General features: G+C 40.4%; 5 protein-coding genes, 1 long non-coding RNA gene and 1 other non-coding gene across 9 annotated transcripts; 6 read left to right on the forward strand and 1 right to left on the reverse strand.

Annotated features, from left to right (window-relative positions):
* Window positions 1–1,992: 1,992 nt before the first annotated feature.
* mrpl32 (mitochondrial ribosomal protein L32) lies at window positions 1,993–3,844 on the reverse strand. Its single transcript, XM_053432673.1, has 3 exons — window positions 3,657–3,844; window positions 3,381–3,559; window positions 1,993–2,545 (listed from the first exon to the last, which is right to left on the reverse strand). Exons 1-3 carry the CDS (start codon window positions 3,748–3,750, stop codon window positions 2,294–2,296), a joined length of 525 nt encoding a protein of 174 aa, XP_053288648.1. The 5' UTR covers window positions 3,751–3,844; the 3' UTR covers window positions 1,993–2,293.
* A 653-nt stretch (window positions 3,845–4,497) lies between these two features.
* Window positions 4,498–9,401, forward strand: psma2a (proteasome 20S subunit alpha 2a). The gene is made up of 8 exons (XM_053433133.1): window positions 4,498–4,618; window positions 5,145–5,221; window positions 5,805–5,937; window positions 6,938–7,060; window positions 7,140–7,221; window positions 8,091–8,164; window positions 8,282–8,339; window positions 8,457–9,401. The coding sequence occupies exons 1-8, from the start codon at window positions 4,578–4,580 to the stop codon at window positions 8,571–8,573; spliced, it is 705 nt and encodes a 234-aa protein (XP_053289108.1). The 5' UTR covers window positions 4,498–4,577; the 3' UTR covers window positions 8,574–9,401.
* Window positions 9,402–10,269: 868 nt separating this feature from the next.
* Window positions 10,270–30,311, forward strand: LOC128449817 (ATPase family AAA domain-containing protein 2). 3 transcript variants are annotated; one of them, XM_053433130.1, is made up of 30 exons: window positions 10,270–10,654; window positions 12,079–12,224; window positions 12,588–12,628; window positions 12,751–12,928; window positions 14,107–14,194; window positions 14,289–14,370; window positions 16,580–16,753; window positions 16,927–17,047; window positions 17,698–17,712; window positions 18,302–18,403; window positions 18,655–18,763; window positions 18,986–19,101; window positions 19,276–19,450; window positions 19,650–19,738; window positions 20,199–20,358; window positions 20,766–20,856; window positions 21,029–21,206; window positions 21,340–21,476; window positions 21,707–21,833; window positions 22,815–23,001; window positions 23,817–24,002; window positions 24,143–24,278; window positions 25,443–25,639; window positions 26,757–26,916; window positions 27,101–27,223; window positions 27,623–27,799; window positions 27,881–28,573; window positions 28,802–28,935; window positions 29,621–29,749; window positions 30,104–30,311. In XM_053433130.1, the coding sequence occupies exons 1-30, from the start codon at window positions 10,454–10,456 to the stop codon at window positions 30,134–30,136; spliced, it is 4,485 nt and encodes a 1,494-aa protein (XP_053289105.1). In that variant the 5' UTR covers window positions 10,270–10,453; the 3' UTR covers window positions 30,137–30,311. The 3 variants fall into 3 exon arrangements, with proteins under 3 accessions (XP_053289105.1, XP_053289103.1, XP_053289104.1); XM_053433128.1 differs by having other exon boundaries at window positions 10,271–10,654; window positions 12,588–12,643; XM_053433129.1 differs by lacking the exon at window positions 17,698–17,712 and having other exon boundaries at window positions 10,271–10,654; window positions 12,588–12,643.
* LOC128450211 (small nucleolar RNA SNORA5) lies at window positions 23,135–23,270 on the forward strand. The gene has a single exon (XR_008339976.1). It is a non-coding gene; the product is annotated as a small nucleolar RNA SNORA5 (small nucleolar RNA).
* A 1,079-nt stretch (window positions 30,312–31,390) lies between the features above and the next one.
* LOC128449818 (zinc fingers and homeoboxes protein 1) lies at window positions 31,391–44,742 on the forward strand. Its single transcript, XM_053433131.1, has 8 exons — window positions 31,391–32,074; window positions 34,160–34,486; window positions 34,597–35,060; window positions 35,340–35,552; window positions 36,087–36,302; window positions 36,929–37,093; window positions 37,213–38,421; window positions 39,367–44,742. The coding sequence occupies exons 2-8, from the start codon at window positions 34,273–34,275 to the stop codon at window positions 39,637–39,639; spliced, it is 2,754 nt and encodes a 917-aa protein (XP_053289106.1). The 5' UTR covers window positions 31,391–32,074; window positions 34,160–34,272; the 3' UTR covers window positions 39,640–44,742.
* A 1,315-nt stretch (window positions 44,743–46,057) lies between these two features.
* zgc:101716 (uncharacterized protein LOC492784 homolog) lies at window positions 46,058–51,282 on the forward strand. Its single transcript, XM_053433132.1, has 8 exons — window positions 46,058–46,311; window positions 47,288–47,389; window positions 48,080–48,223; window positions 49,114–49,164; window positions 49,260–49,401; window positions 49,556–49,691; window positions 50,001–50,133; window positions 50,269–51,282. The coding sequence occupies exons 1-8, from the start codon at window positions 46,207–46,209 to the stop codon at window positions 50,443–50,445; spliced, it is 990 nt and encodes a 329-aa protein (XP_053289107.1). The 5' UTR covers window positions 46,058–46,206; the 3' UTR covers window positions 50,446–51,282.
* Window positions 51,283–56,774: 5,492 nt separating this feature from the next.
* LOC128449520 (uncharacterized) lies at window positions 56,775–60,213 on the forward strand. Its single transcript, XR_008339883.1, has 3 exons — window positions 56,775–56,932; window positions 57,816–57,869; window positions 58,510–60,213. It is a non-coding gene; the product is annotated as an uncharacterized LOC128449520 (long non-coding RNA).
* The last annotated feature ends 10,470 nt before the right edge of the window (window positions 60,214–70,683 follow it).

The raw sequence follows: 70,683 nt of genomic DNA on the forward strand, positions 1-70,683 counted from the left end.
ATCTCATAGGAAAAGAATGTGTCCTCACCAATGTGTGTGTCTCTGAGTTATCAAGTAGTCTGAGATTTGTGTGTGTTGGCAACGTCTTAAATATCGAGTCTTGTTTCTATTTTTACTCGTCTGAATCACATTGGTGAATGTAGTGAATGTCCTCATGCAAAACATCCTGAAGGTTGGTTTTCATTTGAAATGGAGCTTTAGCTCTTTCCATGACGTGAGCCGACCATATGGATCCAGATGAAAGTTGAGTGTGAATCCTCACTGACTTCATACTTTGAACCACTGAAGTTGGAACAGTCTTTAGTTGTTTCCTGTATTTACTATTTAAACTCACATGTTATACCAAACATGATATCCCCCCCGAGGTAGAAACATATGTGTTTATAGATTTGTAACTAGAACAAAGTGAGGTCGAATTTACCCTGTGTGTGTGTGTGCGTGTGTGTGTGTGTGTGTGTTTGTGTGTGTGTGTGTGTGTGTGTGTGCGTGCGTGCGTGTTGACAGAAGTATAAAATGACTAATCTGTTTGATTAAGATGGATCCAGGGGTCACCTCATTACTTCAGAGTTAATATCCTCCCACTCATCAGATGTCTCTCACATGTTGCAGGAAGGAGACAGCTGAACAGATCACTGACTCACAGCAGTAATCCAACACATTCATCGAAAGCCATTCAAGTACCTTGGCCAGATTCATGCTGAGAGTTACAAAAAACGATGTTTATGAGTGACAAATTCTTGTCAACACTACATTCAAAGTAAAAGCCTGCCGAATGCATTACTTTAATAAAGAGAGTTAGAATTTACAAAGAAAGAGTCTTGAGTTGAACAACTGTGCGCCCAGATACTGTTTATTTTTGTTATGATGGACAAAGTAAAGGAGGGGTGGGAGTCAAACACGTTTGCTGTGTAAAACTGACAGTGAAACTGAATCAGAGGGTGTATGGTTGTGTGACTCACCCCAGGATTTAACTGAAAGCTAGTGAAGATGGATGAGGGTTGGATGTGTTGCCAGGGCTTGGAACAGGTGAGAACCCTGAGTTCTGCATGTACTGAGGCCTTTCCAGGGCTCTGTTGTGTACCCCAAACAGAACTCCATTGCAGTAGTCCAGGCAGGAGGGGATAAGGGCATGGATGAGCATTTCAGCAACAGAGTCTGAAAGTTAGGGTTGGAGTCTGGAGATGTTTTTGAGGTCGTGGATGGCAGTTTTTGGTGACAGACTTGATGTGGGATTAAAAAATTTGGGGTGGAGTCCAGGATAACTCCCAGGTTGCAGACATCACAGGATGAGCCGATGGTATAGCCCACCACAGTGATAAGCATGTCACCCACCCTCTGGAGGAGGCCCTTGGGAGCCACAACCAAAAGCTCTGTTTAACTGCTGATAAGTTTGAGAAGATTGGATGACATCCAGAATTTAATGCCATGGAGGCAGTTGACAAGGGACTGTGGGGGATATTGGGTGGAGGGTTTGGTGCTGAGATATAGCTGAGTGTCTTCGGCTTAACAGTGGAAACTTAATCCATGGTGACGGATAATCTGACCAAGTGGTAGCATGTATATTGTGAAGAGGCCAAGCACAGAGCCTTGGGGAACGCCCCGGTCGACTGGTGCTAGGAAGGAGCAGGAGGATATTGACAACTGTTTCCTGTTGGAGAGGTAGCACTGGAACGAAGGAAGAGCTTTACCAGTGATGCAGAGGTGGTCAGACAGGTGGTTGATGAGGATGGTGTGGGAAATATCGATATGTAAACTTCACTTTCATTACCTTCACCAGGGAGGTTGTTTTAATCTGCATTTGTCTGTTAGTTGCAGCACTACACAAAAACTACTGGATGGATTACCACGAGCCTTGGTGGAAGAATGTTGTATGGGTCAGGGGAGATCCCACTAAATCTTGGTGCGGATCCAAAATTCTAGTTTTACTAATGCAGCCGTTGCTAGAGCTCACTTATTATTTAAAACTTAAAGAAAGAACAAACATAAAATGACTTTAGTCAAACAATGGCTTTATTATCACACATTCAAATATACAGTAAATTTATCAGACTGCCATCAAGTCTGACAAACAGTTCAAACAATAACACAAAAGGAACAATGATGTCCAGCTGCACTAACTCCAAAGACTGTAGTTGTATCCAAATCTTAGATTTTTTTTCGACCAATACATTCATGATAAAGCATTGTCACAGATTGTAGTAAAACTGTATCTCCTCTGATGAATTATATTAGTTATTGATTTACTGAATAACAGCCAGGACAAAATGTGCCATTCACGGTTTCAAAAAAGACATCATGAGCTGAACCAGGCCGGCCTCTTCCTAGCCCTCTCCACTATCCTCTTGTCTTTGTCCTGCTGGCTTGGTGTCTCGCCCTCATACAGCACCACCGACTCCATTGTCGGCGCCCTCAGCGGGCCTCCTTCCATTGCTTGGATCTGTTGACGAATCCGACCGGTCTCCTTGCACACCTTGGAGTAGCAGACGCCGCACAGGATGTGTTTCTGCTTCAAGTGACCACACTCTGAGCACGGCTCGATGTTTGTCTGAGAGAGATAGCGAGAGAGAAGGAGCAAGAAAGAGAGTGAAGATGTGGATCAAGATATGTCAGGGCGACAGTAAATAAAAACCCAGGTCTTTCATTTACGACTCCTGTTTCCTCATTAACTCTCAGTTTGGTCCCCAACACTGATAAATGCAGTTCTTGAACAACTTCTGTACAAACCATGTCTCAAAAGGTAAAATTTAGTGGATTATTGTGATAAACTAGAGGTGTACTGATACCTTTATTCCAAAATGATGTAAGTGCTAATGAAATAATGAGCATCATCAGTCACATTTAACAACAGGGGTCCTAAACACAACAGTTTAGTTTAGTTTGAATTTTTGTTATAACCTTAATTGCCCGCTCAGAATTGCCATAGATATTCTGTGATATACACATAAAATAATAATAAACTTAGTTTGTATAGCACTTTTCATAAGAAATACAGCTTAAAGTGCTCTACATACTATATAGCTTAAAAATAAACGAGCCACAAACACTCCAACTAGCCCCCCATGGGCATAGTGGAGAGTACATAATGAGTGATGCCTCATTTTTGAGTGAACTATCCCTTAAGGATATTCAGGGGACTTTGGCTTGCTGATATTTCAATACACACTAGTAAAATCGCACTTTGAAATGTGGGTGTTCTCAAACTTTTGACTAATAGTGTATATACACTCTGTACATGGACATACTGTACACCCACTAAGCACTTTGTTATGAACACCATTATACTATGTAGGGTTCCTTCTGTTTGTACTCTAAACAAATTGAAATTATGAGTGGGTGGAGCCTCTTTGAGGAGATCTAGCTAAAGCCTGATTCCGGTGTACCTTAACTTTCAGGAGATTGCTGTCAGCTCTCCTCCTGGTGCGGTTGACCTCTATGGTTCGTCTCTTCTTGGGCGCTGCCATCCACATGATGCTGTCCTGCAGAGCAGAGGGCTGCTCCTGCTCCTCCTGAGGCTGGAGCTGAGGCAGGAAGCTGGGACCATTGACTGCCAGAGCCGGAGCTGCTCACAGGAGAAATAAAAACACAAACATATATCTTCTCTTGTCACTGATCCGTTAGCTGACGTGAATGTCCAGATCTCCAGGCGGTGAACTCACCCAGATGAGGGTCTAATCCCGCCGCCTGCAGGAGTCTGCTCTCGATGCGCAGCAAAGAGCATCTGAGGCTGTTCACTAAAGCCGCTAAATTCATCTTTAAATCTGCCAGCACGTTTCTTCGTTCAACATGTCAGACAGCTCTCGGTCACTCAGTCGGATGACGTCACTACACGGCGACAACACGCTAAACTTCTTCTTCTGTTTGTTTCCGGAAGACAAGACGGCTTATGGTGATTCACTACCATCTATTGGTCAACTACCAAATTACGCCCTCCCAGTACCAACGTAACAAAAACATAAACCAAATCAAGTTTGTTGTCAAGATAGTTTAAACTAAATGCGTTTTTTTCTTTATCGGTTATCTTCTGATCAGTAACAGTTCCATAGATATTTGTTCTTAAAAAAAAGTTTATTTTATGACTTTCATTTGGACTATTACTATTTATATGTAATGGTGTTTTTACAAATGTTGTAGTAAGAATACAGTTGATTTACTTTTAATTATTTTGTTTTATTTCATTTCAAGTTCATAAAGTTGATATGGACATACTGTACAACTAACATTGATTTATGATTAATCTCTTACTTTAACACCAATTGTGTTCCATTCATGTAATAATGTAAATTATAATAATGAACCATTAAGAAAGCGAAATATAATTTTTCATAAAAAATATTTGATCTATAATATGAATATAATTTCAATCTCATAAGACTAAGACCAAAATTACAAGGAGAAGCTTTTCCTTTAGTAAAACCTGTCATTTTTTATTTGTTTTCAGACATAATGCTTTAGCTCCTGATAGCATCACGGGAGTTGGTGTGTGCTCAGTCGTTATAGGCGGCGGTAAACACACCGAAGCAGCTTTACAACTCACGGCTCACTCACAGTAGAAGAAGAAGAACAGGAAGACGAACAAGATGGCGGAACGAGGCTACAGTTTCTCCCTCACCACATTTAGGTAAACTTTGTTAAAATTATCATAAAATGAAAAAAGACACATGAAAGTGCTGCCTATAGTGATGATGACACTTTAACAGTTTGATCAAATGTATGCACATATCTCTGTTTTAATCTGGGGGGAGAGTTTCAGGAGCCGCTGTAGTTGATGCACTGTCATTGCAATGAATCGGCTAACTGCTAGCATGGCAGCTAACAGGTTTCTAAATGAAACGCTTTTATCTTTACTCTCCCTGATGTAGATATTTAAAACCCTTGAAAATGTTTTGTTTTTGAGAAAATAACCGAACAGACTGAACCGGCTCGGTGCTTCATGCTAGAGGCAAGTGTCTGTTTAGCTAGCGCTAACGTAGCTCACATGAGTCAGTTGTTTTAGCTTTTGCTTTCAATTTCGCCCGTGGAAATTGCTAACGCTAATTCCGGTTTTCAGATTAAAGTTGTTCGTGAATCTGCATTAAATGAAGTCATTTTCTCTTCCACTCTGCAGCATGTAAACGTAGTTTCCTTCTCTGTGTTTCTTCCTGCAGCCCTTCGGGGAAACTGGTCCAGATTGAATATGCACTGGCAGCTGTAGCAGCCGGAGCTCCCTCAGTTGGCATCAAAGGTATGAACTCCTGGAAACCGTGGATTATAACAAACTGGGTTTGGGTCAAATCTGCACCACTGGCCTTTGATGGTTTTTGACGAGTTGTTGATTAAATACAGAAAATACTTTAGATAAACAGTGGTAATGATATTGGATAATAAACCACATACGTTACACACTAGACTGTTTGCAGAAAGGATGACAATCTGCAGCAACATTCATTACTGTGTTTTTTTAATACGGAAATTGGATGTAAATGATTTCTGACATAGTGTCACTGCTTTGGAGAAATTTCGTATGACCTGGATTAAATTCCAGGTGCAGATGGCTGTGTGGAATTTTCAACCTTAAAAACAAAACTCAAAATGCTAATTTAGTAATTTAACGTTAATCCTATATGTCAACAGCATTTTGTCATAACAATTAAAGCCTTGTCATGTATCTGAACAAGTTGGTGAGTTACCCTGAAACACTGAAGCTGTTAACATCATCCTTAGGGGCTGCATTACATTTAATTACATAGTTTGAACAAGTTAGAAAAATATTACCACCAGCTTGGATTTGTGCTGACATTAATGGTGGTATTCTTATTGAATTTCAGCTTCCAATGGAGTTGTCCTGGCAACAGAGAAGAAACAGAAGTCCATTCTGTATGATGAGCAGAGTGTCCATAAAGTGGAGCCCATCACTAAGCACATAGGCATGGTCTACAGTGGCATGGGGCCTGACTACAGGTGGGTCCTCTCAAACAGATTGTCTTTATTTTCTAATTTCAGACAAGTGATTTTCTATGTAATGTCCATTATGTTCTAAATTTCAATACAGAAAAACATGAAAAAAGATATTGTTCAGAAGCAGACACAACAAAACTATTCCTAGTCTTTTCCCATGTGATGTAAGTTAATGTTTTTTAGGTTATGCAATTTTAAGCACTTTAAACAAATTGTCCATGTAAAATATTTGCAAAGCATACTATAAAGTATTTTTATTGATATTCCAGTCTTCAGACAGCTACTGATGGCTTTTTTTTCCCGTGTACTACTGGCAGTATTATGTATTTTCTTCAGCTTAAATAGGCTGTATGCCAGTTACTATTGTTGCTACATAGCTAGTGATACCAGTTAAATTACTTCATTCTTTTTGTCACCCAAAGCTGTCTCCAGTGGTAGAAAGCAACACAGATTTTCATTTTTGGTGTCTATCTGTTTATTTTTCATCTACTGAAGTAAGCTTGCTAACCAACTATTTCTATCCTGGCTAGCGTCTATTATCTAGAAAAACTAGAGCCACTATAGCATTAGGGCTGCTCAGACGGCATTTTATAACCTTTTGTGTGGTAAATGCAGCTATGGCCGAAGCTCTTGGCAAGTGACTGTAACCAGCATCTGCTCTTAGCAAGAAATCACGTTCAGGGGCAGAGAAAACTGACAACAGGCTCCTTTGATAGATTGTTCACATATACACAATCAAACTCTGTGGCGAGTATGGCTGCAGCCATGCATCCCATGCTATACTACAGATTCAATATAGGCACTTATGACATTGATGAGTTTCATGCGTAGTGGTTGTAAGAATAAAATATAACCATTTATTGTGTGTAGAAGATTAACAAAAACAGTTCAGGGCTTTTGTTGGCTTTGTACATGAAAACATCCAGAAGCTGCCCAGTTCCTTTTTTCTGACTGCTTAACCTCACATATTCAAAAAGCTTATTGAGTTGTGTTCTCTTTGCAGGGTTCTAGTGCGACGAGCCCGGAAGTTGGCACAACAGTACTTCCTGGTTTACCAGGAGCCAATTCCCACAGGCCAGCTTGTCCAGAGAGTTGCTTCTGTAATGCAGGAGTACACACAGTCTGGGTGTGTATTAACTAAGATGCAAGAATATGTAGATATGTCAATGTTCAGTCAGAATATTTACCTTCTGGTCTTTTTTCAGTGGTGTGCGTCCATTTGGCGTATCATTGCTGATAGCTGGATGGGATGAAGATCAGCCCTACCTTTTCCAGTCAGACCCCTCTGTAAGTGATTATCATACTCAAGTTAATATTTGTTAAAAATAATCATATTTGTCCTCAGTTAATGTGCCCTTAACAGCTCAGGGTTATCTAATAGTTTAACTGTAATTTTTCAAGAAATTGACATCAAAAATATATCTGAACTGCTTTTAAGAATGAACTGCTCATTTTGTCTTGGGTTAACTGATAATTTCCAAGAGGTGATACACAAACCTGTTAGTCATACTGTTTATAACATGCAGATCCTGTCTGTTTGTAATGTGCTTAGCAATTACACATTCACCCTCAGGCTACATCCATTCTACGATGTATTTTGGTTTAAAGTTAAATCAATCTTTTTCCAGATGAGTGTTTTAGCTCCCCATCAGTAATCCCCATCAGTTATCCATACTAACCCAATTCACGTACACAAGGGGGTGTAAACAGGAAGTAGATTTCCTAATCTGCACTGGGTTGCTTACTTGGAGAATTACCCGATATGAACGAGAATGGTGAGAAGGGATTTCGTATCTTGGAATGACAGTGAGATGGAATTGTTACTTAGACGAAGTGTATATGTTGTCATTGCTGGCAGTTGAGTCCTGACACGCAAGAACCAGGGAGTCGATGTGGGTTTTTGCACACTGATTTTCCATACCAATTTGTAGCGCCAGAGTTTCCAGCCTAAAATGGGTCTAGCAGTGCTCCCAAGAAGTGTTGATGGCAGGCGTGAACCTAGCAACAGAGATGCAATTTTAAATTAGAATGTAGTTATGTGGATGTAGGCCTCAGTCTGCAGTGATTCTAATGCGAAGATCATATTATATAATTCTCTGTACTTCAGATGATAACATACTCATTGGCCTAAATTGTATTTTCTTCTTGATTGGCAGGGTGCATATTTTGCATGGAAAGCCACAGCCATGGGAAAGAACTACGTTAATGGAAAAACATTCCTTGAGAAAAGGTACGCGTCTACAATTATTAATTAATTTTTAATCCAAATGTGGATTATGATCATATGTGCTGGGTTTGATACACACGACACAGACTGGTAGATGACCACTTTGTTTTCAATCTGCAGGTATAACAATGATCTGGAACTGGAAGATGCTATCCACACAGCCATCTTGACATTGAAGGTTTGTTGTTTATTCATTTAAAAAAAATACCCAGTTTGGTTGGACTCTCTTACTTATATACTGTTTCTCTCCACTATTGTTCTCAGTCATTGACATTTCTCTATCTCTGTGTTACAGGAGAGTTTTGAGGGTCAGATGACAGAGGAGAACATTGAGGTGGGGATCTGCAACGAGGCCGGCTTCAAAAGACTCACCCCAGCAGAGGTGAAAGACTACCTTGCTGCCATCGCATGATCAGGTCCTGCCTGGTGCGGGGGCTCGCTGGCCACATTTCAAGACAAAGACACAGCAGCAGAGTAGCCAACAGTCTCATGACACAATCCACGGTTATTCATATTTTCATACCTTGACTTTATTCAAGATTATTAATGTGAGATAATAGAATCAGACTTGTCCACAGCTATTCACCTAAAGAGAGAGCTTTTGTGTGTGTGCAGCTGACCTGGCTACCACTCACAAGCGCATTAACAAACTCATTGGCTGCGAGATGGCAGATGTTGTCTCACAACTAATTGGCTTTGTGAAATGTGACATGAGACAGTTGGCTGCTGTGCTTACGGAAAGGAATGTGGGGTCTGAGTGAAGTCTCAAGTCTACCGTTGAATCCTTCACTTTTCTTCTTTCTCATTTCTGCTGCTACAGCAATACCATCGCTTTACAAATTGAATACTGTTGCATTAAGTATTTGTGCAAAGTTGAACTGCTTTTCAGCATTACCAAGTGTGACAAATGACCTGGCATAACAAACTGAAATGCTAACAATACAAATGCCTATAAGAACTATTACATCTGTCTAGGGGGGTGATTGATCATGGACATTGACGTGTCCCTGATCATAACCCACCTGCATTTCATCTGTACCTCAACACGCAGTAGGAGAATATACAAAAGACAACAAGAAGGGAGGATACAATGGAATATTGTGAGAATTTACAGTCAGGATCTGGTTGCCTGTACAGCAGTTTTACACATTGTACTTTTTTTTTCAGGCTAGAAACAATTCTAGAGTTTGTATTTTCTCTTCTGTAATCTGTCCCATTCAAATAAAACAAAATTCGTTTATTTGGACTCTGGTTTATATCATTTTGCTTGGAGATGGCAGCTCAGAGCCATGCTATAATTAAATGTATGTTATCTTGATTTGCAGCCAGAACAAATATATGGAGCCTCAAAGTAAAAGATGGACTTCAAAATTAGTTTCAGACCCTTTCCACATCCACAACAGAGTAGCATTGTGCATGGAAGTGTGCAGACTGATTTGAGTGGAAATAAAATTGTAAGAATACTACTTAAATCTTGAATAAATGTTAATAGTTGGTATGCAAGGAGAATACATTACACTTCTACTTTTATCTGATATGACTTAACGAAAACAAACTCTAATGCACCTAGCACTATTGGCTGTGACATTAGTGAGGCTACAAATATGTATATCAAGATCTTATAACTTATAATTTACCCTATAAGTTATTCTTTGTATACATGTATTGACATCAAACATACTGTCTATAAAGTTAAAATAATATATAACTTAAGTTTATAAGAAATCTTTATATACAGTCCATGTATGTATGAACACTTAAAGACTGTTTATAAACTTTAAATAACATAAGTTATATATCTGCAAACACAGTTTATCTATGACGTCTCCATTCACCAGTGTGTGTACATATTTAACGCGCGCTGGTTCGCAGATGGAGCAGAGCGCGCTCTAACAAACCGGGAAACCTTTTCAAATTGTGAACGTATCTCTCCGCTTATGTTACATTAAACTTTCTCCATGAGCGTTGAGGTAAAATAAGCGGTATCAAATATGTGTTCCATCATCGATGAGATGAAGATAAAATACACTATTTGAGTTAATTTACGATTTTTCTAAGGGATCTATTTTTCCCGGCGGCAGCTTTGGCCGCTTACCTCATAACTTCCGATGACGTTTGTGGCGCCAGAAATCAAGGGTTTAGTGAGGAGCCAATGTGTGTGTGTGTGTATGTGTGTGCCAGCTGGTGGTCACTGTGCTATGTGGAAGGTCCAGTAAGCGCTGCACATTGTCAGGCTGAGCAGCGGCGGACTCTCCGTGGTTTGTGCTGGTATATGATCGGGTTGCGGGCAAGATGGTGATACTACGCAGCAGCAGCGGCGGCGGCGTCGGTGCTGAGCCGGCGACAACTCCGAAGAGGAGGTCGATGGAGTTGGATACAAGCGGCGACTTTCTGTCGCTGATTCCCGCGTCGCACTCAAAGTCCGCCCGGGTGACCCGCTCCTCCCGGGCTCTGGATGAAGGCTTCACCGGCCACGACGACAACACAGTGAATGTGAGGATACTCAGCCAGACATCCGCTCAGATAACCAGAGCACCATGTGTGAGCTGGATCAATTATCCACCTAACTTTGCTAAGCTAGCTTTGCTAGCTATACTGACAGCTTGTCACTGGCTCTACTGACCCGATCAGACCGGGCACCTGTTGTATGACAGTTTACAGAAGGTCCCATGTCTGCCGGACATTTGTCGGTTTATACTTATCGACCATTTAAATCTCTTAAGTTCAAATTATCTTAAATTGAATGTTATGTCCAATGATATGTGTCTTTGCACACAGCAGCACTAAATGTTAACAGACTGTCTAGTTAGTATCCCAGTTGTCCTGAGTGTTCAGTAAGGTGCTGATGTTATTGGTCAGAGACTGAAAAGAAATACATTCTTTAATTGCCCCCTTCATTTCAGTCATTCATTAAGCAAAGACAAATTCTTCTTTTACTTCATCATTGGAAATAATAATCTATCCAGATGTGCATTATGTATCCAATACTTTTTTAAACAAGCTCTTAAAGGCTTTATTTAGTCAATACATGCTTGATATTGATCTGTTCTAAGTTTTTAGATGTTGCTTGTCACAAAGTAAACTTTACATCTGAAGAATTTGTGGTTCAGTGACTGACTAACACTGATATTGTCCTGTTTGCCTGTATCTGGTCATGGGACATTCACTGCCACCAAGCAGTGGCAGTCATATGAAAAGTTTATTATTTGTTTATCATATATAGAGGAACAAATGCACAATTTATGGATCACCCACATATACAGTGAATGTTTGATATGTATGTTTTAAATGTCTTTTGGAGGTGATCTCCTTTTATTCTTACCAAAAGAGCCATATAACAGAATCATCCCTTCAACTGTGTGGGGCCCCAATACTAGTGAAACGACAGAAATAGGTTTCGCATACGACACAATAACTTTAAACTAGAAAGTACACTTATAAATGTAATAACAGCAAGGCTAAATTATGTAGATTTATAAGACAAAAATTGCACGTATGTCTCCCATAGTGTATAAGAGCAACTAAGGGCAGAGATGAAGCAGGACACACCCTTATAACGAGGGGTCCCCTAAAATTGGATGGAGAGATACAGAAAGCTTCAAATGTTCCTCATATTGACTATGGAGGCCTATACGTGTCAAAATATAACACTTTACACTTATTTTGTATAATTGTAATATTAGATTTTCCAACTTTATATGGACTCTGTTACACCTCTTACGGCTGTGTAATTGTTAAACACACAGTTTGCTTCAGCCTGCTCTGGTAATTAAAGGGTCATAGTTGCAACTTATTTGTAGAAGTGTGTCTGATACACCTGCTTATACTTATTATGCTGCTCCATGATTAACTTTGGTTCTGAAAACAGACACTACGTTCATATGTCCTGTGATAATCCTGCAATGTGACTGTTCCAGGGACAAAGTGATATGAGGCAGGATGAGGGAAGTGGTGTCCATCTCTCTCCAAGGACCAGAGGACGGAGAATGAAGCAAGAGGTCTCCTATGCTGAGATGGATTCAACGACCAGCTCTCCTGTGACTGAAGAAAAGGATAGCACCAGGTAATACAGTGTCTCTCACCTTGCCCACCATTTGATTATTAGTGTCACTACATAGCCAACTTCCCTCTGTCTGTGGTTTAGGTTTTTTACATGTGGAAAAGTGGTTGCACCAAAATGACTCTTGGCCAGTACGGATGTACAGAGCCAAGAATATCAATTTGTACAAGCTGAATAGCTGTAGTCTCAATTGTATCTTTCATGCCATTATCTTGAGATCACAAATTATTATCTCAAGAATATTTTTGTTATATTTCTGTAGTTTGTTTTCCCATGATAACTGGTTATTGTATCTTTTTGGAAGAAGTTGTGATCATTTAAGAATTCAATCAAATGTATTATTTCATTTGTTCTCTCCATCTTCAGAAGATCTTCCAGGCTTCAGAGAGAAGGAAACGCATCCAGCGGTAAGCAGAAAGCAGGTGCGGGTCTCTACAGTGTTCATCTTCAGAGCATTTGGATTATTAAGAAGTTAGTGTTCAGCAGTGTACACGATACTAACAGGTTGGTGCTTTTGTTGGTCCATAAGATGTTCCAGATGAGGTGGAAGGGTCGTCCACTCCCAAGAGGAGCCGCTTTAACCTACAGAGCAGGGAAGTGGAGGAGGAAGAGGAGGAGGATCGCTCAGTGCGACGTAGCTCCCGAATTACCAGATACAAACTGGATTCCCGCAACCAGTCAGTGCTCTACGATCGCCTCATCACCAAGTGAGTTCAGAAAAAATCTATTTCATCAAATTCATAAATTTTTCAAAGCTGGATTTCACAGCAGCTTTTCCAAATGAAATATGAAGCAAGTTATATTTACTGCCCGAGCCCCGAACAGTAGGAGACGGTAGGAGGCCCTATTGAAATTGTATGATTATTTTGATTATTTTTCAGGCATATTAATTGGCTTTTTGAGGGCTTTAACATGCTCAAATTGTTACCAAAATTTGCAGAAAGTTAGAAAGTGGTGAACATTTCCGTATTCTAGAGTAATTTTAAATGGGCGTGGCAAAATGGCTCAAAGGTGCCCCCAAGGCCCCTGGAATGCGTTCACATTGACCGATCTTCACAAAAATCAATACACAGGTGTATCATGACCATACAAACAAAAGAGTCTGAGGTGCATTTTGAAAAACGCAACAGGAAGCCTGCCAGTCATGACATGGCGACTCCCATTCCGCGCTACCTGTAGCAAAGTGAATAAAACCAGCTTCCTAACCTCGTTCCACTCGGCGAGGACGCATCCTTGTGACGCAGCTGTACGGCAGGTGTTTTATATTTGCCTCAGCACGGAAGCGAGGGATATGGTGTGTTTATTAAAACGGTCCACTCCTTTAAGCTACAGGCACTTATGCGAGGGGAGACGCTACATTTAAAAAGACAACAATTACTAACTTAAATAACACTACATATACTTGAACATAAAGAACAAAATAAACCCAACCCAAATAACAAATGAGACAATCTGCATAAACTGGCAGGTTTAGCAGAGAGTTACACAGCAGAGCCCCTACTTGAACAGATCTATTAGTCTGTATGTCATAATACTGATGGTGCCAACTACTAGCAACTGGAAATAAGCTTTGTTTTACAACTATCATTCAGTTTACATAACATTTTCACAGTGTGTTGTGTAATTGATGGCATTGACCGTATGAGCAATTAGCAGGCAAGAATTGCTGTCACGTGACGGACGCAAGAAGTGAAGCTTTTATCCTTAGGGCAAAACGCATGCAACGCTTCAAAATGCATGTGCTCGGGCCCGTTCAGTGCTGCTTTGCAGCCCTAGTTTTATGGTTGAATTTGCTTGATTATTGTGATTGCAACGTTATCTAATGACTTAGTTTCTTGATATACTTTGGTACAATTTAATGAGCTTTTTCTATGATTAACCTCAGCACTGCAGAAGCTGTCCTCCAGAAGATGGACGACATGAAGAAGATGAGACGGAGACTGAAGAGCAGAGATAGAGACACTAAAGATGAGGTAAAAATCTGGAAATATGTTTATTTTTGGCATTTTCATTTTGACAAAGAAAAAAACTTTAAGCAGTGATTTAATAATCTTTTCCTCTGTGCAGCTTGGCGTTTACACTCGGGGCCAGATGCGAATGTCTCTAAGGACGAATGTGGAGAGTAAAGACCCTGAGGAGGAGAACCAAGGTGAGCTGTTATAGGTTTAGTAACCACTTCAGGTCCATAGCTGGGGAATAGAAGCATACAGGTCTGAGTCCAGTTGTATGGGTTATCCATTGGCAATGGCAATTTTATTTATAAAGCACATTTCATTCGAAGAAAATCAATGTGCTTCACATTAAAGCAAACATTAAAACAAAATACATTCATATATATAGAAACAGATAAAGGTGTAATATAATGCATTAAATCATACAACAAATGCATCACAAATCCACGAACCAATTAGACACAACATAGCACTCAACAGTCATTGGATAGAAGACTAGTTCCCCTGTGGTTTGGGTGGAGGCGTTCATGTTGAAAAAGGTCAGTTCTGTTGTGGAGAGCAGTGAAATTGTCTGCATAGGTCTCTGGCCCTGCAGTAACATTTCAGCCAGATGAGGAACTGCCTTAGGCGACTGAACTTGACGTCACTAAAACTACTGGCCAAGAACTGGCTGGAGATAAACACCTGTTTTCTGGTGTCCAGCAGACTGTTCACCAGGTATTTCAAGTCGTTTCTTTTATCAACTTATATATTGGGTTGTTTTGACTTATTGATAATTTCATACATCAAACACTCATTTAGTCTGAGAAAAGAAGAGGATGCAAATCCCAGCAATCAATCATATGCACACCTGCCAAATAATGCTTTCACAATGGAGCTTTATTTCTAGAGATCGATAAACAGAATTGCTTCTTTTAGACATTTGACCCGACTGTATAAAGGTCAAGTCTATGATGATGAAATAGCTGGACATGCATTACATGGCTAGTTGTAATGTAATCTAGTTGTAGCTATGCGTGCTCCTGCGAGGTGCATGCATTTATTTGTTGGCAGGCAGAACTCTGCACAACACCAGCAGTCAGTGCCCAGTGTTGTAAATGTAGTAGTAGTAAATGCTGCTGAGGAGAATACTGTTTTGGGCTCACAGAGAAAGTAGTGTGAAGTGCCAGCGTCACACAGCAGGAGATGATGATCTGAAGTAGGGCTGCAACTAACGACTATTCTGATAGTCAATTAATCTATCGATTATTGAAACGATTAATCGACTAATCGGATTATGAATCACACAAATTCTCAATTGCTTTTATTTAGCCAACAGCTTTTAAATTTAGCTTGAGGTTGTTCGCGGCATGTGATGACTGAAAATAAAGACCTAAAGATCGATACTTCATTCAAAAATGTCTTTTAATAAACTTTGCTGCATATAAGGGTACTACTGATACAAGACAAAGAAAAATCAAGTTTTTGTCCATATAAAACAGGCAAAAATGTGCAAAGTGCTAATATAATTGTTTTATAATTCAAGTGTCCCTTTTTCCTGTGAACTAAGAAACGGCAATGTGCCGATTAAAAAAAAAAAAATTAAAAATCATGTATCCATTTTTTCTGTTAATAAAAACATCAACAAACAAAACTAGTCAACAAACAAAACTACAGTCTTCTTCGGACTGAGTAATTGTGATTTAAAAAAAGACGTTTGTCAGGCAATAGGATAACATAAGGCTTTTAAACTTGTTAAAAAAAATGTAACCATATTTTTGTAATGGATTCTAGAATCCTGCGCACAGGTATAAACGTTTATATAGAAAGCTAGCTAACAGGCTATCTTACCGAAGCGAGTCTGCATCGTCTACGTTACTTTTTTTTTCGGGCTATGTTGAGGGTGAAGTTCTCCCATACTTTTGACTTTCTGGTGCGTGATGATGTTGCAACGGACCTCGCCATTGGTTCATGTTTTGTCGCTATTGCACATGCGCGACTTTCAGAGATAGGAAGGGAGCGAGATGTCTCACTCCTCAGCTACTTCCATCAGCACCTCTGGTAAATCGACATTTAGTTCAACTGCACAGTACAAAAAACACGCGCTATGACGTAATCAACGAATCATCGACGATTAAATTCAGCGGCGACTATTTTTGTCAGCGATTTGTCGACTACGTCGATTAATCGTTGCACCCCTAATCTGAAGTCATGCACATGCGTATGGCAGATCATTTTTGTCTCCACCACTGGCCGACCACAATACTTAATGCCGACGTGAACTTCGGGCCTTACCCCGCATCCAATCCACCGGTGTATGTATTTATTCTGTTGATGTGAAAATGTTTTTTAAAAAGTACCTTAAAGTTTGAGGGGAAGATTATTCAGACGGCAGCAGTAGTTTATGATTATTTTTCTAATTCACAGGAGTGGACGAGGAGGATCATGATAAAGAGGGGGAGCAAGATGGAGAAGTTGATGATGAGGAGGAGGAAGAAGATGATGACGACGAAGATGGCGAGGATGAGGAAGAAGATAACCAGAGGCGCTACGACTTCAGACAGCGAAAGACTGCGGTTCGCTACCAGGCACCACAGGATGGTACTTATTTGAATGTTAAAGGATGGGGTTTACATTTTCTTGGGCTATTATCATGTGCTGGTAAAGTTTTCATTTGTTTACACTGCACAGAAAATCTCCAATTTATCGGAATTTTCAGTTGGGCTTCAACATTTGACATAATTAAATGACATTTGTTTCCCTTTTTTTGTCAGAACCCAAAGAGCCCAGGAAGCGCAGCATGTACTACAAAGACCACTCGTCCCCTTCCAGATGCAGGTTCAGATTCTCTTCCACGGCCCCCAGGAGCCCCTACAACAGAAGAAGAACCAACCGGTTAGTATGACAGCTCAGTTCATTGGTTGCACTGGTTTGACAAACCTTTATATGCCATATATATTTTTATTTCACAGCCTTAGTTACTTTTAAGATGAACATTTTTCCACAGTTGATAATGTAAATATGTTTGTATATATTACAAATTGTTAAAGATTAAGCAGTTGTTTAAAGCCCCCCGTTGACAAAAATAATAGCTCTCTTCATTTTGAATCACCAGTGTGTTTTGAGGTTGTGATGCTGCTTAAAGAGGGGGTAGCGGGTACAGTTTCACCATGTACTCATATTCAGGTTTTTCTTCCTCCACACTGTAGCCAAAAAAAAACTCACAACCAACATTATTCAGAAATGTATTTATATTACAAATACTAGTTTATGACTGAGTCCCCTGAGAACAAACGTTTGTAATAACCATGGATCAGATATGTTTTTATGTTCCTTTCTCAGCTTCATCAAAGCCTTTACTGTAAGATAGAGCCTCTGAATAAGTCTCTTGTTCACCAATGCGATCGCTATTACATCATATTATCCACCTAAGAGATTCGGTTAGTATTTCACACCTACAGTGATGGGTTAGTACCTCAAGTATAAAATCCATTCAGAAATTCCTCTGTTTTCCTCCTTTTATTTATGATTCCTCCGAACCTCAGGAGTAGTTCTGAGAGGTAAGACCCTCACTACTTGACTTTGTCAGTGCTTATTCTGTAGTTCTTCTTTGGGATGTTGTCTATCCATGCACTATGGCCGTGTGTAGTTGTGGCACATTTGGGTGGGAAGACACTTGAAATACTGAGACAGAGAATCAAATTATCCAAATTATACTTTTTAAGTATTCTTAAAACAAAGAAATATTCACTGAATTTCTATTTGCCAGCCTTAGCATATGTACATATTAAAACATTTTGTGTAATTAATTTGTCACCTGGCCTTTAAAGTTAATTGTGTAATTGTTGTATGTTGTTCTTGTGGTGTGTTGGTCAGGGTCATGCATGGTGATTGTGTCATTTGAACTTGATGATTCACCTTTCTGTTACTGCAGATCATAATCAGATAATTCTGCTTTGAACAATCTTTTCTAAATCCATGTATTATCGCTATTCTATCCACAGTGTGTTTGTGTATATGAATACTGTCTGATTGGTGACTGGTAACAGTGTTGTTCATTTTAGTTGTTACTCAACAGTTGTTGTTGCTGCAGAGAGTGACATGCAGTACTGCTGCCATTGTTGTATCCCTTTGTTTTTGCCCTTGCAGAAGGAGACATGCCATCCACAGTAGCGACTCTACGTCCTCATCTTCAGATGATGAGAAGTTCCAGAGACGAAAGAGTAGGGGCAGGAGCCGGCCAGTCAACAGGTGAGAGCAGCAGCAGCAGCTATCACACAGCACAAAAACAAGCTTACTAAATTGAGACCATTTATGTTTCATTCAGTTCATAAAGTGTAACAGGGATAAGACAAGACAAGCTCAAAAATTATTGTTTTACATGTTGTCACAGCCCATCATCCTGTCAAGTAATAATAACTTCCCACAGTAATATTTACAGATAATGATGTCAGTGATTTATAAGTTAAGTAATATTGATATTTCCTTTGTTTTCTATTTAGATGTTTACCAATGAACCTTGTCAAGGAAGACCTGCTGGGAATCCAGAAGGACAGGATGAAGATTGGAGCCAGCCTTGCTGATGTGGACCCCATGTGCATAGACAAGACAGTAAGATGGATGTAAAGATGGAGACAAATAATATATGGTCAAAGCAGCCTGAAAGAAAAAACATAAACATACACATTATTAATCCAAGCATTAGTCTACCCTAATTATATATTTGAAGAGGTACTGTAATTTGAACCAGAAACAGAGATAATTCACATTCAAAAACACTGTAGACTGTAAGATTACACTAAGTTTATTAAAATAACAGTGTTTGTGGCTCAGGTTGGCTTTGGCAGCATTGGGGGCTTGAGTAGACACATCTCGTCACTGAAGGAGATGGTGGTCTTCCCTCTCCTCTACCCAGAAGTCTTTGAGAGGTTCAAGATACAGCCACCCAGGTAAACAATGCTTGTTTGAATGTTTGAAAGTGACATGGTTGCTTGTATATACAGTATTTAAAATACAGCGTATACTGTATGTACATGTGCTGTCCTCAGCATGCTGCTGCCTCAGGCTTCAGTTTTAATGCTAGACCCATTCTTGGTGTTTGTCATGTCTTCCTTTGTGTTTAGGGGCTGTTTATTTTATGGTCCCCCCGGCACAGGGAAAACCCTTGTAGCCAGAGCGCTGGCCAACGAGTGCAGTCAGGGGGATAAAAAGGTGTCGTTCTTCATGAGAAAAGGAGCTGACTGCCTCAGTAAGTGGGTGGGAGAATCTGAGAGACAGCTACGCCTGCTGTTCGACCAGGTAAACCACTCATCTTCAAGGTACAACATTAAAAACACTTTCTAAGAGGCCGTTTGTTGTTCTGTGGTTAGTAAAAGAGAAAACTATCAACAAAGAATCGGAAAACATTTAGTGTAAAAAAAAGTTGGCTTTTAAATTAGAATAAACAAATGTATGTTTGTCTTTGACTGATGATTGTTTCCTAATTAATTGTTTGTAGGCATACCAAATGCGTCCCTCCATCATCTTCTTTGATGAGATTGATGGTTTGGCTCCAGTCAGGTCCAGCCGTCAGGATCAGATCCACAGGTCAGCTGTGCTCTTTACTACATCCTGTTCATGTGTGATGAGTAAAGTTGTTCACAGGCAATTTGAAACTACTACGAGCCAGCATCAGCAATATAATGCACCTCACTCAGAACTGAACACAAAGAAGTGATACACAGCTACATACAGATGCATGTATGTAACACACATGACTGATCGGTGGCGGAGCAGAAATAAGTTTTAACAAAGGAAATCGTTTTGAGTCCTTGAACATTAATTAAAGCAGCTTGTTTCAATTATAATTTCTTCAAGGAGATTTTGTATGTATCGAAAAGAAAATGGCTACAACAGTTTGAATTTAGAGTGTGGTAGTTCGGTACTTTTTCAGAGATTCTGTGATGTTTTTCTGGAAGATGACAATGCTGCTGTTGTAATGACTCTCAACATCACAAACCTTATCACCTCAGAAGATCAGTTGATAATGTTAGTCTTTTCTCTGTAGCTCCATCGTGTCGACCCTCCTGGCTCTTATGGATGGATTAGATGCCAGAGGCGAGATTGTTGTGATAGGAGCCACAAACAGACTGGACTCCATCGACCCAGCTCTGAGAAGACCAGGACGCTTTGACAGAGAGTTCCTCTTCGGCCTGCCTGACAGAGAGGTGAGAAACTCGAGATGCACTTTAATGATTCAAATTGGTCCGCCAGTGCCTACATTGGTATTCCTTTCTTACTGTAAAAGTTTGAGGTTTTTCTCTGCTCCTCTTGCCACTTACTGGTGCCACCACATTAAGGTAGAAAACAAAGGCCATGACATACTGCTGTAAAAATAATGAATGTTTACTATGATGGTTTTTATTTTAGATCGATTTGAATATGATCATGTAAACAACAATCTCCTGCGGCCACTTCCGGGACATCTGTTTTCTTGTTTTATCTTGTCTTATTTGAGAGCTGTGTGTTATGTACTTAGCAGTAGCTCTGAGTGCAAGGGAGTAAATGTTCTTCAGGTTGTACAGTATTAATATCTGGATTGTAAATGTTCATGAGATTGTATTTTCAATGGCAGGCTAGAAAGGACATTCTGAAGATCCACACCAGACAGTGGACCCCGCTGCCCTCTGACAATTTTCTGGAGGAATTGGGAGATAAATGCGTTGGTATGTTTGCATAGCAGCTCCCAAAAGCCTAGAGTTACGCAAAGCCCATATCTCAACATCCTTCAACTCCATCAATGAACTTCTATAGGATAAACTTGCACAAAGCTTTGTACAGATTATATTCTCTGATAGTTTTAGTGTCCATTAACAACCTGTTTGTCTGTATTGGCAGGTTACTGTGGAGCAGACATTAAGGCAGTGTGTTCAGAGGCTGCCCTGTGTGCGCTGCGGCGTTGCTACCCACAAATCTACTCCTCGTCACAGAAACTTGTTCTTGATGTCAACTCCATTGCCATCACAAACATAGACTTTATGTCCGCCATGTCTAAGATGGTGCCAGCTGCCCAGAGGTAGTGTATATTATTGGTTAGAATAAAACGTATTCTGTCAGCCCTGAGGCCTAGGTCCTGCTGATGGATGTTAAGTGAATATGATGCATATTGGTTTAATTTATTTTCTTGTCTATTTTTTTTTTTTTTTTAGGGCAGTGGTATCACCAGCCAAATCCTTGATTCCTGCCATCCTTCCTCTGCTGAACGCCCCCCTACAGAACATTCTCCTCATTGTTAGAAGAGTGTTCCCGCATGCTGATGTGGGCTTAAAGAGGAAGAGAGAACAAGGTACAGTTCTGCATTTTCTTCTCTTGCTCTGCTTTGGATTCATTTATTCTGGCTCTCAGCAGTACATGGTCCTGCATTCTTTAATTTAATTTAACAAAATAATTTCCGGTGTCCATAGGGAATTGCAGATAATGACTAGATTGACTGTTCATTTGCCAACTTCTATTGCAGCATCGGTCAGCCATTTGGATTAACTGCTGCAGAGTGTGTTTGTGCTTGTGCATTTCCAGATGTGGCCTGTGGTGTGTCTGAGGATGACCTGATGTTCAGTGACGATGAGGACGTCTGCTTCACCTTGCACACCCCTGGCACTCCACGCAAAACGCCTGCTGTGAAGGGACTCCTCAACCTCAGCAGGTAGTGTGAAACTCTGTGATGATAATCCTTTTGTGAAAACTGTAGCATGAAGTCTTGTTTTGTACTTGTATTCTTCACTTTGTGCTGTAGGGCATATATTGTCCCAGTAAACCAACTGTTTTTGAAGATCATTTATGCAACTAAGACTACGTTTACACAGTTGGCCCAGGTAATCCTGATCAGGTTGTTTAATGACAGTGTTAATGGCACAAATCAAATGGAATTTGATCTTTTCCAATTAGATTTGGTCCACTTTCGTTCTTGGGCCTAAATCAGATACAGTTCAGATATTTTTTAAATGCAACCTCATTCTGAAACTGAAAGAGAATTCAATACATCTCTTACATCACTAGATTGACATTCCTCAAGATAATACGCATGCCAATGGGCGGGTGGGCCTTGTGGAGAGGTACCGACAGATGTAGTTGAAAGTAGCCCTTTACAATTGAAGGACTAGATTTGGATGAAATCTGTTTAATTGAAGCCATTCACGTCACAATCCCCCCACTCCTGGATCACACACACCTCTGTGCAGAAGTAGCAGCAGTTACTCCACAAAAAGCCATAATTACACTTTCAGTCCATCTCTTTGTTATTCTCCTGTTCATCTGCTCATTCCCCTGCTTCCACTGCACAAAAACACAATAATCATAATAAGCACATCTGTGCCCTCTATGTTAGTTACCTTCTTGTCCTTGTAAACTTACCGTACACAGCGTGCTGCGTGTTGCATCTTGTTGTTCTCTGCATGCCGGTCATATTAGGAGCATGACCAGTTCACATGGAGTCTGATATTGGCCACATTTTAAAGGATAATGTGAACAGCTAAATGAATCACTCGAAAAAAATCCAGATTGAACACTAAAGCTTACAGTGTAGATGTAGTCTGCATTAGCTCTTGAAAAAAAAATTTAATGATGAAATTAATCTAAACATCCCGACCACTTCACCTATCTGTCACTGTCCTCCCTGGTTGTGCAGGAGTGTGCTCAGCCAGCCGACATCCTACCGTCCCAGGCTGCTGCTGGAGGGCAGACCAGGCTCAGGTCAGAGCTCTTACCTGGGTCCTGCTGTCCTGCATGCTCTGGAGAAATTCCCAGTGTACACCCTGGACATAGCCGTGCTGTTTATAGCCAGTGCAGCAGCACCAGAGGAGACCTGTGCTCAGGTAAATGAGATATTCATTTAGATAATAAGTAACATAAGAATTCGTGGGATGTCTTTGTGTTGGATCAGCTTTATTTATATTGACGTATAATATATATACTCATTATTACATCACTGATGCAGACTAGAGGTCCTGCAGCCTTGTCAAATTCAGTTTGTTCTTTAAAGTGGACCTCACTGGCCAAAATGGCTGCCATGGAGACTGTAGTCCATGGCCCCATCTCCCACGTTACCAAAGCCCTAAGTGATGTGTTGAAATTGCAAAGAAAATCCTCACCTTTTGATTTTAATTATGTTTCTTCTTGAAATTACTTAAACCATTATTAATGATCAAAATGGTTGCTCAAACTGACTGACTGCTTGTTTCCACCTTAGCTTTACCCATGGACTGTATAAAAAGATAGATGATGTGTTTCCACTACCTCCCATTATCCAGAAATGAAGACAAAATATCCTGGATATGAGTGCTTTCATCTTGACATCATATGGAGCCAGGGTCTGCGCAGTAGTGATCGTTGTTTGTAGTTTAAAACCAAAATAATGGAAAAACTAGCACTTGAACATACATTAGTACTTTGACTTTGCAATTTGGTCCATGTCCTATCCACTCACATGAAGAAGGTGGGGTTTATGATCTATACTTCAGCCACTCTTTTTGAGAGCTGTCATGTCATCCATCTTTATACGGTTGAATGTCATTGAACAATTTCCTGTCTTCCTCTCCTCATCATACAGTTGATTTATCCGTTTAGCGTTCATCATCCTTTTCATACTGATCCACATATTTTGTTCCGGCCACTGTTCTTTCTTTGACAGATTTTTCTTGAAGCCAAGAGGACCTCTCCCAGTATCCTGTACATCCCTCACATCGGACAGTGGTGGGAAACAGTGGGTCCTGCCTTAAAAGCCACATTCCTGAGCCTACTTAGCTCGATCCCTGCTTTCTCTCCTATTCTGCTGATGGCCACCTGCAACCAGCGATACGACCAGCTCAGTATGGAGGTATCGAAAGATGAGCAATACAATGTTGACTAGCTTCGAAAATAACATATCAATGCATCTGATTTTCTTGAATTTAAAAAGGATTTACATACATTCCTCTATAAGAATATCTTCATTGTGTCTCACTCTTCTTGCCTCAGGTACAGGAGTTGTTTCGGGTGGAGTACGGAGAGGTTTTCCAGGTCCAGGTCCCCACCAGCAGAGAAAGAAGAAACTTCTTTGAGGACCTGATTCTTAACCAGGCTGCCAAGGCCCCTGCCTCAAAAAAGAAGGCTGGTGAGAAATAAAGAAGTTTGATAACAAAGCACAAATCTAAGTTTGCTTTGTGCAGTACCTTGACTTTTCTAAACTCAAGGTTCATATGTGTTAAGAACAAACATAAATATCATTCCTCAGGCCTGTTTTCCCATCAGGATCAATGCATACATTTGTAAGAAATTTACAAATATGTAAACAAAAACAAAACAATAAGATAAATAATTAAGAAGTTTTAGTCTGAACAACACTTAATGTGTGAAGTGGCTTTTGTGACATTGCAGTGTACAGGAATTAACCTATTGAATAACTTTACAGTATCTGTTTGTTCAACACAAATGGAAGTTGCCGTTTTTACTGTTTATTAGCACATATTCATTTTAGTGTCCAAATTGCTGTCTGTGAACTAGTGTTGGTATGCGTAAAATGCCAAATAATGCGTTATGAAATGGTTTTGCTAACAATGGCTGACTGGCTAACGTCAACATTGTTCCTGTGCAACTGGAAGGCTATTAACTCGGATTATTTGGGTGTGACCTCATTCCGATTGCCGAGCGCCAAGATGTAATGGAACGCGACATTAGATCGGAACGAGGCTTCACTTGTCTTTTAACAATGCTTTTATTGCTTATTATTGTCATGGAAAGTCTGAATCTGAATATCTTTCAAATTGAACTGCAGTCTCAGACTGTGCAAAGTAAGTGGATAAAAAACTGCAAAAGTTAATAGCTTCGTCCATGACCCATACCTCACAGTTAAAAGGTGTCATAACTTCTGGTTAGTAGTTTTTGCATAATTCTGCGTTATAGCAACAACATACAGAAAACATAACCTCCTTGGTTGAGATAAATGTACTTAATACAATTTTAAGGAAAACCCATTAGTTGAATTCTACAATAGAAATGTACCGTAAGTCTTTTTTTTTTTTTTCTGGCATTTTGTGTAATGGTATTACTCATTAAAAATTTTGGTCAGTTTCTGGGAACAAATATAAGTGTGAAAACTCTAGGGAATAGAATGGACATAAAGTATATAGCAAGAGAGAGAGGGTCACTGGGCCCAAAAGATTCAGGGCATAGTGTTATGTGTTGATGAAATATTGATTTAAAAACCATGACTTTTTTCAGGGTGCATGACGTGTGTGAGATTTAAGATTTTTGTGTTTTAACCCTCTTCTCTCCTCAGTGCTCCGTGCTTTGGAGGTGCTTCCTGTCGCCCCTCCTCCTCCTCCACGTCAGCTAACTGAAGAGGAGATTCAAAAATTGGAGGAACAAGAGGAAGACACCCTCAGGGAGCTCCGCCTCTTCCTCCGTGATGTCACCAACCGACTGTCCCAGGATAAACGTTTTAAGACTTTTACAAAGCCTGTGGATTTAGAGGAGGTAGCTATTTTATTCTATTTCGTTATCTTTCTAATGACCTCTCTAATAATGCCTGATACAGTATGAAGGTCACTTACATAGAAGTTGTGGTTTATGTGTTATGTTAGCCTGGATGCCAGACGAATTTAGCCCCGCCCACAACAGATTTGGTCGGGCAGTTCGGTCTGGAGTCGCTCCATTGGGAAAAAATTATGGCCGGACCGGGCCAATCAGATTGTCAGGGCGGGCTTTATACGATGATTGACAGATGATCAACGGTAACGTAATCAACCATGTCATCAAAGTGCCCTCGGGTTGAATTCGTTTTCAACAAACATGCCTGCCGCTGGCGAGCTGAGATGTGTAGATGCTGCCATTGAGTCTGTTTTAGAAGACATCGACAGCGCATTCATTTTGAAAGAGGAACACAGAACGTTGAGGCGACGCCAAAGCACCGCCCTAATCTCTATCGCCCCGGCGCTTGGCTGTTCACAACGGACACTGAAGCGACGCTGAACCGCCGGGCAGCGCTAATAATATCACCCGTTGATCCAGTAGATCGCTGCACGGCTTTGTGCTAGTCACACCGGAGGCTGAAGCACCACGCTGCGCCAAGGCTGCCTCGCGGTGCTTCAGCCTCCGGTGTGACCGGCACAAAGTTTTAACATGGGAGTGGATGGGAGCCAGCTGTTATTTAAGGCTTGGCGCTGCGCTGAAGCGTCCGGTGTGAACCCGGCGTTAGTAAATAACTCACAATGCGTTGCTTAGCATACGTCACATACTACGTTGCTCTGATTGGTTGTAGGTCTATCCAATTGAGCGAAGAGGAATTTTACTTCCTGGTCAGTTGAAACACGCCCCATCATTTTTTCCCAATGGAGCGACTCCAGACCGAACTGCCCGACCAAAATGTTGTGGGCGGGGCTAAGTTCGTCTGGCATCCAGGCTAGTGTTATGTGTGAGTTCAAAAAGTTTCTATAAAGTGTTTGATTCCTTGATTTTTTTTTTTTTTTTTTTTTTTTTTTTTTTTGGGGTGGTGCATCTTAAGAAAATTCATGGCGTGTAAGCAGCTCAATGAGTAACTGCTACTTGTTGCTCATAACTATTATGATTATATACACGTAATCTTTTGTTTCAGGTTCCTGATTACGCTGAGGTGATCAAGAAGCCTATGGACCTCTCAACAGTTCTCTCTAAGATCGATCTCCATCGGTATGGGGCAGTGAAGGAGTTTGTGCAGGATGTAGATCTTATCTGGCAGAATGCACTGGAATACAACCCTGACAGGGACCCCTCAGGTACAAACACTATACAATACATACATATACTTTTTATATATCAAACTGATGCAGAGATATGAGGTGCTACAATTTTAATCAAGTGATTACATTATGTAACTGTTCAATTCTGTTTTGTCAAATCTAGCCTTGGATTATGAAAGAAACATTAAACTCAACCTTTGTGTGTGTGTTTGGCATCCAGGCCGTCAGATCCGCCACAGAGCGTGTGCCCTGAAGGATACTATCCATGCCATCATTAGAGATGAACTGGATGAAGATTTTGAGAAGATTTGTGAGGAAATCAAAGCATCACGCAGCACAAGAGGTCAATTTTGTTTGTTTGTTTGTGTGTGTTTGTGTGCGTGCGTGCGTGCGTGCGTGTGTGTTTTAAGAAAACAAACATCTCATGATTAGCCTGAGGGTTGCCTTTTTTTAAACTGGGACATTTTGTGTTCTCTTAATAACAATAACCAGTGTAGATAATTTTTGTTACTGTTGGACTGACTTTTTAACCTTATGGAATATCTTACACAACGTTTATGCTTTTAATTTAATGCTGCTTTCATACTTCTTTCAGCATTTTTCCCTTTAAAGAACAATGAAGTATTTATTTAAGAATGCACAGTTGCATCGACTTAGATCAGACCTCCAGCTTTATTAGATGGACAGAACCGTTTCAGAGCGAAGGTGAAAACTACCGTTCTTTGTTTTTTGACTTCCACAGGTAGCACAACTACCACCCGGTTTGCCCCCTCCTTTTACCACGTCCTTCCCAAACAGCCAAATTCTCCTGCTGAGGCAAAGTTCACAGACACAACCCCACAAAGAGATCCGACTGGAGCCATAGCTGCTGTTACCCCCTATACAACTTCCTCTGCTTTCACAACTCCTAAAAACACAGGTAACAACTACATAGATAACAACACAAAAAAATATATACACGAAAGAGCTATATAAATAAATCTGTTTTTTGTACCTCCAGTCCAGAGGAAGAAAAGAAGAAAGAGTCGCTGGGCCTCTGGCGTATATGTAAAGAGGAAGTCTGCTTCCTCTCTTCACCTGTCCAGAGATGACATACAGTTAGGGTCTGATGAGGATGAGGTGGATGAAGACGATGAGGAGGAGGCTGAGAAGGATACCGGGGCAGAGGTGACTGAAGGAGAAGTGGATAAACAATCAGGGCCTGCAGAAGGTCAGGAAGGTAGCCCAGAGCCTATGATGGAACAGGGAAGCCAGGAGAAGGAGGAAAAAGACGGGAGGAATGGAGCTGCTGAAAATGACTACTACACGGGTGATGAAAAAGAAGAGGTGGACCAAGCTGTCGCAGATGAACCAGGAGAATTAGAAGAAAATTACAAAGCATTGACAGAAGAAGGGAATGGGAACAGCAAAACACTTTCAGCAAATACTAAGAGCAGCCTCACTGAGACAGAGAGAGGAGATCATCACGAACAGTCCATCACAGCAGAGAGAGGTGAACCTCAAGACCAAAAGCTAAAGGAAACTGAGACTGAGAAATGTCAAACCATACAAAAGGGGGATGAGAGTAACAAGGTAGCGACTGCAGAGGAGATTGCACTGAACAGTCATGCTGAGCCAATGGAGGTGGAAGGAACGGAAACCTCAACCACAGATGCCTCTGCAGCTGTCAGAGGAGAGGAGGACACAAACACAGGTTGGCTATTACCACTGAGTTCAGCTCTTGATTTTAAAGTGCAGAGAAAATGTGAGAGACAACCCATTAAATGTTAAGCTAAAGAAAATCACTTGTGCAATGTTTCTAGAGATGACAAAGTCCACTTATATAATTTTTTCCAACTTTGAGGTTTAAGTGAATATGTGAACCGATAGCCATCACTAACAATGTTGTAAATATTTGGTGTCCTTGTGTTTTGTGTCTCAGAGCGGAGCATGAGGCGAAGGACTCGGTCTGTAAAAAGCTCTGTGCTGCAGCAGCAGATGATCGACGTGGACAAAGCTATGCAGATCCTAGACAAGGAAGTTCCACTACTTGTGGTGGACAGAGACAAATTAAAGGTGTGGGATACTGTTGGTGTTTGCTCGCATCATAGTTACCCATCCATCTCTCCTATAGAAGCCACCAATAGACTAGTGACTGAAGTCAAGGCCCTTCGTTTGCAATCCTTTATATGCTATTGTCTCACATTAGCTGCTTTCAGACATGCACTGTCGATTGGACATTAATTCATTCTGAGTATGAGAACACACATGTCCAAGTCAGTTGTTCCAGACAATCTCTGTCCAGAAAAATGTGTGTGCCCATGTGAGGAACATTTCCAGTAACTTCATAGCGAGTGGGGGTGTTATGACGTTTCTGACATTAAAACTGATGCGAAACTAAATATCTCAGTGAAAAAGAGGTGCACAACATGTAAAAGATTTCAACTTGAAAGGATAACCAGATTCAAGAGCATTTGGTTTGAAGAGTTGATGCCGGTTTTGAAGCGCTGTAAACAAAAAAAACAAGTGATCTGTAGGCGGAATTTGTACGCCATGTCCTGCCTCCTGTATGCTCTACCTGGGCCCCCAACCCTCCTATATTCTTCATATGTAAGGCGAGCTCCAGAAAAAAATGTCAGGAGAATTGGATCTAGACATTTGCCTTTGACATTTCATGTCTCAAAATGGCTTTATCAAGTTTTCCAGCTGAAATGTCTATTGCATGTCATGACTCTGCTAACTGTCTTCCTCCTTGGTTCAGGAGCTGTTGGAGAGAGTAGTGACCAAGACTGACAGCTTCGAGGTTTACAAGCTGGAGAAACTCTACGCTCTGCTCTGCCAGAGCATTTACAGACACAGACGAGACTTCAACAAAACAGCACTAATACAGGTTGGTACTGGACTGCACTGATGAGCTGAACTGAGCTACACTTTGTTTACTGTAGATACTAAGACTTGTTGCAGGAGGAAAAGCACAGGTACCAACCAATAATCTGAAGTGTGGCACTCAGGAAGTCAAGCTTGTGAGAACAATAGTTGGGTCCTTGAACAACTCACATGTCTGCTTTGAAGAAAACCTTGGATATTTGAGATTTCCATATTTTATTCTTGCACTGTTGTCTAAGAGAAGGATAACTGAATGTAACCTAAACATGGAATATTGGCAGTTTTATTCAGTTCTTAATTAAATGTATTATTTATGACATTAACCAGTTGTTCTTTTCTTGTCTTTTAATTTTATCAGGAGATGGACGAGGAGATTGAAGATTTCCAATAACTTTTCAACAGGAACCCCATGACTATTTTTAAGTGTTATGCTCATCATCCTTATCAAAGCTGTTAATATACAAACATTGGCTCTATTTTCATAGAAATCGACTGGCACATATTTTTGTGCTTTAGCCAAAACTTTGTAACCGTGTTTATATTTAATTAAACTGCTTTCCTCTTAATGTTGTTTGGTGTATTTTGTGAGCTCAGGATTCAGAGTATCTTGTGAATAATAATGTCGTACATGACATTTTGAGCTTTGCCATAAACCCTGAAATACTCATCCTGACAGCGTGTACAGTATATTTGTATTTGAAAGTGTCCTGTTTACTTTGTATTCCTGTTTTTCAGGGCATGGTGTGGTTGAGTTAAAAAGCACTGATAATTCAAATTGAGCTTGGCAAACCAAAAGTCCTAAAATAATATGTACTACTGATTTAACAGCTGCTATAATGACAGATTTTTATCATTGTGCCCATTCCACCAATTTAAACCCCTTTCAAATTAAGTGTGAACAAAGCGGTGTGATGACTTTTGTCCCTAGAGAGACTGATAAAACCAATTAAGTGCCATTACCCGAAGACCGAATACAATATGCTGAAGAGTTGACTGTTGGATCAAGGTAATTTGAAGTCTGCACTTCTGAAACTAAGTCAGAATATCATTGCTGGGGTTCCCACTCAGACCTTTTCCTGTCTTGGAAAAGAACTGGAAATATATTTATTTTACATTTCAATTAAGTATTCAACTAATTTGTGAAACAACCCACATTTAGGTCTAACAAAGTTTTTCAGTTTGCTGTGATGGATGTAGAAACTAACAATGAACCCTGAGTTATTAAAAAGGAAGAAATTAGAATGGGGTTAAATGCATCAACAAAAGGCCTGTTAAATAATGACAATTTTTATTGATAACTGTCCTGAATTGTCAGAAAAATATCTGGGTAGTGTGGCAGCCCTGATCGTGTCACACTCCCCACATGTTTCTGTATTTAGCACCGATCAGTCTTAACAGATTTGCTGGTTTTTTCTCCTGTGGTAGATTTCAACCAGTGAAACAATCCGCTGTGTTTTCATAGAGAAGCACGCGATGGGTTTGCACAGCAGCTTCTCAAGATGATCAATGAAAAACAAACAATAAAGAGAAGGTTGAAATAATGGACTGATTGGCATCATGAGACAGGATCAGGTGCAAGTGAAACTCAGTGGCGTGTCCTCAAGTAGCTTCTGCTGCCGCTCTGCTGGGTCATGTGAGGACACGGTGGCACGCAGCCCAGGATCAGCTCGGTGTCACTGCTACGGCGCCTTGTGAACCACACTTCATGCCCAGGGTCTCTCTTATACACAAACACAGTTACATATATGTCATATTTTACGTGTTATTGTGGTGAAATCCTGCGTTTCTGAGCCAAAGTCTCCGAACTGAGCGAGCAGCGGGAGTCGCCGGGGAATGACGTCAGGACGTATCACATTGAATGATGACGCCGTTTGATCATTAAAAAAATCTGCCGTTAAAACATATCAGAATTAGGTCAGCGGAGTAAAACTGCGCCGACCGACACGTCTCTTTACCGAGGTGCGTGTGGTGGTTTGGCCGGAACAAAGGCGCCGGCCCCGGTGTGAATTCAGCTGCTCAGCCGGGGAGAAGACACGGAGATGAGCGGTGTTCGAAGCCTCTGCAGACGGGAGCTGCTGTAGCCGCTGGACCGGTCCGTCTGTCCGCCTCCCTCCTCCGCCCCCGCCGCCGCTGGGTTCTTTGAAACCTGCGAGCCCGAAGAACGTGAGCGCGCCTGTTCGACCCGGCCACGGCGGGGCTGTGGAGGCTTAGCCCCGGGGACCGAGACGGGAGAGACGCCGACACACGGCAAAGACCAGGACCCAGGAAATTAACTTCTCGCCTCGTCTAGACAGCCCGGCAGCAGCACCATGCGCATCCCACTAGTTCAGTAAGTTTACCGCCAGACGTGATCAATAATAACGACCGGCCCCGGCTAACACTGGCTACTTGGCCCACCTCACATCCACGCTACACGCTGCTGCCTCCACACACACGTTCATCTACCGGTCTAGCGTTAATGAAATAATGGCGAATCATCTGCAACACACCTCCTAATGGTAGCGCTGCTTTCAGCCCATGCAAATGTGCGTGTGCAGCCTAGCATAGTGCTGCTCACTTCATCAAGATGAAGGCTAACAGCACACTGGTACACTGCTGCCTCTCAAGTGAACACCCGCACCTTTTGTTTGTAGCACATGTGTCAGTGAAGGAACCTGTGGTCCTCAGGTGAAGCTGTGTAACAACACAACAACAAGACATGAGTCAGGTATATGTTGTCATCAGCCAGTGTGTGTGCCATCCAGAGTAAGATTGAATGGTCATCTTGTATATCAATAATTTGTTGTCCTGTAATAGCAGTGGGATAATAGTGTTAGAACAGCCTGTGAGGTCACTGTGCACAATACTCATGTGTTGGGGTAATACCTGGATCCCTGGTTTGTTTCTATGGTTATTTTTGGTTTATGATATAATGGAATATGTGTCATTTGTGCACAGCGTCAACCCAAATAGAAACGTTCCCACTAGATTATTGACAGGAGACTCCTCAACAAGACAAGACCTGAACATCAAGGTCCTTATTATATGAGTTCATATTGGGCTCATTCCCAAACAGATGAACCTAAACCAGTTAGCAAAGTGAGGTGGCTGCTGTCCTGAGAGTCAGGGGCCCTGGTGCCACACAATTCAGGTCTTCTAGTGAATTCATATTGTCTTTATGGTTTTATACAACTTTTGTAATTTAAGGATCCCCAAAAATGTTTTCATGATATATAAATTGATAACTTGTGTAGTTACCAAATTCCCCAGAACTCAAGCTGGCGTATTTTAAGTATGTTTTGTCAGCCAGCAGTTTGATGAAAATGAAAATGAGAAAAAAAGCTGAATATTTATATATGATAAGCTGACATCAGCAAATGTTTTTTAGTGTTTTTGCTTGACAGATAACCGGCCTTTTGGTTGGTGCTGCTAATATCAAAGTATGTGAATAATCTTGAATATTTATCAACCGACAGAAAAGGTAAGAGTAGTGTAATAATAAAGTAATTGTAGTGTTTTCACCAATTGCGTTCCCTTGCAATGTCTTGTTGACGTAGTTATTAGAAATAATCTTAGTCATAAAATCCTTAACCTTAAAATCCACTTTATTACTCTCATTTACCATCAGAAATTTTAGTAATGCTACAAATGTCAACACAGCACTTTGTTAAATTTCTTCACAGAACCATATTGATTAATGCTGTTAGTCTTGATGCGGAGGAAAGTGCACCTCATGCAGACTCAGTACTCAGTGCTAACATTAAGATGTGTTTGGGCTACATTAACACCAGGCTTTATACATGTTTTGACAGTTAAACGGTGAAATATGGTTTTTAATAGACACAAGAAACACTGCATAATGTTTTAGGCTTATTCTGTAAATACTTATTGAAATGATGACAAACACATGTATCTCTGTATTGTTACATTGTTGTCTTAAACTGCAGCTTACAGTAACTTGTGATAAAACTGTTTAAGAGTATGTCTTTGGTGTTTTAATTGTTAAAACCATTGGCAATCGCTTGTTTTAAAACACATTATCCCAAAATGCATTACCTCATCTTAGTAAGGATGTTCAGTTTCTATTGATATGCAGCAGGTGAAAAAACGTCCTCACAGTTGTTACACTGAAGGAGCCATTAAGGCAAATTGTCATTGGCTTTCTACAAAATAAGTACTGTATTAATGTACACTGATCAGTCTCAACAGTAAAACAGGTGAATGGTTTTAATGTTGTAGCAGATCAGTGTAGTTTCGATTGGCCAAGCAATAGAACTCAAATAAAAGTACAAAATACATTTTAAATCACTTTAAAGATGTTTCAGAATGAGGTTCAAAACAGGCCAGGGATATAAACCAATCAGGGTTCACACAGACTGTTTTTGTGACTTATTACACGTTTGACATCTGCATATCTGTTTTGTTTCCTCCCCAGAGATAAACAAATTCACGAGTCTAGCGTGTGAACACAACCACCATGTGACCCTCAACACTTTAGCCACGGATCTTCATTACACTGAGAAGAAGTAAATAGGCACTGGTTTCACGATGTCGAGCCGGCGGAAATCAACCACACCTTGCATGGTGCTGTCCTCTAATTTGGTGGAACAGGAAGAGGCGGAGGAGAAAACAGAGAGGACCAAGGAGGAAGAGGCGACGGAGGAGGAGGTGGAGGGGAAGGTGAAGAAGGGAGCAGAGGATGGGCCGACTGCAGAGGAGCTGGGTCAGGCTGTCGTGGTCGTCCCCACGCCACCAGATACTGGTACTGTGAGATTCATTTTGACCCAAACTCCCATGTTTACGTCACTGAACAAACACCAGAGGGAAATATTTGTCACAACAAATGTTATATTGTTATTATGAATATTACAGATGAGCCCAGTGTCTCTACTGTAGAGGAGAGTGAGGTACTTGATCCCTCACTGAAACGCAGCGCTACAAACGCTCCAGAGGATCCGAGCAGCGATCAGCCGACAGAGGAGCAACAGTGTGAGACGCCCGAGGAGGGAGGAGCAGACCCCGTGTCCGTCGCTGCCATTTCTGTCAGTAAGACACCCATCATGAGGTTGAAGACCAAGTCTGAACCCAAGAGGATCGCTGTGTCCCTGAAAGCGGCAGACGAGGCAGTGGACGGCTTTGGGGGAGGTGGTGAAGGAGAGGTGGGGGGAGAGCAGGAGCCCATTGAGGCTCCTCTGGGGCCGATGACACCTGTGGAGATGCTGCTGCATGACTCCATGAAGCTCGGTGGAAGTGGCTTGCTTGTCAGCCCGCCATCAGAGCAGCATAGGAAGTCATCCATTTTAAACCCTACAGTTCTGCCTCCTGGCCTGGCACAGGTAAAGACTCTTTCGATTATTAAAGATTTCAGTAAATTCATTACAGCAGCACAGGTGTAAGGACACTGCATATAACCCTTTCTATGTAAAATGAATATAGGTCATAAGATGTTACAGGGTGGTCATAATGCTAATTATCCTCAACATGGATGTTAGATGACAGTTTAAAGCTGGTTGTATATATCCATTGACACTTTTTCAGGACAGCAAGCTGTCAATCAGGGTGTGAGCACCACTCTCTGTATTTCAAATATCCCTCCATCTCTTCCTTTGTCCCAGGTGCTGTCAGCTTTCCAGGCCCAGCAGAGTGCAGTGGCAGCAGCTGCAGCTCAGCCTCAGCTGCTGATTCCCCTCAGCAGCATCCCATCCTACAGCGCGGCCATGGACACCAACCCTCTGCTGGGCAGCACGTACAAGAGGTTTCCTTACCCCTCGATGGCCGAGATCAGCAGCCTGGCAGCACAGACGCAGTTCACAGAGGAGCAGATCAAGGTAGATGAAAGTGTCGGACAAAGGATGTGGTTCTTTCACTCATCTGTCTCTATAGCACCTTTTATACAGAGATCCTGTTACGAAAACCTCTCATCAGTCTACATGTGCTTGTTTACACTAAACCACACAAGCCAGCATCATGCTTACCCAATGTGTGACTGTTAATCAGTTAGCATGCCAGCATTCAGAAATGTGACATGTAACACATAAACATTAGACCCATGCTGGTGCAGCCTTTACACAGATTAGAATGTGTGACTTCCTCTTCTGCCAACATAAACAGCATATGCATCTTCCTGTAGCTGTGAAATTCAAGAACAACCTTCCTGCCTCGATCAGGTTGTGTAAAAGGGGCTCTGCTTGTGATATAACTCAAAGGTTACAAGTAGAGGCTACCTATTCTGTATATTGTATTTAATAAAAATTGAAATTGTCACTTTGATTTTAATTAAGGTTTTGAATTGAATATAGTAAATAATGCCTTTTGGCTTATTTTGTAAAATAACTGAGCAACTGTACTTGATCTCCACCTAGGTGTGGTTCTCAGCTCAGCGGTTGAAGCACGGTGTCAGCTGGACTCCCGAGGAGGTGGAGGAGGCCAGAAGGAAACAGTTTAACGGCACAGTGCACACGGTGCCTCAGACCATCACTGTCATACCCGCTCACCAGCTCTCAGCTGCTGCCAACGGCCTGCAGTCCATTCTTCAGACCTGCCAGATAGTGGGCCAGCCCGGCCTGGTGTTCACACAGGTAGGTAAGGAAAGACAACGTGCCATGTCTACCAAGACTCGGCTTTGACCTTTGAATCAGGTCTGAAGCAGATGGATTTTATTTGTATTTCGTTTCCATTGAGAGAATATGTAAAACAACATTTTGTGCTGGACTTACATTTATGTTTGACGGTGGGCAGGCCTGAAGCTTGGTGCTTGCGTACTTTTGTGCTATGCTAGCTATTGATACAACGCTACAGAGAAGTACACAAAAAATAAAAATCCACAACCAGGTTGTAACACACCCAAAGAAACTGTTGTAATGCCACTGCACATTATACCAAAGATGTTCTGTACTGTATCTCGTGAACCCAGGTCTTGTATCTAACAAATGCAGAGTGAATAAGTGAACTGTTGAACTGAACTGGAGTTTGGCATCTTTTCTCTTAGCAGGCTGTTCTGATAGTGGTAGTTGTTTTGGTCTGGTCAGACTCATATGTTACATATTAGAGGAAAAGAAATCCTAAAAAAAAGAGCCAGGTTTTTGTCCCTTTTCAGTTCCAAAGTGTTTAATGTCATAACCGATTAAATACTTCTCAGTCTGGTTAAAAATATATATATATATATATGTCGTTCTTATATGTATAATTTTTTTACTCTTTGCAGGTCGGTCCAGGGGGCAACCTTCCTGTGACCAGTCCAATTACGCTGACAGTAGCAGGACTGCCTAGTCAGTCCCGGAGCTCCAGCAGAGTGTCCTGCCAGCCCACCTCAATGAACAATGAGCTGAAACGAGCCACCACTGTCCAACCTCCCTCTCTTTCTCCACAGGTGAAGACAACCTCAAAGCTGGCTTTCAGACAAATATTTGTTTGGTATTGTGTTCTCGTTGCTGTCAACAGACAAGTTGTACCTGTGTAACATAAAACGTTTCCCCTTCTCTCTCTAAGGAGAACTCGGCCCTCTGCGCTGACACATTCAGTATGAGGCCTAAGAAGTCCAAAGAGCAGCTGGCGGAGCTGAAAGCCAGCTACCTGAAAAACCACTTTGTCACTGATGCAGAAATCGCGAGGCTCATGGAGATCACCAGCTTGACCAAGGGAGAGATCAAGAAGTGGTTCAGTGACACCCGGTACAACCAGCGCAACTCCAAGAACAGCAACGTCATTGTTTTCCAAGATGGAGGGGGTAGAGGAGGTGGCAGCTGTAGTAGCAGTGCCACCATTGTTATTGACTCCAGTGATGATAACCCCACTTCTCCCCTTCCTCCCTACACACCTCCTGTGAAGGAGACACGGCCCAAAACCTGGAACCCATTCCCAGACTTTACTCTGCAGAAGTTTAAAGAGAAGACACCGGAGCAGCTGGTGGTGCTGGAGGAGAGCTTCGAGAAGAGCATCAACCCATTAGATGAAGAGCTGAGCCGCCTGAGGACAGAGACGAAACTGACGAGGAGGGAGATCGACGCGTGGTTCACTGAGAGACGAAAAATGCCATCTGTCAGTACCTCTCCAGATTCTTCAGACGGAGGGCAGATGGAGACGGAAGGAGCAAAAGCAGGAGAAAGAGGAGGAACCTCTTCTTCACCTTCCGCCACCTCGTCTCGTAGAGGCAGTCAAACGCCGCCTGGAGGTCGCAGTAGGAATCTGCCCTCCACCAGCAGCGGCAAGAAAGACATAAAAGATAAGAGCAAAAAGACTCCAGAGCAGCTCCACATTCTGAAAAGTGCCTTTGTGCGGACCCAGTGGCCCACACCAGAGGAGTACGGCCAGCTGGCAGAAGAGAGCGGCCTTCCTCGGTCTTACATCGTCAGCTGGTTCGGTGACTCTCGCTACTCCTGGAAGAACGGAAACCTGAAATGGTTCTTTCAGTACCAGAGTGGTAACGTAGAGGGAGCGAGCATGGGAGGAGGAGGAACTAAAATGGGAAACAACGGCGGCAGAAAAAGACGCGGCCGAAACCGTGGGTGGGGTCGTTCCCGAACCAGGAAGCAGCCAAGAAGGTCCGCCTCCTCCAGTGTAGATACTGACAGATCTCCCCCTGCGAAGAAATTCAAGACTGGGAGGGAGATCCTGAGGGAGTACTACCTGAAGCACCACTTCCTCAACGAGCAGGACCTGGATGAGCTTGTCACCAAGACCAACATGAGCTATGAACAGGTAATGTTGATTAGGATGTGAGAAAACAAGGACATGTATCACTCTGTTATTGTCAGCTGTCAACCGGGGCCCCATCTCCCTAAAGCCTCTGAAAAGAACAGTGTGCAAGATATACTTTCAGTAATGAAAGTAAATATTACAATTATTATTTTACTATATTTCTTTACTTATCTTGCAATTTCCAGTTTCATTGAGAATTGGTTGGGAGGGGACGAGGATAATGTTTTCATTTGGTTATTATGACCTTAATCTAAGAAATGAGTTTTCATTTGCTTAGAATAAGCTCTTCCTATTTTTCTAAAATGGACAAACCCAACACTGGTTCTGCAGATGGTCTTGCACCTTTTTATGTTACATGAAGGCCACCGTACCTTCTCCTACACGCTCTGAAAGGGAAGGGTGAGGCGAGGGCTTTCCAGTTGCTTTTAGTCTGCAACCTCACCACTAGAGGTCACTACAATCTGTTTCCTTATCCTACTTATGATTCCTGGTGCACCAGCTGAATCAATGTGCTCTCTTTCCCAAACTGACTTTCCCAAATCATGAATCTTAAAGTGAAACAAACTGAAAATGTTGTGATTTTATAATATAGTGCAGCTCATAGGCAGTTACTAAAGTGATTTCATCATTATTTCCAACATCAGCATTCATCCAGCATTTCCTGTTGGAGTTTAAGAGCGTTTGTAGCAACACTTCTTATAATGATCGTTATCGGGAGATTGGCAGGATTTTAGAAACACTGAGGTCAGGACTTCATGCATCGAGCAGAACTCCAATCAAACAACTTATATTTAGTAGAAAAATAGGAATTGTGTAAAAGTAGAGTTTAACCTACCATCATATAAATACAACTGCTAAAACGCCTGAAATATCACTAATGACAGAACCTTGATGTCCTCAATAATAGCCGCAACCCTGCTGTTGTCTTTATCTCTTCCTGTAAAGGTGAGGGAGTGGTTTGCTGAGGTCCAGCGGCGCTTGGACGTAGGTGCAGATCCCTTCCAGGAGCCGGCTGCCGAAAGGGCGGAGGGAGGAGAGGAGAGAGAGGAGGCGCAGGGAGAGGCGTCAGTGGCCCCCGAGGACCAGACCGGAACTGGGATGGGAGATGAAGAAGATGATGAAGAAGATGAGGAGGAGGATGCCGACGACACGGATGACAGTGAGGTTTGGGAACCATCGCGTAGCGTCAGGAAATCCTTGTCAGTTTCTGAAGACTAATGATTGTGGAAAGTGATGGTGAAACATTACAGAATGTTACAAGAGACGTGATCAATGCTGGAGGACAGTTAGCCGAACCAAGTCTTTTTTGCCACTGATTTTCTTTTGTACACATTAGCAACGTTGATGAACTGTTTTTTCAAACTATCTCTGAATCATGTCTAGATGCGACTAACAGATGGACCATAACTTTAACTCTCTCAACACTTACCTTATTAACTGTAGGTGATGTGACACATTGTAGACAATAATTGTGAATACGAATACCATGAAGTGCAATCTTCAAGCTGAGCTAAAGATGAGAACTGATGAAAAAGTTGCCCCAAAAGATGGTATATCCAGGCACACCCATACACCGTTCTTCAGAAACAGTTGAGGAATACTGACTGTTGTAAATTCATTATTTTTTGGAGGAACTGACAGCTCCAATGTCCAGCATGCTCCTATTTAAATTTGCACTCCTTCATTGCTTAAATGAAGCCAATAAGGAAGATTTTATTTTTCACATTTATGCTGCATTTCCCTAAGAAGTAGTGTGTGATGCTGTTGTGAGCGCAGGACTAAATTCTTACTTTGATCCCAAGCATTATGAATGATTTACTTGTGGTCCCAAACTAACTGCACACTATTTTAACAAAGGTGCTTAGAAACCTATCACCAGATGTCACTGCTGAGCAATCTCCCTAATAATCCAGCATTCATCTCATAGAGGAGCTGGTTGATTTGACACATTACGGCATGTTCTTTAAAGCACCTGTGAAGATCGACCAGGTTGTGTGAGCTGGAAATATTGGATTGATAATGACAGTGTAAATCAGGTATGTCATCTTTAAATGACAGGAAAAGTACCTTAACGCTGAATGAATGCCAATGCCATGATGCTTTTAAATAACGCAGTATGTCTGCGCCAGTCTTCCCTTAAAAGTGACTCATTTGTCATTAATATTATCGCTATAGATTTTTAACGGAGCACCTACAGATCTGATGGAGGAATTCCACAGTATGGGTTAAATATGCACTGCTATTAATGTTTTTTAACAACACCTTCACCTTTTGATAGAATTCATCCCGTGCTACTATCAACGTTTGGAAAGAGGTTATGTAAATTCAGATAGCACGAGGCTTTTGTGCCAGAACTGAATGTGTGGAGCAGCGAGCTTCAGTTTGAAGCAGAGGCCCTGTTTGTTAACTGAATGATGAGGCAGACATGTAGGTCCAATGACATAAAAACAAACAGAAGTATCCCTGCTGCAGCATTTCACTTAGAGTTTGCTTGTGGTGGGATTCTGATGGGATTGACTGTGTTTTGTTTCCAATGGGGGATGCATGTAAATACAAGCACCAGCTGCAGCTCCAGTGTGAATTGAAAGTAAATCGATCCGCATGTTTTCCCCTGACAAGACTGCTATCACCACCAAATCACCGACTTTTTGCCTTTAGGTTTAGGCTCATGTTAAAAATGAGGCCTGAGAATTATTGTTAGTCCTGACCCGTACTTTAAGAAGCACTGTTTAACAGTATTTTAAATAATAATCGGACTCCAATCTGCACTGAACAGAAGAACATGAAGCACCTAAACTAAACTTTTTAAAAGTTGCACTTTGTCCGCTTGTGTTCCCAGTGGACTAAATCCTGATTAGGCACCTTAATCTCTTATTTAACCATGAAATGGCTCTGAGAGACCAAATCTCTTTTGTATGATGTAGAACTGAACCAGTATTTTGCCTTTTTTATCCTTAGTGTGTTTTCAAGGGGAGGAATATTATCAATGTATCAACTTTTATAATAATATGTGTTATTTCCTATTTCGATGTTCATATGGCTCAAAAGAAAATAGTAGAACAATCACCTACCACTTTGTTTTGCTAAATTGCACAATTTGAGCCCAGTTTTTAACCATCTGTCCTTTTGAAAAGGCGCGTGTGTTACATCTGTTTGTGTTGTTGGCTTTAAATTATGGGAATTGTCTCCTATCTCTCCTTCTCTGCTCTCAATTGCCCCTGCCGCTTCAACAACTTTCATCCAGGCCACTTTTGTAAAATAAATGCCTAGTTTTCATGTGCACTTCCTGAAACATGTTCCTGTAAATGTTGGCAGTGTCCTGTTGGTTCCCTGTCTCTGAAATGACAGGGCTGTTAGGGACGACTCCACAAGAACTGAAACCAATCAGAAAATTCAAAAAGGACTTTTCTTGGGGAAATAAATTTCTCTCATGGAGGGAATCGTGATATCTGAAGGAACAGCACAGCATTCCCTCTGTGGTGGGAAGTCTACCAAATAGCGCTCCGCTTTCCAGCTGTTTTCTTTGTGCTGTACTGCATCAAGAGGACAATAGACAGAAAACTGTCTCGACTACAGTTGTTCACACACGGGGGAGAGACTCTGATGAAGCTTTGCAGATAAACCTATGTGCCTACATGGCTCGTATACTTGTTTGAACACAATTTCACCAACACTCGACAAAAGATGACAAAAGAACTAGTGAATTTGTGAACCAGTGAGTCTTGTTCAAACGAAGGTGTGATGCATGACCGAGCTCTGCTTCCTGCTGATGCTAAAAGATGCCTAAATACTCTGAAGTTGACATTGGAAACTTCTGTTTTAAGTCCTTAAACAAATAACCTTGGTGTTTTGAATTTTGTTCTGTTTTAATAAGCACTTGTCACATACTACATGTTGGTACCCGAGTGTCGCAGCTGAAGGAGAGCTGAAACTGCTTTGTTGTGATGTGACAAGCGCAAATAACAAGTAACAGATTCAAAATGCCGAGCTCAACCTATTGTCTAATACTGCATGCAATAACTAAGATGAACAACTGCTCATTTTGTACATACATTATTTTGGGTTGGTATACTTGGCACAGTAGAAGCCTAACCTAAGATAACACTTTTGTGTAGCTTTTAAGACTAGTTAATTTTGAATGATTAAGTTGACTAGTACAATCATGGACCTGTTTTTTTCTCTCGATCAACTACTCTAGAATGTTTACTTTCAGTGCTTTGCTTGTGATTTTGTAGTCTCAACAATTGAGGTGATTCTTTGGCAGCCATTTGCAACCGTTTGAATCCTTGTACTTTGTGTGCTAATGTTGTACACATGCTACAAAAGGGCTTGTCCCAGATTAACTTTTATTTCTGAGGTTAGGCTTACTTCTGTATCCAGGTATCCAGCCCACAGTCTTTTACAGTGTGCTCTTTCTTTACTATTATTTTGTATCTAAAGAAACTGTGTCATTACAACTCTGTCCAGACACCAGTGGATTGCTTGTTAACAATACTGACTCATACAATACATACAGCAGAGTAGTGTTTTTGAAATAGAATCTGTTTTAGAGTTCAACCAGTGTTTTGCCCGAGTGGCTTTTTGACACTTTGGTTGCAAAAAATATAAAATCACAACTCAAAGAAGAGACATGCTCCTGCAAAGATTGCATTTTTGTAACACATGGGAGGTTTTTTATTTGCTTGATAATATGTAAAAATCTTATTTAAAATGTTGAGCAACACTTTAACTTGGTTTGAGAGGCACTCCATTAATATTGAACATAAAGTCCTTTTGAATGTAGTCTTTTGTTGCTCTGGAGGGAAACATTTAAAACAACCCTGACATATTGATGTCATTGGGGTCATCTCAGATTTGTCTTGAAACCAGAGTAAGTCTAATGAAAGACTTGCTGCTGCCTTATGGGAAATGTAGGATTCCATTGATTTTGGACCTTGTTGCATCTCAGTGTCTGCTGCCCAGTTTTGAACCATTATTTTTTTTAACCAGTGTCTCTCAAGTAGCCTATAATGACTAAGTGTTTTGTAATAATACTTTAACATGATGACAGTTATCCCGATATGAGGTTAATGAGAAAGGTATTGTAATAGTATTACATGAGGAAATTAGGTTTTCAAATATTTCTCTCAGTTCCGTTGACGTGTCTCTTCTCTGAGTTGTGATTTTATATCCGTCTCTCTTCATGTGTCCCAGTATTCCTGTGCAGTAGAGCTTATATTGTGATCTGAGTAGTTAACCTGCTGTCCTATTATACTCATGTGTCATATCTGTATGCTTCGCTATACTTCTGCTTAGTCCTCACTCGTTTTCTGTATTTAGAGTAGATTGGTTGAATGTTTCTTATGCAATCAGAGATTCAAATGTTTTCACTATATAACAGCTAGCTTTTTGGTTAAAAAAAATGCATTCTGTCAGAATTGTAATACACTGTACGTATGAATATTTTTTTTTTTTATTCAATTAATTGTGGACTTTCCACCGTCTCTTTTTTTTATCTAAGTTTATCTGCTGACAGTTTTTACCCCAATTTATTTGCTTCTAATGGGCTTGAGTTGCTTTGAACTTGTAAACTTTTCTCTTTGTTCCTGCTTCAATACAGTGTACATCTCCAGACCTGTTCAGAGAGTGATGACAGTGATCTCTCCGCTCCTGTATTAAGTAACAGTTGTTTCCATAGACACAGATACTGTAGGAAGAACCCAAAGGTCTAACTCCATGCTCTGCTTTAATAAATGGGTGTGTGTTAATATAAAGACAACTGATATTTATTGTGCCATTTTCAAGTGATGTCACCCCTGATATTAAGTCCTTTTTTACCAGGTTTTCTAAATAAGCTGTAGTTTGGGTCGTGTAAAATCCCACCATGAACTGGTTCGTCTTAAACAGTACACCTGATGGATGACTGGAAGAGGAGATTCTGGGATTGATTTACTTGAGGTGGGACTCTTTGCAGATGATTGTTCTGTCTACAGCCGTCATGAACAAGCTCTGCAACCACACCTTTCAACATGGGGGTTTTCTGTGTCTATGGAAGGGACTTCCCCATCTACACTCTGCCCATGTGTCTGTCAGAAATTTTGATTAAACGTGATGTGCGATCGCCTCTGCAGGTTTGCTCTAGAGACCTAAACAAACTTTGGGGCTTCCCTGCAGTTATCAACTTGAAGCGACCTGCTATGAGTCAGTTTGTGCAATGTTAATTTAATATCCTGGCTGTTATTGGGGCCCTGGCTTGATTTTTAGCTTGATTAAGAAAAAAAAAAAGATTTCTATTTTATACTTGTTTGAGGACGAACCCCAATAAATTCTGATCAAAAGATGTGCACTTGTGAGCACTATTTTGCATGTTTTGCTTTAAATGTGATGTTAAGCAGTAAGATTCAGAGCAGAAAGAACTGCATTGAGTCCTGTTCAAATCCTGTTAGTAATTCAACATTTAGTAACTTTTCTAGAAATGATGTTGCAAAGAATCTCATCAAAACCTCAGAGATTAATTTATCATCACTGATAAGTTATTAGTATTAATAGTGTTTTTAATAAAACGTCAGTGATGCAGTGTTTGTTTTTTTTGTCAATAAGGGGAAAAGATTTGCATTCAATTAATTTGGAAGAAGTCAGTATTTGAGGATATCCTGCACATCAAGATAATATTGCATATGTTGGATCATCAACAGACTTAATATGCAGAATCTTTTATTTATATTAGCAGTATAATAAATATTTGTGCAACTTAACAGAAATTCAAAGCTCTTACACAAAATCAAATGTAAGACAGCTGCAAAATGAGACGAGTGGATGGAATAATGAAAACCGCTGGGGAAAAAAAAAATTGTTTATGAAGAGAACTTGAAGTATGTACTAGAGGATAAGTATTCTGGGTTTAGTGTAGTATTGCCAAGCAATAATCAGATGCTGCCAGTAACTTTCATTTGACTGAAATAAATAAAAAAAAGGCGATTTCTAATACAATTGTCAGCTCATGCTTTCATTTGGACTTGTGGCAGTGAGGGACTTCTCTGATAGTTTCTCTCTCACCCCGGGTTTAAACATGATTTACAACAAAACAGAGTTTTAATCACAGCCTTTGTGTACTTTCTGTGTTGAGTCATCTATGTAGTAAGGAAAAAAGTAATGCAAGAAACATATATTGCAATTTATGGTTAAATTGGAGAGGGGTGATTATAAATGTAATTGACAAACATTTACTCAGCATGACATTTTTAAATGTCATGAAGTGATTCAAGAACATTAAGGATTTGTCTTTTCTATTCTCTCTTTACTATACTTGGCATTTTAACAGGCCAAGAGTTGATTATCTAAACTCTGATAAATTCTGAAATAATTGAGATGTGTACAGTAATTACAAAAATTAAATGCTATTCATGTTAATTTGATTTGTATACATACGCTGATATAAAAAAACTTGTAAATGAAATACGTATATGAAACTTCTGTTATGGTCCGTGTGTGTGTGTATTTAAGTTGGGGGCAAAGTGAATACAGAAAGTGATTGCAGCCTTTGTTTTTGGGGATGTCAGTGTCCAGTTAAATGAAAGTTAAGGAGATATTTATATGTAATGTTTTCTCTGTTGCTGATTGAGCTGCATATTTTTCTGTCGGAACCTTCAACCCGGAACTATTGGCAGTGGACATTGTATCAGTCGAACAGTTTATAGTGAGAGACAGCGTACCCATGAGTGTGTAAACTTCACTTTTATCCTCTGAAGTTCGCTTACTAGTCATAGACTGTCTAAATAAAGTCGCTGGAGTGTTCTTCAGGTCCGTATGGAGCTTGTAGGGAGCACGTTTGACGACTCTGTGTTTTCGGAGGCAAGAGACCGAGTGTGTGCGTCTCTGTCTTCATACAACGCTAAACTGTGTGAACCAGAGGTGAGTGAGTCCGACTCTAACCAACCAAACCAGGCAGGTTAACGCTGGTAGTCTTGAAGTCAGGACTCAGTACTGCCAGGAAGGTTCAATGCCGAGTGGACAGTGTAAACAGGTGTAAATAAACTGTGATGTTAGCCTGTCAACATTAGCCTTCCAATCATTGCTAGCAAACTTTCGACTGCTTAGGTACCTGCTGTCACTAACCTGTTAACGTTAGCCTACCAAGCCTGTCCATATTAGCCTAATAATTATTACTTGCTATCATTGGACTGATGAAGTACCTGCTATCGCTAGCCTGCCAACATTAGCTTGCTAATCGTTGCTCGCTAACAGAAGACTGCTGAAGTAAGATAGGAGATTAAGATACAGAGATACATTTATTCATCCCAAACTCAATTTAGAAGATAGAAGTACCTGCTATCATTAGCCTCACAACGTTAGCCACTGCTACATCAATAAGGCGCCTCTCATCAGAATAATTCTTTGAATATTTGTAAAGGTTTTGTAAAGAACGATGTGACTTATTTACGACATACTTATAAGTAATCAAATGTAACAAACGGCATGTATCAATTTTTGTTTTATTCAATCCTGGTGTCCTTTATACTTTGTACCAAATACATTATATAGTCAGCAGTTTTCCCTAAATGAGCAAAGATACTCTCAGGGTGTAAAATCGAGAGAAAATGTTAGCTAGCTGTTAAACATTAAAGCTGAATAAACTGGATCAAAGTGTATTTATCCATGTTGCTCTATATGTATGTGTGATCATGTTAACCTAGTCCTAGTGTGTCTTATTTGTTGAGTATGTGTTGTGTTTGTTCTTTGGTTCAGTGACACTTTCTCATGTTGCATGTGTGGCTTAGGTTCTTGTACAATGTGTAAAAGTCCAGAACATTCTCCACCAGTCAATGATAAGTGGCCCCTAATGACTCAAGTGTCTTTGTGTTGTTCTCCTTGTCTTGCTCCTCTGCAGTGGTTTTGTGACAGCGCTGCTCTCGATACAGACGATGCGCTGGAGAAACAGAAAGTTTACAAGTTCAGAGGTGACTTGGCCGTGAGACAGGGGAACCATCAGGTTGGTATTTGGTCAATCGATCATCTCGAACCTCAGACCACTGCAATTTTCCTGTTTCACACAGACTATCTGAAAAGTTAGTGGCCAGAGTATCTGAGGATTTTAGTTTATTCTCCTTAAACATTCTGAGCTTATTTACGGCAAAACTGTTTTCATGAACCAGTATTGAAGCATTTATGTGATGCTGCTCTTCAATTTTTAAATGTAAATCAAGAGGATGTCAGTGGTACAGCTTCTGTCGTGTATCCAAAAGAGCACTGAAGGTTTTCATCACTTTTTAATTTAGACTATGATATCATTTGTTTACTTATTACCTACCATGTTTCAGTGTAAACTATATATATTGTAGTCGGCATGCAGTTTTCCTTAAAGTACAGAAAAACTATCTGAAGACCTGAAATAAGATCAAACCAGATTAAGTTTTTAGAATAGTAAAAATTGTTGTGAACTGCTATATTTTTACAAAACACTGCTATGTGACCATGATGTGTGGTTATACACACATGCAATGGTCCGTTATTTTCTGTGATTTCACAGTAACGGTACCAACAAAAGCTGCTTGGAACAAATTAAGATGTTGACTGGACTCATAGTCGCTGCCACATGATAACCTTTTCTCTTGATACCTCATTGTCCACTTTGATGTGTAGTGTGTTGTTGTGTTTCTGTTGTCATGGTGTGTGGGTATAGAAAGCCTTAGAAGCATACAGCTGCTGCCTAGAGGTGCTCGCTGACAACAACTTGACCATCAGAAGAGATGTCATGGAGGGAATGGCCCGATGCTGCACCACACTGGGACAGAGAGACAAGGCTCTGCATTTGGCTGACTTACTGGTAAGTCACCTGTGAGATTTTCTTGTGAAGTGAAAATCTCACAGGTGTGCAGTGTTTGTGAATTCATCAAGCGGCACCAAATTGCACACACTCATAGATATCTTTCCTGCTGACTGTAGTTTTTGTTTCTTTTTAATTAAGATTCTTAAATTATAATATGAGAAATCAATTAAAATGTAAAAAAAAAAAAAAAAACTTATCTTGAAATGGTAAAGAAAAGCAATGTAATAAGCCCCCTGATCTGTATCTGCCACAAAATGTAAGGGTTCTTCCCTGATCCACACCACATCCATCCACCCAGTTTTGTAGAAATCTGCTCTTTAATTTTAACTCAATCCTGCAAAATATCAAACGAAAAACATAGGTTGTGGTACTTATCTGTTAAGATAAATCCTACACAAAATTCCTAGGTAAGAAAAAATGTATTTTTTTCAAGCAGCCAGTTACTTTCATGTTAATCATTTGTTTTTTCCCCCGTCAATATCATGCAAGTAAACTCATCAAATCTCAAAGCTTTCTTAACACAGGCTTTATTTCTCAATGACTTTAGCTTTATGAGCCAATAACATTTGTGCTTTAATGTGTCTCAGGAAGCTCCAACATTAGTCTGCCTTCAAACACCTGGAACATCTTTAATAATTCAATATACCACATCTGCTTATTGTCGGCCCTCTGGTTTCAATTGTCCACCAGTGTCAGAGTTGCAGCCTTTGCCTTCAGAGGTTGTTTTTTCATGCAGAATGTGAAATTACAACAACCCTAATACATCTTAAGTTTTTCAGATGTTCTCTGAAGGAGCCAGGTGCATTTCAGTGTTTAATTAAAATATCAGTAAGAAATGGCTTGAAAAGTTTGTAGTTGGTAGTAATTTTTACAACTTCTCTCTCCAGAGGAAAGAAGCCTCCAACACCAGTCACCTGACCAGCCTCCTGCTGCTGAAGGTCAGCATCAGTCAGAACACACACACACACACACACACACACACCTGTAAATGTAATAACAAAGTTATGTTATAAACATTACATTTTTATTAAAGGTCAGCATCTACCAGCATTTTGGAGCCATGGGATCAAAGATGTCATGTCTCCAGCAGCTGTGCAGCCTGCTGCCCTTTAACCCCTGGTACTGGTTCAACCTGGGTCAGATGTGTTTGCAGCTGCTGGAGAACAGACCCACAAGTAGGTTTGACTTCATTTCCTATCTCATTGAATACCTATATCCTTTCTTAAGTCAGTTATGCAGTATGATTTACTTTTTTGCTATATATAAATAAACAATCTTGTTCTGTTGTCTATACACTTACTTATGGGTAATGTTGTTTACCTTCACTAGGTTTATGTTCCTCTGAGAGGTGTGAATCAGCAGAGGAGAAGAAAGATGGAGAGACTGAGGAGATACAGGAGGAGGCAGCAGAGATGGATGAGGACAGACTCCGACTCAAAGCTTGGACTTGTTTCGTCAGGACAAGGTACACTGTTTACACAATGTACGCCACATACACACAAAATATCAATCATTCAACAATAGAAGTAGGAACAAATACCACTAGAAACATATTGTAATAGTTGAAAATCATCATGTTTTGTGTAATCCAATAAAACTTTCATTTATTTACAAGGAATTCTAGAATTTAGGGTTTTTCTTCAACTTTTGATCAGTTGTCACTTACACTCATGACAACGGAGGACCCGAGATCTGTCCAACTCTCTCAGGGCGGATGATGTTAACAGGTCTGAACAGGGCCTTAATGTCTCCCTGCTTGTTTTGTCTCCCTCAGACTTGTGTTGAGAATCCTCCGGCAGCAGCAGTCCTCCTTTGTGTTGCAGCGCAGTGAACGTGCCCTACAGACGACAGATGAGGCTCTGCAGCGGCTAAATCCTAAAGAATCAACACTGCAGACTCTCACTGAGGTGAGTATGCAATACTGATGCACATCGTATCAAGACCTGATATTTTTGAAGTTAATGTTAGTCTAGTTGAAGGGCCACTGACTTAAAGTCACAAGACAGTTTTACACCATTCAATGTCTCTCTTTGATTGCCCAGGTGATGTCAGAGGACCTAGTCCCAGACAAGATGAGGGAGGACTACCAGGATGGAGAGAGTCTGGCCAGTGTGTGTGTGCAGAGCTTCAGAGAGCGCTGGTGGGACAAGATCCTACTGACTGGTGTGTTAGAGACTGACGAAAGTCTGAGTCAGACAGAGACGGACACAGGCTCCTGATGTTGAATGTTTACAGACGGGACTGAAGACCACACTGAAGTCGGCCCAGCCACTGATAGATCCCATTAAAGAGTATCGGACACAGACTGAACGAACTGAAAGTCAGATCCTGGGCCTCATGGTCACTTTATGTCAGTAAATCACTACTACAGCTCAAAAGTTTACTTTTGGTCATTTATAAGGTATATAAAGACGGACACATCTCCACTTCCAGATTCTAACGCTGCCATCTTGAGCATTTTGAGCCAGAGTCTGTGCAGTAGTGATCAGCGGCTGGAGCTATGTAGCTAGGTCCAATTGATAAACACACTCGACCAATCACGTGTCAGTTTCCCCATATTTATGACATCGAATCAGTATTAAAATGAAACTCTCTGGAAACATGTACATACATCAGTGTTATAACCTGAAAATACAGAAACACCTAGAAATATGTATATGATGTTGTCATTAAATATTAATTTTCTTCATAACCCATCTGCTAACATGGTGGAGGGTGGATTTATAACTTGGACTGTAGCCAGCCACCAGGTGGCGATCAAGACCAGTCATGTCATCATTTTCAGCTACAGTCTATTATTCAAATGGAATAGTAATGTACCAGTGCACAGGGAGATTATCCAGCACCAAACAACCCAGATGTACTTGAATGTTTTCCATCCTCTTCGTACTGTGTGAAATGTAATGACAGTGATTGTGTTCAGCATTGAAGTAAGAAACAATGTCAGACATTTTAATCGGTTGAGTCTAAATCACTCATCAAACATTAAAATTGTTGATGTTTATTTTGTTATTGTTTTTGCAGCTGAAATATTAAAACTATTATTACAACACAAACGTTTATGTTACATGTCTCATCTCAGGACTTGACTGGAGTTAGTCCCATTCAGGTTCTGTGACAACACTAAGCTGCCTGAGCAGCTGACCAACTAACTGAAAACCCATTTGAGGAGAGCAGAGGGGTCAAACACAAACACTTTGAATATTCTACTAAATCTCCGTTAATGAAAAAATGCAAACATGATCAGTGTCTCCACAGACTGTGGAGTTATTAAACATACACATGAACACACACACATGCGATACAGTTTGACTTTTAACTAAACTGTATCAGGATCAATAATTGTAGAACAACAACAAAAATTCGGCGTTAGAGTAGTCTCTGACTATCTCTCTCTCTATCCATCTATCTATATCTATCTATATCACTGCAAAGAACAAATGCTTATCAGTCTAACTAAAAGCCAACAAGCTTATCTTTAGTGATGAATCATAATTAATACTTCAGACATGTACATGATCAGATGTTTCTCACTGAGCATCAGTCATTTTTATAGTAAAAAGCTCTTCTTCAGGACCGAATGTGACAGAAAAGAACATTCACTATTTCAAAGTGACAGCCAAGCCAACACAGCATGTAAACTGATGTGTTGACAAACATTCTCTTGTTGTTCTCACCTTCCTTCCTGCCACATCTCCCGTGGTGTCAGCCAGTCCCTGCTATCTGCCAGTGTTTGCCTGTGAAGCTGTGCCAGCCTCTCGCTCTCCCTCTCCTGCTCAGCGTCGACCTGCTGCAGGCGCTCCGCCACGTCGCCCTGCCAGTCGGACTCCAGGCCCAGCTGGCACGCCTCCGCCGGGGTTTCCTCCAGGGTCTGAGTGCGAAGAGACACTTAATGGATACAGGAGGAGGAGATCACAGATACCTGGGCCAAAATCCAGAGTTGTATGATTGTGAGGCTTTGATAGTTTCTTGTAAAACCTGATGTACGAGTGAATCAAGTTCAAGTATGTTTCAAATTTATGACACATGGTCCATAATGGAATGTGACAATGATCTGTATGTCTGACTCTATGTGATGGAGACGCTCTGTGGGGCTCTTCTCCTCTGTCTGCCTTCCTCATCTTCCTCCTCCTCCGCCTTCTTCTCCTCCTCCTCCACGTCATGTCCCATGAGGGAAAATGGTCATGAAAAGAAAAAGATGTTAATAGAACACAACATGTTTTAGCCAAATCACTGCAATAATATGGTGTCAATTACATTAATGTAAAAGCTGCAATTGGTCAAAACCTGAAAAGGCTGCCCTGCTACGGCTGTTACACAAGTTTATTAACTCTATATCCAGCAAGGAAGCAGTGATAACTTATTACATTTGATGGTATTACGTTTGAAAGTAATTTTCTAGATTAATAAGAAGCACTATTAGAAACAAAAGCAAATACAAGCCAAGAACAGAAGGTCTCAGAGGTTAAATACGGAGAATTTGTCACCTGTTCATCTGGTCTCCAATAACGGGTGTTGGGAGAAAAATACTGGTGAGCCAGAACGTGCTCTGATGTCTAGGAAGTTCCGAGACTCCAACCAGTGTCGGCACCAATTCACTGCAAAAGTTATTGTTATTTTAAAATTCCAAAATTGCCAACCTCTGCAGAGAAAATCATGACTGTAAAATATAATCCAAGTGATTAACAAACACTTAAAACACTAAATGATGTTGGGATCTTTCTGCAAAGTCAATCACCTGTTTCTGCTGCTGTCAATGACAGATGTTGCCATGGTGATGGGTGTGAAAGGTCACGTGGAGGAGGCAATGAGCCGCTCGGGCAGCACACAGAGGAGGAGCAGCTCACACTGAAGAGGAGAAGGACACCCACACTGAGCTGGAACTCAACTCAAAGCTCAGTGAATCGCGGTCGCTCTCTAGTGGTTTATCAAACTCTCCGTGAGTCAAGTCCAACTCTGCAGCATTTTTCAACCACAAGGGGCAAGGCAGTTTCTCCAATGATCCAAACTGTACCTGCTACAGCACAACAACAGTTATCTGATTTCTTAAGCCATGCAATCATGAGACACAACAAATGTGATATTGACGACATAAGAGTTGAGACTTGATTTACATTTATTTTCTTCGTCTTGAAAGTGCACTGTACATGTTTAAGATTTAATAAAGATTCTATCAATCTTCACAATCTAGATTGAGCGTTAGAAAAAGAAAGAAAAAAAATTTAACTTAAAGGGCAATTCCGTGTCAAATCATCAGACTTTAGGGAAAACCATCACAGATCTTAATGAAAGATGATGTGTGTTTCGTAACATTGGTCACATGAGAAACTGACTGAACCAAATTGCCTGTTCTCAGGATCTCAATATAGGGAGATATAAACGTTATTATAGGTCCCCATGAAATCCTTACATGATAACTCCTTGTGAGCTCTTTTTTGTTGTTTGTTACACAATTTATTGTCTACAGCTGCTGTAGCACTTTGGTCCAATAAATATTTCCCGATGGGGACAATAGCCTATTTGATTTGCATTGAAATGGTTCTCAGGTCGATTTAAAGCTATTTTACAGCTCCATCTTCATCTCAACAGTATTCTCGATGTAACAATAAATAAATTATGAGTGATAATAACAGCTAAAATTTAATTTCAAATAAAGCCAAACCTCAAACGTAGTCAGATCTTATAATACCATGAAGATCTCCAGAGAGTTTGGCCCTTGAGTCTTTGCTGGTCATTACTGATCAGAGCATGGTCAGGCACATGCAACAGTATTTTAGATTTACCCTTACAACCACAATGAAATAAAAAAAACTATTCACATACTCTCTAAGATGATACCAAAATGAGTTGTGGTGTAAAAAAAGATAGTGAAACAGGAACAAACTAATGAATCTGAACCGTTGGGATAGTTGTAAAAAAGAATCAGATCCTCGTTATTTTTTAATGATCTTGTGTCGTTAAAGCTTTTGAATTTGTTTAATGACATCTCTTTATTCAAAAGGGAGGTTTCATGAAAGTGGATGATAACTTATTAATTTATTTAACTTATTGATATAATTAGGGCCCGAGCACCGAATGGTGAGAGGCCCTATTGAATCTGTAAGGATTTTTATTATTATTATTATTATTATTATTATTATTATTAGGGCCCGAGCACCGAAATCGGTGGGAGGCCCTATTGAAATTGAAATGATTATTATTAGGGCCCGAGCACCGAAATCGGTGGGAGGCCCTATTGAAATTGAAATGATTATTATTATTATTATTAGGGCCCGAGCACCGAAATCGGTGAGAGGACCTATTGAAATTGAAAAGATTATTATTATTATTATTTTTCTTCGCTCAGTGAATTGGCTTTTTGAGGGCTTTAACGTGCTCAAAAAGTTTCTAAAGTGTACAGTAAATTAGAAATGTGCGCAAGTTTACGTATTCTGAAGTATTTGTGAACGGGTGTGTCAAAACCGCTCAATAGCGCCACCTACGGAAAAGCCCCTCATTTAGCATTCACCGATCATCAAAAAAAACAAAGACTATTGTGTATCATGACTACATGCACAAAAAAGTCCATCAGTGCATTATGAATAACGCAACAGGAAGCCCGCCAGTTTGACTTTAGTGGCCATTTTGGTCATATTCGATATTTTTTCTTTTAAGTACTCCTCCTACAGCTTTCATCAAATCAACTTACAATTTAGACGATCGTCATCACAACAAAATGGAGATCTAAAGTTATTGAAGGATTAAGTTTTAGCAAAACCGTCTGACCGTGGTGTGGCCTCAAAGTTTGATTAAACGCCATCAAAACACAGGCTCCTGTATCTTGGACATATTTTGTCCAATCGAGTCCAAACTATACACATAAGACAAGAGTCGCGACCTGAAGACATCGGTACAGAAATCATGACTTAAAATCACAGCGTCCGCTGGTGGCAACAGCAAATGTCTTGTTTTTCTATGTCTTACAGTTTGACTCACTTCTCGTAGGGCCTTCATCAAATCAACGTAAAAATTTGATGCATGTGTACAAAACAAGATGAAGATCTAAAGTTATCAAAATTTAAACTTTTCATCAATCTGTGTGACCGTGGTGAGGCTTATAAATTTGATAAACAAAATGAAAACACCATGTCTGTAGTTAATGGTCCAACACTGCTCTCTAGTGACTTAATATTGAATTACACCTGTAGTGCCAATATTAAGGCACCAGAGGTCAGTGTAACACCATGGTTTGATCAAGACACAAAATGTAACTATTGAAAAAGCCATTTCGTCCCCTCTTCCCCCAATTTAAATCTGTCTGGAGCCGCACAACATATTTGATAACACAGGTTATAAAGTTATATATATACATATATATATATATATTTAGGGCCCGAGCACCGAAATCGGTGAGAGGACCTATTGAAATTGAAAAGATTATTATTAGGGCCCGAGCACCGAAATCGGTGGGAGGCCCTATTGAAATTGAAATGATTATTATTATTATTATTATTATTATTTTTCTTAGCTTAAATGAATTGGCTTTTTGAGGGCTTTAATGTGCTCAAAAAGTTGTAGGAGTTTGCAGTAAATTCGAAGGCGGCGAAAATTTACGTATTCTGGAGTATTTTGAAAAGGGCGTGGCAAAATGGCTCAAGAGCGCCACCTACGGAAAAGCCCCTCATTTAGCATTCACCGATCTTCAAAAAAAACAAAGACTATTGTGTATCATGACTAGATGCACAAAAAAGTCCATCAGTGCATTATGAATAACGCAACAGGAAGCCCGCCAGTTTGACTTTAGTGGCCATTTTGGTCATATTCCATATTTTTTGTTTTAAGTACTCCTCCTACAGCTTTCATCAAATCAACTTACAATTTAGACGATCGTCATCACAACAAAATGGAGATCTAAAGTTATTGAAGGATTAAGTTTTAGCAAAACTGTCTGACCGTGGTGTGGCCTCAAAGTTTGATTAAACGCCATCAAAACACGGGCTCCTGTATCTTGGACATATCTTGTCCAATCGAGTCCAAACTATACACATAAGACAAGAGTCGCGACCTGAAGACATCGGTACAGAAATCGTGACTTAAAATCACAGCGTCCCCTGGTGGCAACAGCAAATGTCTTGTTTTTCTATGTGTTACAGTTTGATTCACTACTCGTAGGGCCTTCATTAAATCAACGTAAAAATTTGATGCATGTGTTCAAAACAAGATGAAGATCTAAAGTTAACGAAATTGCAACTTTTCATAATACTGTGTGACCGTGGTGTGGCTTCCAGTTTGAGGAATGAAAACATCTATATCTGGCAGATGTGCTGCAATATTTAGTCACTAGATGGCAGTGTCAGACCATGCTTTGTGTTATCTATGCATTAACAGACTGTGTTTACAGGGTGGCCAACTTTAGAGGAGAATTAAACCTTTTACAGCATTGCTCAAACTTTGGTTTTAGTCTCAATCACTAAGTTCTTCCTTCATGACAACTCTGAGGGGGGTGTATTTTATTTTAACTCCCTCGCTTAAGCGATATAGATGTTTGAAATTCACGTGACGTCACAGTGTAAGCTGTGTTGTGTGTTGTGAGTTCGGCTTCAACCAGTTACAAGTGAACGCCTCATGAAATGGCTTACACCCACATACCCGGTAAATTACACACTTTGATGTTCTGCTCCTTCTCCTGACGGTCACGGTAACGATGTCTGCACCTCCGTTTCTGTGGTAAGTCACGTTAAGTATTTTATTTCGATGTGATTCGCAGGGTGCCTTTGAATCAGCCGTGATAGCTACGGGACGCTAATCCGGGAGCTACATACCAGCTCAGTGTATATCAACGGGTTCGATGCGAATGCCAGCTGTTACCGAAACAACCGCCATGAACCCAGGTCCACCAAGCAGAGATAAGCGTTCGTTTATAAGGATGACTCTGAGACAGGAGACTGTGTGTCGGCTTCATTTTCGCTAGCGCCGGAGGCTAACTAGCTCGCTAACAAGCAAGCTAACAATATCTTCGAATGGGTGCAGTAACTGTTCTTCGATTCGATTGGGGTTATTACCGACAAACACCGACATGAAACGACATGAGCGGGTCCACCCAGCAGATATAAGCGTTACTTTATGCGGATGACTCTGAGACAGGAGACTGTGTGTCGGCTTGTAAGTTAGTTTCGCTAGCGGGCTAGCGATGCTAACTGAAACCTGAGAAACCTGAGTGTTTAAAGTCACATCTGCATTGCAAGAGCAGCTGTTCAAAGGAGCATTACGTGTCCTAAAGCTCTTTCTTCAGAGTAGTGTTGTAACGTGTTACAGTGAAAAGTAACCGTGTCTCCCACCTTCAGTATTTAAATCGTTAATCTCAGACAGACTTCACTGAATTCTTTTGTTAAATATGAGTAAATCATAGCCTTGTAACTTTACTAGAACAGACAGTGTCATACAGAATTGTAGGCTAATATGCACTACCTATTTCCTAAGCTGAAATGATTATGATCTCATTAACTTTGAATTAATATTTTATTATTACCATGTAAAAGTCTGTTAAGCAGATAACATGGCACATGTATGACTTAACATATCTGTGTATTTGTGTTCAATGTTCCTCTAGGATGTCCAGCGTGAGACACAACTTGAATCCAACCAGACTGAACACTGACTCCAGGTACAGACCTGTTTTCATTACTTACAAAGTATTGCACATAATACATAATGTGTTAAATTATAATGCAATACTTTTAATGTGAAATAGCTCCATACTAAACATTCATTGTCATGGTAGTGCACGTTTTAATCCAAAAGCATATTCAAATACATAGTTGCATATCCACCGAAAATAAGAATACACACTTTGTTCATATGTAACTCTAATAAATACTGTATAAGTTACATTTTGCTCCGGAATTGAACTGTGTTAAAGCGGTTCACATGGAAAATATATGTTCAATTATGTGAAGGGTGATTTTCATTACTATTATACTAATGGAGATTTAGCACTTGCTACACATTGTAAGAGCAGCTGTGCAAAGGAGCACTACGTATCCTACGGCTCTTTATTCAGAGTCACAGTGTTGATGTCCTGTCACGTGTTACAGTGAAAAATAACCGTGTCTACTAGTGTTTACATCGTTAATCTCAGACAGACTTCCCTGAATTATTTTGTTAAATATAAATACATTATAGCCTTGTAACTTTACTAGAACAGACAGTGTTCATAGAGAATTTGAAAATGATGTACACTACCTATTTCCTAAGATGAAATGATTATGATCTGATTATTTTTATGTTTCCTCTCATTTTATTAGGGACGGGCGAGCCTGAAGGACACAGCTGTGATGACCAATTGACCATGTTTTGTCTCTTATGGCAAAGCAGAAATATTAAACACTGGGTTCTTATCTAAAGTGTATCAAATCAGAAAGCAAAAGATACACATTGTTGTTATAAGTTTTTATTATTTTAACCAACCATAATGAAGATAGAAATGAATTCTTATCCATGCCACTTAGCAATGACTGCCACCACCAAACAGTTGCAGGCCATCTTTATTTAAGGGAGGAATTTAGAAGTGTTGTGTAGCTTCTGATGATGATGCAGTCGTCCACGTGTTGACCACCATGTTGCTGCTGACGACGTCAGGTGCTGCAGTTCCTCATCTATGAAGAGAAGAAACGCACTGTTAAAGAATGTTTTGAGTTGTGTATGAAGCACAACAGATTTCAGATAGAACCGTTGTACTGTGGTCTGGGTTTGTATCCTAATGGTTAAATGCACATATTTTAAGTTGCATTTGATAAAAGTACTGAAAGAAATACAACATTGTAAAAATAGATAAAATGTCTTTCTACCTCATCTGTAATATTCAAGGTGATAATCTCCCACAGAGCTATTGAAAACAGTCCACATCAAGTCTCTCCACTTCCCTCAGTGTGAAAACATAATTATATAATTAATTTGAGAACTGTTTACAACACTGATGTGTGGAGATTAAAATCATATCTAAACTGTCTAATTCACTGTAAAACTCCATGACATTCGCAGGCCATCTGTAGATAAGGGAGCAACGTATGGAGTGATGTGTAGAGGGCAGAAACTTGGACTATGGGCAGAGAAGGTCTCTGGTTCGTCTCCGGTTCGACTCCACGGAGAGACAACAAAAGACAAACCTGGATTGATCTGTCCAAAAATCCAAGAGTCTCCCTACCCTCTCTAGTGCCCCTGAGCAAGGCACCTCACTCCCCCAACATCTGCTCCGTGAGCGCCGTACATGGTCGCTCACTGCTCTGTGTGTCCTGCACCAGATGGGTAAAAAGCAGAGATTAAATTTCCCTACCTGCATGAGTGTGCCTTTGCATGTCTGTGCATGTGTTTGGGACGAATAAATGGATCTTAATCTTAATCTTTTAATCTTAATCAGTTGTCTTCCAGTTGACCAGCATGAAGCTGCAAATCTCCACCATGTTGCTGCTGAGGACATCAGGAGCTGCATTAATGAGGAGCAGAAGCGCACTGTTATGAATGTTTTGTGTTGTGTATGAAGCACCACATATTTCAGATAGAACCGATGTACTGGGGTCTGGGTTTGTATACTAATGGTTAAATGCACATACTTTAAATCGCTTTTGATAAAACGTGAGAAAGAAATACAACATTGTACACAGATAAAATGTCTTTCTACCTCATCTGTAATATTCAAGGTGATGATCTCCCACAGAGCTGTTGATAACAGTCCACATCAAGTCTCTCCACTTCCCTCAGTGTGAAAACATAATTATATAATTAACTGGAGAAGTGTTTACAACACTGATGTGTGGACATTATAATCTTATCTATACTGTCTAATTGACTCTACAACTCCATGACAGACTAAATTAACGATGTGAAAATAGTAATGGTGGATATATCAGCCTGTATCAGAATAATGGTGAAACATAGTTATTATCACATGCAACTTACACATGTAGCGTATTGATATTAACTTATTAAAATAAAACAAAGTCACAGCCAAACATACGACTCTGCAGTTAACTTGCTTCAATGTGTTCATTAGACGTGTTAAATAAACTAACTTTTATAACAATTTTATATTAAAAAAGCCTTGAGGCATGTAAGTATATGGTGATAGTTAAAGCAATAGGTTTGGTTGTATGGTTTCAAGGTTACTTACCTCTAGTTAATAGAGCCTCCTGCTGGCTACAGGAAGTGAAGCAATAATCCTTGCCGCAGTGCACAAACGCATGCAACGCAGAGACGAGCGCTTGGTCATTGAACGTTCTCTCTTCACCGACCGCAACAGAATAGAAATTGCCTGTGCTCGGGCCCGTTAGTGCTACAACGTAGCCCTAGTTAGGGCCCGAGCACCGAATGGTGAGAGGCCCTATTAAAATTGTAGGCATTATTCTTATTAGGGCCCGAGCACCGAAATCGGTGGGAGGCCCTATTGAAATTGAAATGATTATTATTATTATTATTATTATTATTTTTCTTAGCTTAAATGAATTGGCTTTTTGAGGGCTTTAATGTGCTCAAAAAGTTGTAGGAGTTTGCAGTAAATTCGAAGGCGGCGAAAATTTACGTATTCTGGAGTATTTTGAAAAGGGCGTGGCAAAATGGCTCAAGAGCGCCACCTACGGAAAAGCCCCTCATTTAGCATTCACCGATCTTCAAAAAAAACAAAGACTATTGTGTATCATGACTAGATGCACAAAAAAGTCCATCAGTGCATTATGAATAACGCAACAGGAAGCCCGCCAGTTTGACTTTAGTGGCCATTTTGGTCATATTCCATATTTTTTCTTTGATGTACTTGTCGTACAGCTTTCATCAGATCAACTTCAAATTTAGACGATCGTCATCACAACAAATTGGAGATCTAAAGTTATTGAAGGATTACGTTTTAGCAAAACCGTCTGACCGTGGTGTGGCGTTAAAGTTTGATGAAACGCCATCAAAACACAAGCTTCCATATTTCAGACATAGTTTGTCCAATTGAGTCCAAACTAGACACATACGACAAGAGTCGCGACCAGAAGACATCACTGCAGAAATTGTGACTTACAATCACAGCGCCCCCTGGTGGCAACAGGAAATGTCATGTTTTTAAGACGTGTTATGTTTTTATGTACTACTCGGAGAGCTTTCATCAGATCAACTTAAAAATTAGATGAGACTCTACAAAACAAGATGAAGATCTAAAGTTATCAAAATTTAAACTTTTCATCAATCCGTGTGACCGTGGTGAGGCTTAAAATCTTGATGTGCAAAATGAAAAGACCTGTTTTCATTTCAACCATGTATGTGTTTCATGGTCTTATACTGACCTCTAGTGGCTTTATATTGCCGGCACAACCTACTTGTACCGCAATATTAAGTCACTAGAGGGCAGTGTAGGATCATGGTTTGACCAAGGCACAAATTGTGTCACCTAAGGCAGGGGTAGGCAACCTTTACTATTTCCTCCACTCTTCCCCCAATTTAAAGCTGTCTGTTGCCGCACAACATATTTGATAACACAGGTTATAAAGTTATATATATATATATATATTTATATATAGTCATGCAATATATATAAAAACTATAGTTTGTTGCATTTATTAAATAATAGAACGACAATAAAGACAACTGTTGACATTTAACTGCTATTTTTACCTGTTACAAAATAGGAAAACACCAAACTCTAACCATGGCGTGGAGTCAAAGTCTGATCACACGCCATCAAAACACGAGTGTCTGTATCTTGGACATATTTGGTCCAATCAACTCCAAACTAGACATGTAAGACAAGGGTCGCGACCTGATGACATCTACAAAGACATCATGACTTAAAATCCTAGCGCCACTGGCTACAGGAAGTGAAGCGTTTATTGTTGCTGCAGAGCTTAAAACGCACGCAAGGCAGAGACATGCGCTTGGTCATCGATCGTTCTCTCTCCCCCGACCGCAACAGACTTGAAATTGCCTGTGCTCGACCACTCTTCCCCCAATTTAAAGCTGTCTGGTGCCACACAACATATTTGATAACACAGGTTATAAAGTTATATATATATATATATATAGTCATACAATATATATAAAAACTATAGTTTGTTGCATTTATTAAATAATAGAACGACAATAAAGACAACTGTTGACATTTAACTGCTATTTTTACCTGTTACAAAATAGGAAAACACCAAACTCTAACCATGGCGTGGAGTCAAAGTCTGATCACACGCCATCAAAACACGAGTGTCTGTATCTTGGACATATTTGGTCCAATCAACTCCAAACTAGACATGTAAGACAAGGGTCGCGACCTGATGACATCTACAAAGACATCATGACTTAAAATCCTAGCGCCACCTGCTGGCTACAGGAAGTGAAGCGTTTATTGTTGCTGCAGAGCTTAAAACGCACGCAAGGCAGAGACATGCGCTTGGTCATCGATCGTTCTCTCTTCCCCGACCGCAACAGACTTGAAATTGCCTGTGCTTGACCACTCTTCCCCCAATTTAAAGCTGTCTGGTGCCGCACAACATTATTGATAACACAGGTTATAAAGTTATATATATATATATAAAAACTATAGTTTGTTGCATTTATTAAATAATAGAACGACAATAAAGACAACTGTTGACATTTAACTGCTATTTTTACCTGTTACAAAATAGGAAAACACCAAACTCTGACCATGGCGTGGAGTCAAAGTCTGATCACACGCCATCAAAACACGAGTGTCTGTATCTTGGACATATTTGGTCCAATAAACTCCAAACTAGACATGTAAGACAAGGTTCGCGACCTGATGACATCTACACAGACATCATGACTTAAAATCCTAGCGCCACTGGCTACAGGAAATGAAGCGTTCATTGTTGCTGCAGAGCTTAAAACGCACGCAAGGCAGAGACATGCGCTTGGTCATCGATCGTTCTCTCTCCCCCGACCGCAACAGACTTGAAATTGCCTGTGCTCGACCACTCTTCCCCCAATTTAAAGCTGTCTGGTGCCGCACAACATATTTGATAACACAAGTTATAAAGTTATATATATATATATAGACATACAATATATATAAAAACTATAGTTTGTTGCATTTATTAAATAATAGAACGACAATAAAGACAACTGTTGACATTTAACTGCTATTTTTACCTGTTACAAAATAGGAAAACACTAAACTCTTACCATGGCGTGGAGTCAAAGTCTGATCACACGCCATCAAAACACGAGCGTCTGTATCTTGGACATATTTGGTCCAATCAACTCCAAACTAGACATGTAAGACAAGAGTCGCGACCTGATGACATCTACAAAGACACCATGACTTAAAATCCTAGCGCCACCTGCTGGCTACAGGAAGTGAAGCGTTTATTCTTGCTGCAGAGCTTAAAACGCAAGCAAGGCAGAGACGTGCGCTTGGTCATCGATCGCTCTCTCTTCCCCGACCGCAACAGACTTGAAATTGCCTGTGCTCGGGCCCGTTAGTGCTACAACGTAGCCCTAGTTATTATTATTTTTCTTAGCTTAAATGAATTGGCTTTTTGAGGGCTTTAATGTGCTCAAAAAGTTGTAGGAGTTTGCAGTAAATTCGAAGGCGGCGAAAATTTACGTATTCTGGAGTATTTTGAAAAGGGCGTGGCAAAATGGCTCAAGAGCGCCACCTACGGAAAAGCCCCTCATTTAGCATTCACCGATCTTCAAAAAAAACAAAGACTATTTTGTATCATGACTAGATGCACAAAAAAGTCCATCAGTGCATTATGAATAACGCAACAGGAAGCCCGCCAGTTTGACTTTAGTGGCCATTTTGGTCATATTCCATATTTTTTCTTTGATGTACTTGTCGTACAGCTTTCATCAGATCAACTTCAAATTTAGACGATCGTCATCACAACAAATTGGAGATCTAAAGTTATTGAAGGATTACGTTTTAGCAAAACCGTCTGACCGTGGTGTGGCGTTAAAGTTTGATGAAACGCCATCAAAACACAAGCTTCCATATTTCAGACATAGTTTGTCCAATTGAGTCCAAACTAGACACATACGACAAGAGTCGCGACCAGAAGACATCACTGCAGAAATTGTGACTTACAATCACAGCGCCCCCTGGTGGCAACAGGAAATGTCTTGTTTTTAAGACGTGTTATGTTTTTATGTACTACTCGGAGAGCTTTCATCAGATCAACTTAAAAATTAGATGAGACTCTACAAAACAAGATGAAGATCTAAAGTTATCAAAATTTAAACTTTTCATCAATCCGTGTGACCGTGGTGAGGCTTAAAATCTTGATGTGCAAAATGAAAAGACCTGTTTTCATTTCAACCATGTATGTGTTTCATGGTCTTATACTGACCTCTAGTGGCTTTATATTGCCGGCACAACCTACTTGTACCGCAATATTAAGTCACTAGAGGGCAGTGTAGGATCATGGTTTGACCAAGGCACAAATTGTGTCACCTAAGGCAGGGGTAGGCAACCTTTACTATTTCCTCCACTCTTCCCCCAATTTAAAGCTGTCTGTTGCCGCACAACATATTTGATAACACAGGTTATAAAGTTATATATATATATATATATATATATAGTCATGCAATATATATAAAAACTATAGTTTGTTGCATTTATTAAATAATAGAACGACAATAAAGACAACTGTTGACATTTAACTGCTATTTTTACCTGTTACAAAATAGGAAAACACCAAACTCTGACCATGGCGTGGAGTCAAAGTCTGATCACACGCCATCAAAACACGAGTGTCTGTATCTTGGACATATTTGGTCCAATCAACTCCAAACTAGACATGTAAGACAAGGGTCGCGACCTGATGACATCTACAAAGACATCATGACTTAAAATCCTAGCGCCACTGGCTACAGGAAGTGAAGCGTTTATTGTTGCTGCAGAGCTTAAAACGCACGCAAGGCAGAGACATGCGCTTGGTCATCGATCGTTCTCTCTCCCCCGACCGCAACAGACTTGAAATTGCCTGTGCTCGACCACTCTTCCCCCAATTTAAAGCTGTCTGGTGCCACACAACATATTTGATAACACAGGTTATAAAGTTATATATATATATATATATATATATATATAGTCATACAATATATATAAAAACTATAGTTTGTTGCATTTATTAAATAATAGAACGACAATAAAGACAACTGTTGACATTTAACTGCTATTTTTACCTGTTACAAAATAGGAAAACACCAAACTCTAACCATGGCGTGGAGTCAAAGTCTGATCACACGCCATCAAAACACGAGTGTCTGTATCTTGGACATATTTGGTCCAATCAACTCCAAACTAGACATGTAAGACAAGGGTCGCGACCTGATGACATCTACAAAGACATCATGACTTAAAATCCTAGCGCCACCTGCTGGCTACAGGAAGTGAAGCGTTTATTGTTGCTGCAGAGCTTAAAACGCACGCAAGGCAGAGACATGCGCTTGGTCATCGATCGTTCTCTCTTCCCCGACCGCAACAGACTTGAAATTGCCTGTGCTTGACCACTCTTCCCCCAATTTAAAGCTGTCTGGTGCCGCACAACATTATTGATAACACAGGTTATAAAGTTATATATATATATATAAAAACTATAGTTTGTTGCATTTATTAAATAATAGAACGACAATAAAGACAACTGTTGACATTTAATTGCTATTTTTACCTGTTACAAAATAGGAAAACACCAAACTCTGACCATGGCGTGGAGTCAAAGTCTGATCACACGCCATCAAAACACGAGTGTCTGTATCTTGGACATATTTGGTCCAATCAACTCCAAACTAGACATGTAAGACAAGGGTCGCGACCTGATGACATCTACACAGACATCATGACTTAAAATCCTAGCGCCACTGGCTACAGGAAGTGAAGCGTTCATTGTTGCTGCAGAGCTTAAAACGCACGCAAGGCAGAGACATGCGCTTGGTCATCGATCGTTCTCTCTCCCCCGACCGCAACAGACTTGAAATTGCCTGTGCTCGACCACTCTTCCCCCAATTTAAAGCTGTCTGGTGCCGCACAACATATTTGATAACACAGGTTATAAAGTTATATATATATATATAGACATACAATATATATAAAAACTATAGTTTGTTGCATTTATTAAATAATAGAACGACAATAAAGACAACTGTTGACATTTAACTGCTATTTTTACCTGTTACAAAATAGGAAAACACTAAACTCTTACCATGGCGTGGAGTCAAAGTCTGATCACACGCCATCAAAACACGAGCGTCTGTATCTTGGACATATTTGGTCCAATCAACTCCAAACTAGACATGTAAGACAAGAGTCGCGACCTGATGACATCTACAAAGACACCATGACTTAAAATCCTAGCGCCACCTGCTGGCTACAGGAAGTGAAGCGTTTATTCTTGCTGCAGAGCTTAAAACGCAAGCAAGGCAGAGACGTGCGCTTGGTCATCGATCGCTCTCTCTTCCCCGACCGCAACAGACTTGAAATTGCCTGTGCTTGACCACTCTTCCCCCAATTTAAAGCTGTCTGGTGCCGCACAACATTATTGATAACACAGGTTATAAAGTTATATATATATATATAAAAACTATAGTTTGTTGCATTTATTAAATAATAGAACGACAATAAAGACAACTGTTGACATTTAACTGCTATTTTTACCTGTTACAAAATAGGAAAACACCAAACTCTGACCATGGCGTGGAGTCAAAGTCTGATCACACGCCATCAAAACACGAGTGTCTGTATCTTGGACATATTTGGTCCAATCAACTCCAAACTAGACATGTAAGACAAGGGTCGCGACCTGATGACATCTACAAAGACACCATGACTTAAAATCCTAGCGCCACCTGCTGGCTACAGGAAGTGAAGCGTTTATTCTTGCTGCAGAGCTCAAAACGCAAGCAAGGCAGAGACGTGCGCTTGGTCATCGATCGCTCTCTCTTCCCCGACCGCAACAGACTTGAAATTGCCTGTGCTCGGGCCCGTTAGTGCTACAACGTAGCCCTAGTTATTATTATTAGGGCCCGAGCACCGAAATCGGTGAGAGGACCTATTGAAATTGAAAAGATTATTATTATTATTATTTTTCTTCGCTCAGTGAATTGGCTTTTTGAGGGCTTTAACGTGCTCAAAAAGTTTCTAAAGTGTACAGTAAATTAGAAATGTGCGCAAGTTTACGTATTCTGAAGTATTTGGGAACGGGTGTGTCAAAACCGCTCAATAGCGCCACCTACGGAAAAGCCCCTCATTTAGCATTCACCGATCATCAAAAAAAACAAAGACTATTGTGTATCATGACTAGATGCACAAAAAAGTCCATCAGTGCATTATGAATAACGCAACAGGAAGCCCGCCAGTTTGACTTTAGTGGCCATTTTGGTCATATTCGATATTTTTTCTTTTAAGTACTCCTCCTACAGCTTTCATCAAATCAACTTACAATTTAGACGATCGTCATCACAACAAAATGGAGATCTAAAGTTATTGAAGGATTAAGTTTTAGCAAAACCGTCTGACCGTGGTGTGGCCTCAAAGTTTGATTAAACGCCATCAAAACACAGGCTCCTGTATCTTGGACATATTTTGTCCAATCGAGTCCAAACTATACACATAAGACAAGAGTCGCGACCTGAAGACATCGGTACAGAAATCGTGACTTAAAATCACAGCGTCCCCTGGTGGCAACAGCAAATGTCTTGTTTTTCTATGTCTTACAGTTTGACTCACTTCTCGTAGGGCCTTCATCAAATCAACGTAAAAATTTGATGCATGTGTACAAAACAAGATGAAGATCTAAAGTTATCAAAATTTAAACTTTTCATCAATCTGTGTGACCGTGGTGAGGCTTATAAATTTGATAAACAAAATGAAAACACCATGTCTATAGTTAATGGTCCAACACTGCTCTCTAGTGACTTAATATTGAATTACACCTGTAGTGCCAATATTAAGGCACCAGAGGTCAGTGTAACACCATGGTTTGATCAAGACAGAAAATGTAACTATTGAAAAAGCCATTTCGTCCCCTCTTCCCCCAATTTAAATCTGTCTGGAGCCGCACAACATATTTGATAACACAGGCACATATTTTAAAGTTATATATATACATATATATATATATAGTTATACAATATATATAAAAACTATAGTTTGTTGCATTTATTAAATAACAGAACGACAATAAAGACAACTGTTGACATTTAACTGGTATTTTTACCTGCTAAAAAATAGGAAAACACCATACTCTGACCATGGCGTGGAGTCAAAGTCTGATCACATGCCATCAAAACACGAGCGTCTGTATCTTGGACATATTTGGTCCAATCAACTCCAAACTAGACATGTAAGCCAAGAGTCGCGATCTGATGACATCTACAAGGACACCATGACTTAAAATCCTAGCGCCACCTGCTGGCTACAGGAAGTGAAGCGTTTATTCTTGCTGCAGAGCTTAAAACGCACGCAAGGCAGAGACGTGCGCTTGGTCATCGATCGCTCTCTCTTCCCCGACCGCAACAGACTTGAATTTGCCTGTGCTCGGGCCCGTTAGTGCTACAACGTAGCCCTAGTTATTATTATTTTTCTTAGCTTAAATGAATTGGCTTTTTGAGGGCTTTAATGTGCTCAAAAAGTTGTAGGAGTTTGCAGTAAATTCGAAGGCGGCGAAAATTTACGTATTCTGGAGTATTTTGAAAAGGGCGTGGCAAAATGGCTCAAGAGCGCCACCTACGGAAAAGCCCCTCATTTAGCATTCACCGATCTTCAAAAAAAACAAAGACTATTTTGTATCATGACTAGATGCACAAAAAAGTCCATCAGTGCATTATGAATAACGCAACAGGAAGCCCGCCAGTTTGACTTTAGTGGCCATTTTGGTCATATTCCATATTTTTTCTTTGATGTACTTGTCGTACAGCTTTCATCAGATCAACTTCAAATTTAGACGATCGTCATCACAACAAATTGGAGATCTAAAGTTATTGAAGGATTACGTTTTAGCAAAACCGTCTGACCGTGGTGTGGCGTTAAAGTTTGATGAAACGCCATCAAAACACAAGCTTCCATATTTCAGACATAGTTTGTCCAATTGAGTCCAAACTAGACACATACGACAAGAGTCGCGACCAGAAGACATCACTGCAGAAATTGTGACTTACAATCACAGCGCCCCCTGGTGGCAACAGGAAATGTCTTGTTTTTAAGACGTGTTATGTTTTTATGTACTACTCGGAGAGCTTTCATCAGATCAACTTAAAAATTAGATGAGACTCTACAAAACAAGATGAAGATCTAAAGTTATCAAAATTTAAACTATTCATCAATCCGTGTGACCGTGGTGAGGCTTAAAATCTTGATGTGCAAAATGAAAAGACCTGTTTTCATTTCAACCATGTATGTGTTTCATGGTCTTATACTGACCTCTAGTGGCTTTATATTGCCGGCACAACCTACTTGTACCGCAATATTAAGTCACTAGAGGGCAGTGTAGGATCATGGTTTGACCAAGGCACAAATTGTGTCACCTAAGGCAGGGGTAGGCAACCTTTACTATTTCCTCCACTCTTCCCCCAATTTAAAGCTGTCTGTTGCCGCACAACATATTTGATAACACAGGTTATAAAGTTATATATATATATATATATATATATAGTCATGCAATATATATAAAAACTATAGTTTGTTGCATTTATTAAATAATAGAACGACAATAAAGACAACTGTTGACATTTAACTGCTATTTTTACCTGTTACAAAATAGGAAGACACCAAACTCTGACCATGGCGTGGAGTCAAAGTCTGATCACACGCCATCAAAACACGAGTGTCTGTATCTTGGACATATTTGGTCCAATCAACTCCAAACTAGACATGTAAGACAAGGGTCGCGACCTGATGACATCTACAAAGACATCATGACTTAAAATCCTAGCGCCACTGGCTATAGGAAGTGAAGCGTTTATTGTTGCTGCAGAGCTTAAAACGCACGCAAGGCAGAGACATGCGCTTGGTCATCGATCGTTCTCTCTCCCCCGACCGCAACAGACTTGAAATTGCCTGTGCTCGACCACTCTTCCCCCAATTTAAAGCTGTCTGGTGCCACACAACATATTTGATAACACAGGTTATAAAGTTATATATATATATATATATATATATATATATATATATATATATATATATATATATATATATATAAAAACTATAGTTTGTTGCATTTATTAAATAATAGAACGACAATAAAGACAACTGTTGACATTTAAATGCTATTTTTACCTGTTACAAAATAGGAAAACACCAAACTCTAACCATGGCGTGGAGTCAAAGTCTGATCACACGCCATCAAAACACGAGTGTCTGTATCTTGGACATATTTGGTCCAATCAACTCCAAACTAGACATGTAAGACAAGGGTCGCGACCTGATGACATCTACAAAGACATCATGACTTAAAATCCTAGCGCCACCTGCTGGCTACAGGAAGTGAAGCGTTTAT

The sequence above is a fragment of the Pleuronectes platessa genome, chromosome 10 (genome assembly GCF_947347685.1).
Source record: "Pleuronectes platessa chromosome 10, fPlePla1.1, whole genome shotgun sequence".
In the NCBI taxonomy this organism is placed as follows: domain Eukaryota; kingdom Metazoa; phylum Chordata; class Actinopteri; order Pleuronectiformes; family Pleuronectidae; genus Pleuronectes; species Pleuronectes platessa.

Bases quoted from the DNA above. Each gene is read 5' to 3' on its own strand.
- mrpl32 (XM_053432673.1), bottom strand. From the start codon at position 3,750: ATGAATTTAGCGGCTTTAGTGAACAGCCTCAGATGCTCTTTGCTGCGC. The intron at 3,560-3,656 runs GTGAGTTCACCG...TCCTGTGAGCAG, and splicing joins GGGATTAGACCCTCATCTGG to CTCCGGCTCTGGCAGTCAAT. The intron at 2,546-3,380 runs GTACACCGGAAT...TATCTCTCTCAG, and splicing joins GCAATCTCCTGAAAGTTAAG to ACAAACATCGAGCCGTGCTC.
- psma2a (XM_053433133.1), top strand. From the start codon at position 4,578: ATGGCGGAACGAGGCTACAGTTTCTCCCTCACCACATTTAG. The intron at 5,938-6,937 runs GTGGGTCCTCTC...TTCTCTTTGCAG, and splicing joins GGCATGGGGCCTGACTACAG to GGTTCTAGTGCGACGAGCCC. The intron at 7,222-8,090 runs GTAAGTGATTAT...CTTGATTGGCAG, and splicing joins TTTTCCAGTCAGACCCCTCT to GGTGCATATTTTGCATGGAA.
- zgc:101716 (XM_053433132.1), top strand. From the start codon at position 46,207: ATGGAGCTTGTAGGGAGCACGTTTGACGACTCTGTGTTTTCGGAGGCA. The intron at 46,312-47,287 runs GTGAGTGAGTCC...GCTCCTCTGCAG, and splicing joins CTAAACTGTGTGAACCAGAG to TGGTTTTGTGACAGCGCTGC. The intron at 49,692-50,000 runs GTACACTGTTTA...TGTCTCCCTCAG, and splicing joins ACTTGTTTCGTCAGGACAAG to ACTTGTGTTGAGAATCCTCC.
- LOC128449818 (XM_053433131.1), top strand. From the start codon at position 34,273: ATGTCGAGCCGGCGGAAATCAACCACACCTTGCATGGTGCTGTCCTCT. The intron at 35,553-36,086 runs GTAGATGAAAGT...ATCTCCACCTAG, and splicing joins TCACAGAGGAGCAGATCAAG to GTGTGGTTCTCAGCTCAGCG. The intron at 38,422-39,366 runs GTAATGTTGATT...CTTCCTGTAAAG, and splicing joins CCAACATGAGCTATGAACAG to GTGAGGGAGTGGTTTGCTGA.
- LOC128449817 (XM_053433128.1), top strand. From the start codon at position 10,454: ATGGTGATACTACGCAGCAGCAGCGGCGGCGGCGTCGGTGCTGAGCCG. The intron at 21,834-22,814 runs GTAGTGTGAAAC...CTGGTTGTGCAG, and splicing joins GGACTCCTCAACCTCAGCAG to GAGTGTGCTCAGCCAGCCGA. The intron at 25,640-26,756 runs GTAGCTATTTTA...CTTTTGTTTCAG, and splicing joins AGCCTGTGGATTTAGAGGAG to GTTCCTGATTACGCTGAGGT.